The sequence below is a fragment of the Spea bombifrons genome, chromosome 2, assembly GCF_027358695.1.
Source record: "Spea bombifrons isolate aSpeBom1 chromosome 2, aSpeBom1.2.pri, whole genome shotgun sequence".
NCBI lineage: Eukaryota > Metazoa > Chordata > Amphibia > Anura > Pelobatidae > Spea > Spea bombifrons.
In genome coordinates this window covers 108,817,477-108,889,565 of record NC_071088.1, presented here as the reverse complement: position 1 = coordinate 108,889,565, position 72,089 = coordinate 108,817,477, and the positions used below count along the sequence as shown (strand labels likewise).

Genomic DNA, 72,089 nt, shown 5'->3' with positions numbered 1-72,089 from the left:
AATTAAAATGCCACCATAAATGAATATATTGTATAGTGTTATAGTATAGTGGCATATAAGTCTTCATCAAAATTGTCTCCAGGTCCAAGGCTCACGCTCAAACCATAGCCTTGTCAATGGATGTGCAAGAGGACTTACAGACATCAGTGTCAATGTTATGACTTACAGAACCCCCTCAGCAAAAGGTGGGGTATGAACTGATACTTGCTTGGCTCCTTCTTCAGTACCACTTTAAATGAGAATCCCCAACACTGGGCAAAAGAGGGACATGAAACAGAACAATCATATCCCTCTAATGTTTAAAAACCACAGCTGAACTGTAAATTTGTAGGATGGTACCTAGCCTTTGATGGCTGAAATGGAACGTGGAATCCATCCGTAAAGCCCATCTTCAACAGGCTAGCCACATTACTAACTGTATAAAGCCTCAGCCAACCAATCAAGTATCCAGGCAGTGACCACTTGCAGTGTGTCCTTAAACCTATACTACCTTCCTGCCCCTGCAAAAAAGCAGATGCCAAAATTGCAAAAGCCTGCCGCTCAGGAAAAGCTTATAATGCTATTTCTTCTCTTTGTATTTCTTAGAACACTATACCTTGGAAGAGCTGTCTAAAGTTCAACAGCAGCTTCAAATATCGCTACATGCTCTCCCTTGACAATTTTATTCTGCATCTCCTGCTCTAAGCTGCTCCTCAAATCACACAGCTCACTGCAGACAAGTCCACCAACCTTATAATATCAATCTCCTTGCACTAAGATGAGCCACCCACCTCTTTTGATGCTGTGATCACCTGCTGCACCTTCTCAGGACAGCCACACAAGTTGTGTCCCCTTCCAAACCATGGCTACCTGTCAAAAGTGTTACTTGTCACATAATGCACGTTACATGAGCCTTATGGTAGTAGTGGCAGCCGGCACAGAGTGCAAACTGTAGTGAAGACAGAACAAAAGAGGGAGCGTGCAGATTGCACTGCGGATGGAGGAAGGGGAGAGAAATGAGAGAATGCCAGTGTATGGTGTCAGGGTTGAGGTTCAAAGAGTGTGTTAGTATATGGTGTTAGTGTGTGTTTGTGTGTGTTATTTATGGGGGGGGTGCCAAAGAAATATTGTACCAAGGTGCCCCTTACACTAGGCCGTTGTGAGTGAAGCTTATTTTTCTTCAGGTATTAATACCGTACTTGTCATGGCAATGTGTGCGATTTTGGGTGTCTTTTGTAACAAAATGTATTGGATAGGAGGCAATTTTATAAAAACCAAATAAAGTTTGTGAAAAGAAAGGGATTACACAATTATGCCGGCTACAGTAAAGATACATTGGATAGCCTTGAGGAGTATATCTCATTCTTGGCATTTCCTAAGGCAATAGGAAAGAAAAAATCAGAGTGAGGACATTTAAAACTTTATTTTTTATACGAAAATTGACCTCAATATATATGAGAGCTTGGAACTTTTTTAAAGATGTTTTCCCTAGAATTTTTATATTATATAACTATGACTATGTTCAAAACATAACACATGAATTATTACTTGGATGAATATTTTCAAAGGGAATATTTAAAGTTTGCTACAGGTCTGTTGGGGTGTTTGAAAGAGAAAGCTGAGGGTTCAGTGTGATTTGTAGTTAATATTTATCAGTGTTATCCAATCTTTTAATGATAAAACAGTGTACTGCTCAGAAGAGAGAGCTGGGGGTACTATTAAATTAATCATAAATACAACAGAACATATGGGGATTCAGGTTGACTAGTCATAAATATGTCCATATTTACAAACACAATATGAAGAAGAAACACAAACTACTCATGACTATAGTCCTATCCCCTTCTCCATTGGGCCTCCAATCTACTGGAACATTTAATTTACAGTTGCCTAATCCACTTTCTAACCTCTAATTCTCTGACCCATTCTAATTTGGGTTCTATCCACAACATTATAGTGAGACAGCCCTCACCGCTAAAGCAAATGGTCAGTTCTCCTTACTTATCCTCTTTCATCTCTCTACAGTCGTTGGCACTGTTGACCCCAGTGGGACTGAAGCCCCAAATCCTAAATCCACATAACCAAATCGTCCCACAGCAACGTGAACTGCCGATGGTAGGCTGCCTTACCAGGGACCGTTCTTGAGCCATAAAAAGATCTGTGCTGATTGAGGACGTAATAGGACGTGCCATGTCGCAAAGGGTTATATATCTCCAATAACTCAGCTAGACTGCTCAATTACATGCTTTCTTAATGTTCAAATGCAGGTACCCCGGTTAAGTTATAACTATTTTTTATCTTCATTTTTTTAGAGGTGTCAGAGCTTTAGGTGTAATGTAAAGATGTTTTAATTACCTGAGATTGTGGTAGATAAGTGGAATAGACTCCCAGCATTAATGGTAAAGGCTAATACAATTAGTGAATATAAACATAGATAGAGTAGGTATGAGGATATCCTGAACCAAAGATGAGAGCAAGAAGTCATTAAGGTTTGAGTCTTTACACCAGGAAAAATGAGCAGACAACATGGGACAAATGGTTCTTATCTGCTATCAAATTCAGTGTTTCTTTGTTTCTATATGACTTTTCCACAAACATAATAAATTACACACAGTTACCAAAAATTCATCCAGTAGCAATATCCTTAATTAGATGTGTGTGCTTAGTGAGTGATGACATCATCTTATACTATGCGGTGGTAACTGTATTTACATTGTATGACGACACAAGATCATGTGAAAAAAGTACACCCTCTTTGAAATAATTATGGTTATAAGTAGACTTGGGCACCAGGGGGCTCTTCGTGTTCGTCTTTGTGCTCGTCTTCGGGGGAAAAAAAATCTTCGCCTGTTCCTGTCTTCTCTTCGGGCGAATATTCGTGGACATTCTTCGTGTTCGTTTTTTCTTTGTTTTTCCTGGTTAAGGGGTTAATACGGGGTTAACGCGTACCGCAGCAGCTCTGGCACCAGGAGTTTAAATGTCCGTATGAGCAACTCTATTGGTCGTCAGCAGGGGGCTCGTCTGCCAATGGTTGATGGCAGACGAGCCCCCTGCTGGCGACCAATAGGGTCGCTCGTAGAGACTGTTAAACTCCTGGTGCCGTAACTTGTCCGGCAGATCCCACTGGTCTCACTGTTCTATCAGTTAAATGTCCGTACGAGTGACTTTATTGGTCATTCGTACGGACATTTAACTGATAGAACTGGGATCTGCAGGGTAAGTTGCAGCATTGGGGTTTTAAAAGTCTGTACGAGCGACCAACAGAGTCGCTCGTACAGACTTTTAGGCTCCTGGTGCACTTGTTGCACCTTAAGGGGTTAAGGGGCCGTGCGAGTGAGACTATTGGTCGCTTGCATGGCCCTTTAACCTACGGATTTCCGCTCCCGTTATCTAACGCAGCTTCGAAGGGGTTATCCATAGGTTACCCATAGGTTCGCTGTCAGGGGTTACAAAGGCCGTGCGAGTGAGCCTATTGGTCACCTGCAGGGTCTTCCTCTGGCATCAACCAATTCTACAGTGAGAAAGATTATTCAAAAGTGCAAAACATTCAAGACAGTTGCCAATCTTCTCCGGAGTCAACCCCCAATCAAAGTCACCCTAAGATCAGACCATGCAATGCTCTAACAGGTCAGACTCTACTCCTCAGTTAGCATGTTAAATGTTAAAGTTCATGACAGTTCATGACAGCACTTCTCCCTAAAACAAACATGGCAGCATGGCTTAGGTTTGCAAAGTTGCATCTAAACAAACCACAAGACTTCTGGAACAATGTCCTTTGGATAGATGAGATCAAAGTGGAGATGTTTGGCCATAATGCACAAAGCCACGTTTGGCAAAAACCAAACACTGCATATCAGCAAAAACCCCTCATACCAACTGTCAAGTACGGTGGTGGAGGGGTGATGATTTGTGCTTGTTTTGCAGCCACAGGACCTAGGAACCTTGGAGTCATTGACCATGAACCATCGACCATGAACTCCTCTGTATATCAAATCATTCTATAGTCAAATGTGAGGCTATCTGTCTGACAGCTAAAGCGTTGCTGAAATTGGGTCATGCAACAGGACAATGATGCCAAGCACAGCAGCAAATCTACAACAGAATGGCTGAAAAAGAAAAGAATCAAGGTGTTGCAATGGCCTAGTCAAAGTCCAGACCTCAATATGATTGAAATGCTGTAGCGGGACTTTAAGTGAGCTCTGCATAAACAAATGCCTGCAAACCTCAATGAACTGAAGAAATGTTGTAAATTAGAGTGGGCCAAAATTCCTTCACAACAATGTGAGAGACTGTCATACAAAAAATGATTACTTCAAGTTATTGCCGCTAAAGGTAGTTCTACAAGCTATTGACTCATAAGGTGTACTTAACTTTTCACACGGCTTCTCCATTTTGGCTTTAGTTTTGTTGAATAAATCACGACACAGTGTAATATGTCCTGTGTTGTTTTTTAGCTATATATATATATATATATATATATATATATATATATATATATAACATCCAAAAGCTCTGCACTCAGCCTTTAAACATCATCCACATTTGTTGGGTGCAGTGAGGTCAATAGCTATCAATCCAAAATAGTCACGCACTCACAGGACTTGGCAAATAAATAACAAAGGTCCAGTGGGCGGACAAAAACGTTGATAGTTCTGTGAATAAACTACCTGTTTATTTTTTTTGCAAAATCCTGTGAGACCATGACTATTTTGGACTGATATACTGTATAATTTAATTAAAATAGACCCTAGCGTTACATGTCATAGTTAATACAGTGTGGGAAATTTTATCTGTTGTCAAGTGTTACTTTCTATGTTTACCTTACTAAGAAATAATAATTCTTTATTTTTATAGAAGTAGGTGATAGTTTGTACACAGATTATATTACAGTCATAGTTGATACTTGAGCTTCTCTGCATTGGATGCGTAACTTTTTACAAAACAGTAAAAGTAAAGAAAATACATTCACAGTTGCTTTTTCTTGTTTCAAGTTTTGAATAGGTTAACTATTTCTTCTGTGAACATTGCATCAACAGAAAAATGAAAGGCTGTATAGTAATCAAAGTGAACATGTTATTACATAGGGATGTTTTCTGTCATATTTCACAATGCCCTTGTTTTTAAAATCACCAATAATTTGCTTCCCATTATACGGCAGCAGCATTTCTGTTTTTGAACTGTTTGACAGTAATTGTTTTCTAAATAATGGTCTTTTCTGGACTAAGCTGTTGTGGATAATGGAGAGAGGTAGAAAGGTTCAGCTATTACCGATCCATAGCTTCAATCAATGCCTTGATCACAATTTCTGAGAATGTTGTCCCAGCAATCTTCGCCAGCTCATCAGGACCATTTGTGTTGAGCATCCAGTTCCCTGCATCCTTTTTATGCGTGCAAACAACACAAAACAGTCCCCCTACATTAATTGACTTCAGTTGCATTGATTAAAAAATCTAATTGCCATAGTTCAAATTCACTTATTAAAAAACACATACAAAGGTTGGGCAAACATCATCCTCATCTGGGTCCTTAATGCTGTGTTGCTCTACCCTCGTATAGATTTTGGTTTTCTTATGTTACTATGTTTTAAGCCAGTATAGAAGCCAACTATCTAACAAATATGAGTGAGCCCCTGGGTTCTTTTACTGGCAGGACTGGCCATCTGGCAACTGGACAAATGTCTGTGTGGCCCTTCACATTGCAGCTGCAAGCTGAATAAACTTGGCAGCACAAAGCGAGAGTTTAAGAGCAAAGCGTGTGGCCATTGTGGCAAGAATGTAAGAACATAGCTTGCAGCCATGTCTATCTGGACACATGTCCGTCATATATTGGCCGTTGGCCTTAAAGTGTGAGTTCAGTTTTTAATTCTTAGTCCAGCCATGCCTCTAGTTGGGCACGTACACGGGTATAAAAATGTAACATGCCTCCATGCATATCCAGCCGGTGCTGCGCGTATGTAATTTGGAGGTTACTGGCCTTAAAGTGCCAGGGCCATCTAATCCATATTCTAGCCTCTGTTCAGTATACTAGGTTAACCTAGGTATATGTGTTAGATACATGCTTTATGTACACACACATGATTTGCTTTTTGTTACTTCTCTGCCTTAGCAGAAGCTGAATTTCACAATCCAACTCTTTTTCTGACATTAAGGATCAGCGTGTTAAAATCTGGAATTTGATGGGCATGGGCCAACATCGTCTAGAGCGAATAATGTGTCACACAGCTCAATTCAGTGTATGAAGTTTACACAGTCTTGGCCGAGATGGCATATACTGGCTTTCCTAGTATCAAACAAGTATCCGGTATTCTTTAATCACCATTTGTATGGCTATATATAATAATATAATATAATAATATATATATGTTGTTGATATCAATAAAATACCTGTTATTTGTGTTGCTGTATGTGAGAGCATCCACCTTGTTGCAGTATGTTTTAAATTAGTGCTTTGACTTAAAGCTCTCACTGCCAATCACATATAGAACGTCTGTAAAGAGGAAAGTCTTGCATATACAGTTTGCACAACATAAACTCCTGCAGATCAATCAGACATAGACAGCTGCTCACACCAGAAAAAATAAAGTTAAATACAAGACAATATGTTTGATCTCTTCTAACTTACACAGATCAGTGATTGTGATATCATATGTGCCCTTCCACTTTCACCCCCACTCGTAACAGTTTTACAGAGATTTGGGCAATTTCTTTTGCTAGAGGTTCATACAGGTATCGGCTAAAATAAGCAAAGAAGAGTCAAGGATGTTACAACTGCCTATTTTACTGACAGTAGGATTTCAATGCAATTTTCACCGAGAGGTCTTACGATATTGTGAAAAAAATTGTATATAATGCCCTCGCTATGACTTTGAAGTGTTTTATAGTGGAAAATATAAATCAGAATAACTTAAATGGAATATCCAGTTATCGTTTTACTTATGACAGTCCCCATTTTAATGGCCAGCTTAGTAACCTTGTAGTCACACATTTAAACCTAAGACAATAGATGTATATTGTAGGCATACAGCTGCACCACCCAATTTATGATGACTTGGTTTGTATTTCAGGCTGATTCGCAAAATTAGAACGGGCCAGAATCTTTATAGGATACAGGGAACATCAGTAAATTCAATCAGGTCATGCTGGGGTTAAAACCAGACTGGCCCTATGTTTGGGGTTGGATGTCATGCAAAGGGATATGGTCTGGGGGTGGTCGCACATTAGGTGTGTTAGCATTCTTCCATCTGGGATCTCTTCTCTTTGGACCTGCTTGTGCAAGAACATTTTCTATCCTCCCACATTTCTTGAATAAGTGATGGTTTCCTCACCTTGGCCAGGTCCTAGGCAGTAGCATATACTGGCCTATCACTCTGGAGGCAGTTTGCCTCTTTTCAATGGGCCACTTAGAGAGATCAGAGATTGCCCTTGTAACAACCTAATTTACACTATGATGGCCTGTGCCTAGGCGGCATCTCTATACTTTGCTGCACATCCTTCTGAGATGGGGCACCTTGATATCTCATTGCTCAGCAGAGAAAATGGCCACCTCAGAAGTAAGTTGTGAGGGATGCCTGGATGCCCCGAGTCATGCAAAGGGCAGTGTCCAGCCTAAATACATCATCAGTCTTAGTGGATCTCGGATTACACCAGCTAAAGTACAAGCACTATACCATTAAGTGATAATCCATGGGAACGAGGAGAAATGTTCCTAGAACAGATCCCCCGGGACTAAGTTACTCCCATAGCTAAAAAAGACTAAATTGTTATACTTAAATATTTATTGTTGTCAGTTTACCTAAGTGTTGAATGTTGTTTTATGTCATCGTATTAAACTCATTTGCCTTTCAACTCCAGCGATGATTTTGTTTGATTATTTATGCGTTCAGCAACGGTTTTCCAAGCTTGGCAGTTTCCTGTCATGAAAGTCTTTCTAAATCATCTAAGTTCTGCCTGTCTCACACATATTAGAATTTATTAACTGTTTCCCCCCCTCCCACACTTAAATCACTTATACATAATTACATGAAATAAGACAGCAGGATATCACTTTCCTTTAGATGGGTGTGAATTGTCTGCATTCTGGAGTGATTCACTTTGCAGTCATTGAAAAGATATGACATTCTCACAATTCACTTTTTGATCGCACAGCAGCAATGACTGGCCTTTGATTACAGTTGAAAATATAACACCATGAGCACTACAATAAGGGGTAAAAACAAACAGAAGGCAATTGTCAACGTATAACACAGTTCAATAACAATAAGCAAAACAATGATGGGCAATAATATTCATAAAATATCACTGTATTAAATCGCGTCATGGTGACATTTTATTACTTTTAAAAATTTGGTGAAATGTTTTTTGGGGGGGGCATTTGTGACCTCATGATCACTGATCCCTTTACCTGTAATTTAATCCCTCCCTCTCCAATAATTAAAAGAGGAAATGGGCAGGGAGTGGGGCCTGTCAAGACCCCGCGACCCAGGGAATTTGTGGTTCGCCCCGGAGAAGCGGTGTTTCTCCCAGAGTTCTCCGAGTCATACCCCGAGAGTTCCCAGGTATAAAGTTGAGGGTTTTTACCCAAAACTAGAATGGTCCACATATAAGGAAGAACACCAGGGGCGTAACTAGAAACCTCAGGGCCCCGGTGAGAGAATCTGTTAAGGGCCCCCCCAACCCATCTATCCCTTTCTCACTATCTCCCCTCTCCCTCCCTACCCCCCCTTCTCACGATCTCCCCTCTCCCTCCCTACCCCCTTCTCACGATCTACCCTCTCCCTCCCTACCCCCCCTTCTCACGATCTACCCTCTCCCTCCCTACACCCCCTTCTCAAGATCTACCCTCTCCCTCCCTACCCCCTTCTCAAGATCTACCCTCTCCCTCCCTACCCCCCTTCTCACGATCTACCCCCTCCCTCCCCCTTCTCACGATCTACCCACTCCCTCCCTACCCCCCCTTTGTAGGTCACTTACCGTCAACTCCTGTGTTGGGAGCGTGAGGCATTTGTCTCGGGTGCCGGCGCTTCACTGCTGAGCGCCGGCATATGACGTCATATGCCGGCGTACAGCGTGAAGCGCCGGCACCCGAGACAAACGCCTCACGCTCCCAACACTGCACTCTGGGCAGCGGGACGGCGGCAGCAGCGGCGGGGAGCAGAGGCGAGCAGAGGCATCCTGGATTTCTGTCAGTCAGGGGGGCCCAAGAGTTGCCGAGCGGTCGTTTTCAGCAACCGCTCGGCACCCCTGGCCCCCCCTGACTGGCAGAACTCCAGGGCCCGGTCGCAGTCGCGACCCCTGCGACCCCGGTAGTTCCGCCACTGAAGAACACAGAATAGAAACATAGATGTGGACAGCACATAAGACCCTTTTGGATCATCTAGGTTGCCACAATTTTTCCTGCTGACAAATTTCAGGGGCTTTTTCAAAACCCCAACAATATATCACATAGTAGTAAGCGCTGCCACTTCTGTGGGAAGGGTTTTCCACTTGTCTACCGCTCTCTAAGTAATGTAATGTTTCCTTACATTTAAGCCTAGTTTTAGACAACAACGCTTGGTCCTAACATTTCTCCTGTTTTAAAATAAACTTCCTTTTTGTACATTGTGGGATCCCTTTATGTATTTAAATGTTTCCAACATGTGTTTCTCCCTCTACTAACCTCCAAGCTATACATGTTGAGATTCTTTAGTATTTATCCTGCAAATCATTCTCCATTTTTGTAACTCCTCTCTTAAACCGCTCCAGGTTATACATCTGAACTGAAATAGAAGGAGTGAGTTAATAACATTTTATATTTTATCAAAGAAAATGAAAAATGAATGTTACTTACCTTGGATTTTTGAAACTCAATAGAGCATATTAACAGCTCACGTCAAAGATCACACGCAAATGTTACATATTGCTCAGTGCATCTTATAAATCTAAGTGTGTGTCACATTCTGTAACGTGTCTCTTCTGTATTTTCACCAAAGGGAAATTAATCTCAGAGGAACTGCTAAGTAATTAAGCAAACAGGCTCTAAAGGTCTTACCAAAGGATGATCTTAAAATGGTTCCAGGTCATTCATCTGAGAAGTACCATCTTGAATTATAAAACAGTGCCATTATTTTAATCAAAAATTTTTTTTAGATTTACAGAAATAATATTTTTCTTCTGGCTATGAGTAAAATATTTTCTTTGTTATCTGGGGAAAACAGAATATATTTTTAACTCTTTATTGCCCTGCCTTTATGACTTGTTGAAAGGATTTTTTTTTAAAATGCTTTGTGTAGAAGAAAGACTTGAAATAGTTATTCATTGAAATTCACAAAACTATACCTTAAAGATTGGATTGATTATAGTTTCATCAGCATCATGCTGTCTGGGTAATTATTTTAGAGATGCTGACATTTGAACAAAAGAATCCACAGAAAAAGCTATTTCCTCTTGAATGAAGTCTCCAGATCTGAGCATGAAAAGAAGATCATAAATACAATGTAATAAATAGAGGTTGCATATTGCTCCAATATTATACTGTGCCATATAGAGTGCGTGGTTACGGATTAGCTATTTCCTATATACATTCTATGCCATGTTATTTTCGGCAACAGTATTATTTTTATGTCATTTTTTTATTATCATTATTTTTAGATTATTTGGATCACTTGTGACACTTTCTATTGGCAGGCATCCTGTAGGTATGTCGTGTAGCATCTCTCAGGTAATGTTCCAGGATTTGATTCATGTGCTCGGTTTGTCCGTTTGAGGGTGGAAAGCCGTGGACAAAGCAGGAAGCATAGGGAGACTTTGACAAAAGGAAGTCCAGAAGTGGAATGTGAACCGAACCCCACAATCTGACATAAAGGTCCGTGGTAGCCTGTGTAGATAGAAGAGGTGGCAATGGTTACCACCATGTCCTCTCCCAGATCCTCCAATTTTGTGCTAAGTTGAACTCAGGGCAAAATGATAGCGCTTTTGGTGACGTCCTCTCCTCTGATCGTCGGATTGGGGAGATGATATCACCGGAAGCACTGCCATTTTGGCAAAAGTTGCTGCCGGGTTATGCCTGCGGAGATGCAAACAAAGATAGAAGATAGCAGATTGAAGATAAAGCAGATGAGAGAAGATAAAAGATAGAAGATGGAGAATTGGTCTGCAGAAGTGGTCGGCAAGAACGTAGAGAAACATTTGGAAAGTGAACCATACCAGTGATTTAGTAGTATGATTTGCATCTGTCTGTCATTCATTTAAAAAAAAAAAACAGGCTGTCTCCAAGTACATATGATTGCCTATGTTTTATTTCTTTTTAGATTTAGAATCATTCAGTGTAATGTTAACAAATTTGCATTTCCTTAATTGCCCCAAAAGACTTGCATGCCATGTCTTAGATAATGAAAGTATTTGCAACTTAAAAAGCAACTCTCTTACTCACTTGTTTTGCTACAGGCAGAACCTAAGGAAATCAGACACTCATGTGGAATAAGTAAAGAATTTGCTACAGTAAATTAAAATGTTTATTTATAGTGATATCTGGGTAGAAACAACCCCAACACTAAGTTGTCCTTCAGATGCAATGCCTAAAATTATTTAGCATTTTGGAAGGTCACAGTTTAGGTTCATTCATCTGTGAGCTGAATTAATAAATTAGACCTACATCATTCCAAAGACAATTAAGTAAAACCTCATTCAGTAACAGCAAGCATAACAAAAGGTCTGCTATGAACAAAACTGAGCGCAAACATACTGATCCTACATTTTTTTTCTCTATTGTATTATAAAGCAGATGAGTAAGAAATATATATATATATATATATTTCAGAGGTTTATTAAACAAAACAAAGCAATTACAGAGTTTAATAGTTATATAAATATATAAAATGTATTCTATTTTTCAAGTTCTTAAAAAAAAGCAACCAAATAAAAATCAGAAGACAGAGGTCATGTGATTCACTTTCAAAAGGAGAACTTACATTGACATTTTTATGACTTTACCTGGTTTACATTTATGTATTAAATTGCCATACCCTGGAACTCTTATTGTTTGACCCTAAGTCTCCAGATGAAGCTCTGTTTTTTTGGTCACTTCTCTTTCTCTGGGCAGGAGCAAGTGGCACTCCACCACATCCACTGCCGGCACATTTACCTCCTACTCAATACTGTGGGCTAGTCCTACCCTATGCATGGCTAGTCCTACCTACATGGCCAGCTAGCACTGGCCCTCACAAAGCCATTCCCCAAAAGAGGGAGCTCTCTGAATACTTTGCCCTGATATGTTCCCAAGTATGCTAATGACACAGTGTAGGATATTTTATTCCCAGTCTGCAAACAGCATGAAACACGGTTGCAATTTTTTTTAAAAAAACTCTAACTTCCTACTTCATATAACTATTTGCATATGTCCTATATTATGTCTCTTAGGTAGCCTAGATTCTTATTCACACTGTATTATTCAGTCCACTACATTTGGAATATCTGACAAATGGAGGTCTATGGGAAAAAAGCCAGTCAAGTCCCCGCTCCCACGACCCAGAGGATTCGGGTGATGACCTGGCGAACCGGAGAAGCAGTCAAACCCGGAGAGTTCCCAGGTATGACCATGCCATTCAAAAGGTTAAATGGGAACAGCCTTTAAGATTATAAGCTAGCAAGAGCAGGGCCCTCTTCTCCTTTTGTACCAGTTTGTTATAGTTTGTAATTTATCCTCCCAACTCGGAAGTTATATGAAATCTGCTGGCACTATATCAATAAATGTAATCTAATGTAATTTAGCATATGTAAACTAATTTATTGAAACTACCTATAACTTGTTCTTCTTTGGAGATATTTAGCTCATAAACAGTTTCAAGATGTTTTCAAGATCAAAACTGGTGGGATGCTATCAAGATTGAGATTCTCGTTGGAAGATCTGGTGCCTGAAGGAATGCTTGGGGAGACGTGCACTGAGGAGGCTGATTGTGCCCACAACCAGAGCTTGTGGTAAAGCTTGTGGTTGTTCATGGTTGTCATGTGTTATTAATAAAACAGTGGCTGATGTCTTACCCACAATTCCTGTGCAGTGTCATCGTTGGTTGTGATGGGGGTTTAGAACCTATAGGTGGTGGGGAGTGAGGCTAAGGGCATAAGCAGACATGAAACAGTAAACAGAAACCTGAAACACTTTTTCGTAACACAAGATGTGAAATATTCCAGTTACTTTAGTAATTAAAAAAATCTTTGCATTTATAGACATCAACATCCACATTTGATATCCTTTTTCTATATCCAGTGCAATACGTTATGAATTACATTTTTTCAAAAAAAACATTGTTAAATAAATAGTCATTTCACAAGCAAAATTAATACCATCTTTTAGGGCAAGTGATAAATTTGCATTTTTAATTACACTGTGATTTAATAATAATATTTTAAGAAGACATAACTTCAGAGTAATTTGGAGGTCCCCATTGTATCTTTTAGCCCCCACACACACTTGCGAATATAATTATATCCAGTGGCTGTGTCAGATTTTTGAGCTGATATTTCCTAATTTAAATCCAAGAAAATTTATAATAATGCAACTTGAAACAAATGAAACAATAAAGCAATCCTCACTTTGTCTAAGCGTTCTAAATAAAGCTGTATGGTGTTATCATAAACAGTTATGCTAATAAACATCCAATTAGAAATGGCATCACACTGAAAGGGAAACAATCTTCATTTTTATCACAGAAGGGTTACATTATGCATTTTCCATTTGTTAGCAAAACATTGTTAACTAGGGCAAACAGGGGCATGGAGATTCCTGTTTCTCCGATGAGAATCTGATGTGGGGGTCACCTTGAGAATATATGTAAATATACAAGGTTCTCTGCCATGCTCAGTATTAAAATCTATATAACACTCCAGGAAACTGAACTTACCGCTTATACCAAGGCCCGGTCAAGTCATCTAGAATTTGTTATTTTTATTTAAGGACTTTAAATGGCTTAGGGAATATTGAATTTGTCTTCTCCGAGTTAAGCACAGCTTTACTGGCAAAGTAAACACTATACCCATGCTAAGGCTGGGAACACAGTGCATCCTCCTTCTCCCTTGCATGGTTTGTCACCTTTTGAGGCTATAGCTTATATCCTAACATCCAGAACAGAGAGGAGGTACAGAAAAAAAAGCCCACATGAGAATGTACTAAGCACATTGGTAGGTTGACCAAAGAGGTATTGTTTATCTCTTGAAGTTGGTTGTTAAAGGGAAGTCTGTTAAGGTGTGGAAGTGTGAAATGAGGTGCGATGATGAATCAGGATATTTTATTGATGTATATTATAATACGTGTATGTTACTGTGAGTGTGAATATAGAAGTGTGTATGTGAGTATGTCAGAGTGAGTGTGTGTGTATATTAGGTACAGTGAGGACAAAGGTCCAGGGGGCCTCTCAGGCCCCCCCCCCACCAGAATGTGTCAGGTCTCCAATTATCAAATAACTCTTTGTTTCCATTCCAAACTATAGTTACTTGTTATTTCCAGTCCATTCAAAATGTCATAGAATTTCAATCTTAAGACTCAAAAGACTTTAAATTGTACAGGTAGGTAAATTGCCTCAGATATGTACTATTCAAAACCCACAAGAATATTGATTTCTCCATTAGAATTCTTGTGCAGCATCTGTATGAATGTATCATAAAATGGTAGCTTGCCAAAAGCTACAGATCTACACTATAATACTAAAAAACCTAATTTGATTTTTTTGAGGAACCTACTTTTTAATTTGTGTATTATGAAAAGTATGGCTGTGTTGTTAATCAGCAAACCCAAACTAGCTAAAGTGTGGAAGTACAGAGTGTATAGAGCATGTGTCTAGGTACTAGGTTATTATTTCCTTTGTATCTAATGAAGTTCTTAGGAAAATTACCCAGAAATTACCATGCGCTAACAAATCATGTAACGCAAAATAAATGCTTAACAAACATTTACACAACAATCAGAAATAATAACATTAGAAAAAGAGGGGGAAATCAAGATAAAACATGCCTGGGTATTTGAATAAATGCAATGCTGAGAAATTCTCTCATATATTCAAATCACTGCTAAGGCAACAGAAAAGAAATCCATCCAATCAGCAACAAAACTGATTGCAGTGCCCAGGTCACAATCAGCAACATAACGCATGCTCCCCTTAACATGATTGTAACGGGAAACAGGTATACGTGGGGGTCGCTGGGCGTCATGGCAACCTACATCACAGTCTAGGACAGCTACAAGTGGGTCGCTCATCCGGTTCTCAGAGTAAAATGTGTTCCTCTGGGGAAAATCTCCCCAAAAGAACCATATCACCAGTCACCACACATCAGTCAGGATCCAAAATAACACACATTTTATTTGGCCTAGGCATTGTTTATATCGCCACATTGCCAAGAGAAAGGGAGGTTACCCACAACAGGAAACATGATAAGATTAACACAGTGGGGTCACGAAAGGCGCTGTTATGAGAACCCACGGTGATGTCATGGCTACGCACCAAAAGCAAGGCTTTAATGTGAGTGTGTAGGTGTATCATAAAATGGTAGCTTGATGTAGACCCATAAACCTCATTTGATTTTTTTTTCCCATCTACTTATTAATTTGTGTCCTGCTATGAAAAGTATTGAAGGAAGCATAGTATACTTAGATGAAATTAATTTCGCCATACAGCGTAAATAATTTGCTAAAACCTAAAAGAATGAAAATGGTAATATGTTTGAGAGCTACCAGCATGAAACTAGCTGATGGTTAGTTTTCAGCTGAAGGATAATTGAGTTTTGTATTAGGAGTTGTAATTCTTGCTAAAGTATCTTGCATTTCATTTTTAATGGTTTCTCAACTGTTCTCCTCTTTCACCTTCTTGATTGCACTGGACACCCTGGAGCCGTAATAATTCAAAGCCAAAATAGACATGTACTAGACAAATTAACTAATGTGTTTTGTGAATAATGGCATTCATCGACTATGGGCCTGAAAAGAGTTAAACCCATACCTATTCTGCTATATCACAACATGGATCATAGATATACCCAACAAGCCTTTACTCCAATTAAAGTGAAACAAACAACAGACAGTACACTTATTTTTTTTAAAAAGGGCCATGTGGCGAGCTCCCACCCCCAACTGTACCTGAGTGGAAGGCTGTACAGATTTCAACTTCCTAGAGGGACGCCTGGGTGCAGTATTTCTTTGGCGTTTTCAATGTAATTAAAACACACACACACTAACACTCCAAATAACACACACTTTATCCCTCTTCCTCCTCCCCTCCCTGGCATTACTAACCTAAGACGCGCACACCCCTGATACTCTGACACCATATGCTGACACACACTCCAATAGTATGCGCTATACGTGCTAACACCAAATACTAACATGCACACTCATGCTAACACAATAAATTAACATACGCGTTCAAACATCATATGCTAACACTACACAATAACGCCCCTACAGCATTCACTCACATATGCTAATGCCATATGCTCACACACACATGCTATTCGTTTTTTGCTTTCAGTGTAGCTATTAAAAATCTCTCAAATTCCTCCTGGTAAAGTAAACTGCTTTTCAATAGAGGATGATTTTTTATTGTTTAGTATGGGCCATGTTCCAGATAATCCGAACCAGTTTAAAACATCATGAATTCCCCCAAGTATTCAGGTATGCAGTTTAGGCTTACATTAAAGATTAGAAAACAAAGGGTTAAGCAATGTAACAATATAGATGAAACTTCATTTTATCCAAGAATATAAAAAATATTTTTCATAGTAAAGAGTAGCGTAGATGGATAATTTAAGGCCAATTAAATTGTGCCAATAGCTTAATTAGTTTTTCAGAACAAGTGGACATACTGGGCTTAAATAATTAAACAAAGGTATGATATGCATTCAGGGACAATACCATTGCTGATGGTGTTGATAATTATTTTTTCCTTATTCTTCTTTGAGGCAAATCTGGGAAAGCATTAATGTTTTCTTGCCTTTGTGTACATAAGCAATCACTGATGATACTTTTTCCCCACTTGACTATCTAGCTATCCACCTGACATGATGTTTGCCTCTAGGTCAGTCTTTTATTGTAGGAGGTCATGAAAGAAGGAGTTATGTCAAAGATATGTTTAAACAATGCTTTAGGTATTAGTTGCAGCAGACAGCAGAATAACTGGCTAATTATTGACTGCTAAAGGGCAGACTTTGTTCATTATCACACAAATCCAATGTATTCTTTCTGTGACCTGTGCCCTCAAAACGGTAAATGGCTACTGGGTAGTAGACTCAAGTTAATTGACACTAGTTTAACACAACATTACTTGTCAGAATATAGACAGAATAAACAGAAAGAACAAGTAAGTTTGTATTTCTGAACACAAGTAAATAGAAATAACGTAAATATACAGTAACTACCTTAAGAAAATATGAACTTATTTCTACAAACAGACTCTTTGATATGTACAGCTACTTGATATCGAATATAGTATTTGCATACACTTATGAATTAAATACATTATACAATTTTTATTGTAGCTAATGTAGTGGTGAATATGTATGTTAGGGTGAGTATGTGTTAATGTGAGAGTGTGTGTGTGCAAGTGTGTATATTAGATACCAGGAGGGAAGGTGCCAGCCTTTTCACGGCCAGAGACTTAATGCACAGACCGCATACCTCCCTGGATTAGCCCAGGAAATGCTAGTCATCACAGCTTTCCCTTGGGGTCATTGGTTTACCCCTTTGAATGAAACTTTTCTAGGCATGAGCTCCAATAGTGAGCTGGACCAATTTTGGTATTTACGGTATACCAACCTATCAGTCTTCTTGTTCATAACCTTACTGCATGGCACAGTATTTGCAGTAGGTAGACAAACAATAGAATAAGAATTACAGGTATGCAGGCATTAGAAGTATCTGCATTATAGAATTTATATTCTAAATAATGAGTTATATGCAAAAGCTTATTGAGCATAAACCATTAATACGAAGTTTCTCTCTCCTAGAGTAGAACAAAATCAAGCCTCCGAGTAGACGGGCAGTGATACGCTGCTTGTTCTCTGCAACATAACATGAAATACTGTTTTATATTATGATCCCAGTTCCTTTTTCGCTCCAGCCTAATGCATAGTAAGTACAGCCTGTACCCTCTGGCACATAAGACATATCACACATCAGCAGGTGTAATAATGTTTTTCTACATCTCTATATATCAGAAGGGCCTGCTACATATTAAATATTAATATCTCAGAGAAAAAATACAGCATTGAAAGGAAAAGCTGACTTTAAGGCAAAGAGGACAATTGCCCTGGGCTTTTTTAGATTCATTATTTTGAATTCAGTGTGTGAGTTGAGTATTATCACCAATGTTTTTTCAGCTATTTACTATTAATATTAAACAAATTTGGTACCTTTATTGGTTAACTAATGCATACCCTCTATAGTCTTGAAAGCTTGCAGCATATTATACGTCATTTAGCCAATAAAGGTAAACGCTATCGCTATTATTCATAGTAAAAAAAATATTTTAATTTGTGCCCCAATGGATCATCCAAATATCAAAGAGTTATGTATTTTTTCTGTATAAATGATAACGGTGTTTCATTATTTTATGCCCAGGGCATCCTCTCAGCTAATCCTGGTTTTATTTACAAACTGAATAAACTTAGCTCACTGTAAAGAATATACATGGTCACATTAGATAATGTAAATGACTATAAGAATTAAAATAGGGAATATTTTCCTTGAGGATAAAATTTTATCTAACACGCTACCATACAGCTGAACTACCATAATAAAAAGTCTATACTTGCTTAACCATGTTTTACTAATGACCCCCTCCCCTGCAATGTGTAAAGTAAACTGTCTTCCATAAGGGACCGCATGTTAGAAAAAACCTTTCCCCCAGAGCCCCTCAGGATTTTTTTAAAAAAAGCCCACACACTTTTTTTACTTCACTAAACATGTGTTCTCCATGTTTCATTTCAAATAGAGTTAGGTTAAAGTAGAAATAACACTTAGTGAATTAAAATTCAGAAATTAGATGTCATATGTAATGTGTTACATATTATGACATAAGTATACATACAGTACATGCGCTATTTTCCTCTTTGGGACCCAGATCCTTCTTCTTTCACTAATGACAGTGTTTTCTATATGTTGAGAATTAGTGGGTATGAGTGTATGACTCTTGAATTTGCCGGGAGTTGTGTGTTATCGTATGGCATTAGCATGAGTGTGTATATCCCCATGTCGTGTAAGCGTGTGTGTATTAGTTTATAGGTGAGTTTGCCTGTGCATGAGTGCATGGTGTTAGCATGTGTGTTGGCGTGCGTGTGTGTTGCTGTAAGGTTTTAATGTTTGAGTCCATATAATGTTAGCATGTGTGTATCTGTTACAGTATGGTGTTACAGTGTGTACGTGTATGGTGTTATCATGAGTGTATGTGTTGTGGTATTTGGTGTTCGCATGTGTGTGGGTGTCAGCAAATTATATTATCTTGAGTTTGTGTGTCTGGGTCAGGTTTCAGCATAGGGTTAGTGACACCTGGGAAGGGGAGCGGAGGAGCAGGTGAAAAAAAAGTGTGTGTAAAGCGTACAGTGGTAAAGTGAGTGGGTATTATAGCAAGATGCATTTTTGTATATATGCATGTTAAGTGGCCTTGAAGAAATCCTGCACACTGGTTCCACTAATCCTAGGCTTGCCCCTGTTCTTATAAGGTGTGCTTATGGGAGGATCTAAGGTGAGGTGATGGGTGGAGCAATGGGTGGGATAGTGGGATGGACATGGGGCAGGCTGATGGGAGGGGAATGGGGTCCCATGCGTTAAGCATGTAGTGGGCCCCAAGATTTCTGCTTCTTTCTTCATCCCCTTCCCCCTGGTATAAGCTCTATTAACCAGGCCTACTGGAGGTGAGAGTGTGTGAGAGAGTGAATAAGAGTGAGACTGAGTATGAGAGAGTGTGAGAGAGCATGAATGAGGCTGAGTGAAAACAAACTCCATTTCCAAATTGAAAAAAAACATCTGAACTTTCATTTGAATCATTTTTGGTCCACTTGCACAAGTCCAGTGAATGTCAAGGCTGGAGTGTCATTTTAATTGTTAATATTACGTTAGAAAATGGATTATAAAACTGTGAAAAGCTATTCAGAGATAGGAACAACGAGGGACAATACCTTTAGTCCAGCTGGAACCGTAGCTGTTAAAGGAGCAGACACATTCTTGATGGATGGGGTTAATAGTGTGTGCAGTTATATGGGGGGTGTACGGTCCAGGGTAGGAAAGTTTCAGGAGTCCTCAGTTTTGAATAAATATGGATAAGCCACTGTTATACTGTTTTAATGTAGTGAATATTGCTGTGTTTGGAAACTAGAATTAAAACAGTATAATGACAAAATGAATAACGATGTGAGCTTGATCTAATGTCCTCAAGCAAGAAAAATCTTTGCTGCAGGTTTGTTTTATTCCAAAGGTCTTCTGAGGTCATTTCTTCTGAATGTAATAAAAATCGTATGATGTAATGCGGTTTCAAGAGATACCAATGCAAGGAGTCATTTAACTAGATTTAGGATATACTAACTAATGAGGGATGTCTGGGAATACAAAAAGGTAAATGGATGAAAATAAATAAATGATGAATAGATGCATTGTAGCAAACCATTTCTCTGCATACACTGATTTTAATATGGATAATCACGGATAAAAGGCTGTTTTGGTATTGCTGGAAACTTATTGCTGCAAAAATTTGCTTGTATTTGCAACTATTTACAGCCTGCAATTTAACTAGTACCAGTAAACTATATGTGAACCATAGATTATAATATGTACTTTTCTTTAACCCCTGTTGCGAATAATGAAGTGCCAGGTACATAATGAAAACATGTCCCTAGCGGATCAATAACTAAACCTCGTGCATCATTGGTTAAAAAACAATCCCACATCGCTACGACGTCGGAGATCTACAACAAATCCCTTGCACTTCCATACATGTGATAACTGCGATAGCCAATCACATGCACCGATACAGTTAGATGATAAAGGCAGTGCTTCCAGGTGTAAAAAGTATATATTGTGACCTGACCCAAAGGGGTTAATTTATGATGTATATTGGGTAGTTATTATGGTGGGGATTAGTTAGTCAAGAATTAGTTAGATGGTGTTATGTTTAGGGTTAGGAAGGAGTAAAAAATAAAAATATTAAAATAAATAAGAGTGATTTTGGAATATAGGCTGGTTTTCAAACCAGGACAAGTTAAAAATATATTTTTGAAAAATACATTAATAGTAGCTGTGAATAGTTTCTATAACTGTAAAATAGTGAAAATTATTTTATTCCATTTTTTGTTTGTTTTTTTTCTTAAAAATTACAACTCTTGTATAAGTATATGGTTTTAAAGGTGCAATACCTTTTGGAGAACTCCATAGTATTTGTTATTAGTAATATACCTTATTAGATAATATGTAGGTATTTTAACTACTAGATCTACTAGATAAATACAGTCAGGTGTGAGCCTACACCTTACATTAACTTACACTCTAACACTATACGTTAACAAACATTCTTACACTATATACTAACACATATACACACTCACTCTAACACCATACGCTAACAGCTACAGACACACAAACACTGTGCATTAACCCCTTAATGACAAAGCCCGTACATGTATGGGCTCAAAATGCATTGTTTTCAATGCATTGTTTTAAGTAAGCTTAAGGGGTTAACATACACTGACTCTAGCACCATATGCTAACACACATATTGACTCTAGCACATACACTAAGTAAGGGAGTTAAGAGTGAAGTATTATATATGTGTGTATGTATCTTCGGGTGAGTCTGTATGTGTCTGTATGTGTTAGCATGAGGGTGTATGTGTAAGTGCGTGTATGTGTGGTCGTATTGAGTGCATATGTGTTAGCGGGTAAGTTTGTGTAAATGTGACAGTGTGTGTTTAAATATGTGTGCCAGTCCATATGTTAGTTACTGGAGGGGGGACACTTAGTTTTACCTGACCCATAGGTCAGAAGGTGACCGCCCTTACCTGCCCATCTATCACATGCCAAAAATGTCTAATTCTGAAATAAACGTACTTTATGTAGCAATATTACATTCAAATATTTTTCTTTAAACCAACACTTTATTAAACACTATATCTCATTTTCAAACAACAATATTCATTTTCCATGGGACTTTTTCTAAAACGTCATTCTCTCGTCATACACTTGCTCACTCTACAAACGGCGTCAAATAGTGAAATGTTTTACAGTGTTTTCACAACATTTTACAGTAAGCTAAAACGCAGCTGCAGCAAAATGGAAGACAGATCAGAACAGCTTTCCAAAGCTTGGTTATATTTTTTGGCAGATGGTATCTATAAATACCACTTTATAGTTCTATATATATATTTTTATCTGTACTCCTTTTAGCCCATTTAGACATCTTTCTGAAAGCTATCATAGTATAGTAGTACAATACAGACGTTTGGCTGCATAGCCCATATGCACAATTTACAATACTGCAGATCATCAATACTGTCACATTTTCCTATATACCGATAGATATATATATATTTTTTTTTCTTTCACACACACATATATATATATATATATATATATATATATATATATATATTCAGAATACCAGATCCTACACATTCATGACACAACCTTTATAGGAAGTTACTAGTACATTCAAGCCAATTCAATAATTATGATTCCACAAAATTATGACATCACATAAATGCTGATATGTTAGGATTTGTAAATACAGGAGTTTTTCTTTATGTTTTTACTGTTTACCACAGTAAAGCTGTTGTGTCCCAGAGTTACACAGTTTTACGCACTACAGCAAGAGCTGGCTGGGATTGATGGGAGTTTCAGTCTTCATCCGCTGGCATAGAAGATATTGGCTGCCCTTGTGTTCTAAGCTTTAGCTTTAAACGACTGGAACTAGTTTTGAACCCATGGTACTGTTTAATGTACCAAACCATACTATTTTTAAGCAGCAATTTAGGTGTTGCTAACTTGCTAATATGCCAAAGAGAGGTTATTGTGTTTGATATACGAGTTCCTCCTTCATAGCATCCCAGCCTCAGACATTCATCATTACACACCATGTGTTGCTGGATTATTTTTAGACCTGCACATTTGCTCTTTTCCTCTCCTGCATCTAATTATAGGGCTTGTGCATGAACCGAACTGCATTTTCCATGAAGCCACTTGGAAATGAGATTGCCAAGGAATCATAATGAAGATGGCATAGTTCCTAATGGACATATAAATCTAATATAGCATTCACCATCAGATTCCCCTCACTAATGTTTGACTTCTCCTGGGAGTGTCAGATCTCATTACTAGAAGTACCAAAAAAACACAACTGATTAAAAAAACAACAACTTTGCAATCATGTTTTTTTTAAGCTTTCCCCCTAATGTTTTAGAGAGCTTTCAGCATGAACTAAGTGAATTAATAAATGAAGACTTTAAGCAATCAATCTGTGCTGGCTGCTCTGCGGCGCTGGGCAGGTTACGGTGTGACGGTAATGTACTGATGGATGTATGGTAATGTTCACTACATACCTTTAATTCATCCGAGAGCTTCAGTGGTGGGAGGCATTTCTTATTGGCTGGATTTGGTTCTCAAGGATAACATTCCTGCTCTTTTGATTGGTCAGCCCACTGCTGCAAGATTCTAACCGTCTTATTCCACGATAAATATGAAGGCTTTGAAAGCAGTGTAGGAGTGTAGTGCAAACGCACGGATACACTGCCTCCAGACCTCCAGGAAAATAAAAAGAAGCTGTACTTACCAGCCCTGAGCAAGACGGGGATCTACTACGAAAGTTGTGATGCTTTTCTTTACTCAGTGTTTTGGGGCTGTATTAGATCTCATCCATCTCAGATTCCAGCATTACCAGGCTAAGAGGGTATTCTCATCCGCAGGGCAGCTGGTGTGTGTGGTAAACCCAACGCAGAACTCAAAGGTGAGATTGCATGGAAATCAGTACATATATATATATATATATATATATATATATATACATACTATGTTTAATATTATTATTGCATTATAATGGGTTATTCAAGCAGTGATGCCTGCATGATTTAATGCCTTTGATTTGCTGCCTCTGTTATTTCATTATCTAAAATGCTCAAGGATATGATTTCTCAAAGTATCAGTAATAGGAATCGTAATTCCATTTGCATGTAAATATAACTGGAGGGCAAAGGCGGTTTAATCACAAGAAGCAATTACTTTAAGTCTCCCCAATGTAAGCAGGCGATGGATTGTTTACATGGGACTAATGTTATTGAATGCGATCTGGAAATGTTTGTTATAGGGGGCGGCTGGCAACATACAGAATAGAGGCACATGAAAGCAAGTGTCCCTGTAATAAAGCAGCCTACAATATATGTGTGTGTATATATATATATATATATATATATATATATATATATATATATATATATATATACATTCCATTAACAAAAAGGAAATGTATAGAGAATCCAGAAAATGATGCAGTCATCTAGGAGATGCCACCTAAATCTCTTCTTGCTCCAGACATGCTGGTGACTTCTCTAGAATTACTACAAAACCATCACAAAGATTCAGGTGCTCCACAGTGGTCCATAATCTTTACATCAGACAACCTCCCAGGGGGCAATTACCCCCCTGCTGCCCCTTACCCTGCTGCCAGCCCCCCTGTTCCCACATGCCTTGTAGATTAAAGGATAAATAGTTTTTAGAAGACAAAATGGAAATTGGATTTGAAGCTTATATTGACAAAAGGAAAACTTTTTTTTTCTTCCATCTGTGTTTTGGTGAAGTATCCAGAATCTTATTTTTCACAAACTTCCTTTTTTCATCATCTCCTGGAGAGTCTTGAGGTGCTTGGCATTATTTATTCACTACATAGTATAATATCAAAGTCTCCATGGAAAAAAATATTTTGACAATTATTTAACTTGCAAAACAGAATGAGATAGCAGGAAGACTTCATAACCTTTAAGTGACAGATACTGCTTTACTGGATCTCAGTGTGATGGTGCCTGTGCACTCCATTGGTAATGGAATGGTTAATTACCTTAAAACATGTATTTTTGAAATATTTTTTAATTTTTTTGAAAAATAGCTCATCTTGTGTTACAAAAATTGTGTAAATAAAACATGTGTATAAAATGTGTTTAGTGCATTAGGTTTGGGTTGCGCAGTGGAAAGGACATTTGCAATGATGTTCCCGAAATAGCAAACATGTAGCTAGACGTTTTGTTTGTGGATGCACTCTGTGGTTTGTATCTGGGGATTTTTGCTAACAGATGTGCAGTGAGCAAGCATGATAAGCTGAACAATGGCTGGGACTAAATCCTTATATTTAAGTAATTTCCATAGGACTTGGAAAGGTGCTGTCACATTTCACCCCCTCCATGCAGTGAAAGGGTTATTTGTCACTATGGAGCTGTAAATTCTTCTCCTAATTTAAAACCTGGAGTGCTCTGACCTATGATTATCATCTTATTCTCTCTTCTGGAAATGATGGTCTTTTAATGGAGTGCAAGAAAGGAAAGTCTGTTCTGAATGTATCTCTTTATATTAGCACCACCTAACACGACACTCTTCTTCTTCCTCCCCACTCTGTGAATCCCTCCACTGGCTCCATATAACCTCATGAATTTTATACTTACATATAAAGCCTTCCATAATACTGCTCATCCACACAAACAAATACCCCCTACTTGATCTCTACATTCTTTCCATTGGCTAAGGCTTAACTCCTCACTTTTTCCGCTTACAAGACTTGTGCTGCCCAATACCTCTAGAGAACACTTCCACCAAACCTCCAGCTTCCATCCCTCCTGATCTCAAAGCCCACTTCTTCAGAGATATGTACCATCTTGTAGATAGAACTTACCTGCTGCTCATACAACCTCACACTACATCTCCCCTTTCTCCATACTTTATGTTTCTCCTTACCTGTTTCTTTTTAGATTGTATGCTTGCGAGCAGGACCCTATTTACCTTTGAATTTAAGTACTATAAGAAGCGCTAATTCTGCAAGCACAATACTGGATTCAAAATAAGGCTTTGGCAACTTCTGTCTCTTCAACTGAAGTAAACAGGAACTGATATCACGCTCAGCCAGACAAAGTGAAGAGCATGTTGTCTTTCTTTAGTAGGGACAAAATGATTTTGAGTAGATTGCAGAGGATTCGATACCAGGCGGGAAAGTGGCTTGAATGAAATGTAGAGGTTGGATGTGCTGAATGACAGTTCACGGAGTGCAAAACACGTTTCTTTTTATAGCAGTGCTCATTTCTGAACACCACGGGTGGAACAGGAATATGTTTTATGGATGAACCAACAGGATTTGCTACTTCAGTGCAAAAGCTAGTAAATGTTTACCATTAACACATGCTTCAACTATTATTAATTGATGTATATACCACCACCATCATATTCTGGTGCGCTGTACAATGGGCAAACAGGCATCACACATAGTTTGACAGGCTTTTAATCCTGGTACTTATTGTGCAAAGCAAGTCCAGCCTTTATGAGGGTAACCAAGGCTCACACAACAGGTTAGGATGTGTTAATAAGACATAACCCTTTATGTGCTTTAAATGGCCACTCCTGAAATTAACATTTTTTAAGCGCAAATATATGGAGCGATTCAGCAACACCCCATTCTATGCATTGGCACTGTGTCCCCACCTCCCCTGCAGCACCTTGGCTTGCAGGAGACGGGTTTGGCAAAGGGATCACTTTCTTGCCAGTGATTGGCTGCTTGAAGCTGTCAATCAATCACAAGAATGTGCTACCATTGAAATCAATGGCCATGCAGCATTTGCCAGAGCCAGCACTGGAGGTGAGCACATCACGTGCATGGAGATACATTTGGCCAAATGAATATCCTGCAGGGCATTTGGCTGGGTGGTGGGGAAAGGGGCAAATGCATTTGGGGGATCAGAATGCATTTGCAAAATGGACCACACGAAAATTTAAAGGGACCATGGACTTATCATATGCATTAAAGTGGATATGATGACTGGAGTGTAATATGCATTCTGCGTCGGTGGAATATATAATATGATGTATAAGACATTATGCAGTCCCTTTAATGGGTTTGCTAAATTTTCAGCTTCAAACCTAAATGGTTTAACTATTGCAAATTCCTACATTTAGCAAATTATTCCAAGAGGGAATATGTGGCATGGATGATTATTTTAGACATACTGAATACCCCTTTGCTTGAGACTCTCTTTTTATTGACTGTCTGATAACATATTGAATTGAAGGGAATCGCTAGCTTTGCAAGCTCTCCAATTACGATTACCCATCAGTTATCTTGTCAGATGTGCACACAGCAAGTGGAACGGTGTATGGAGAAGGAGCGGCACGGTTTGTAGAGCATTAAAACGGGCTTTTATAAAATTCATAAATGTGTAGTAATGGTGGTGTGAACGATGATTTCAAATAAATGGTTGACTTTCTTGCGGGCAACACAAAGGAAATGGTTGATAAGCTTGTGAACAGTAAGTAAGAAACCTGGATTAAACTGCTTTTTAAATTGTGCAGGAATTAATTTTGCCAATCCATAGAGAAAAGGGGTTTGTAGGTTTAGAGTATAATACTTAGAAAGATTTAAATAGAAGCTGTGTGATATTACACACAAAAAGATATTAAGGGAAATGTCAAAATTTGGTAGATTGGATGATATACCCAAAAAGGCACCTCTGAAAGCAGTAGGAAAGTCCCGTTTGCTTCAATGGCAGCTGCTACAATTTTTAGCCATCACAATTTGGCCCATGTCAAAGTCGCTCAGATCCTTACACTTGCCCATTTTTCCTGCTTCTAACACATCAAGTTTGAGGACAAAATGTTTACTTGCTGTCTAATATATCCCACCCAGTAACAGGTGCCATGATAACAAAATTATTCCCTTCACCTGTCAATGGTCATAATTTCCACTAATAATACCACAGTTGACCGTGGAATATCTAGCAGGGATGAAATTTCACAAACTGACTTATTGCAAAGGTAGCATCCTATTACAGTACCTCGCTTGAGCTCTTCAAAGCGACCCATTCTTTTTCACATATGCACTCACTCTAACACACTCTAACTCACTCTAACACACTCTAACACACTCACACACTTATACACACACACACACACACGTACACTCACACTCACATATACACTAACATATACACACTCTAGTACACACTCATATTAAAACAACCTGACTCTATAATCACACCTCACTCGACACCTCATCATCACCCCTTCTCACTTACTATATTACCATAGTGTCACCTAAAATCATGTTTACATGACCCCACTGTGCTCCTTTCTCTGTGACTGAGTTAGTTCAATTAACCCCTTTTGTCTCCAGGGCCAAACCTCTTAAGCTCATTTAATGAAATACACCTTACTTTTGATTTTGCTCCACCAATATTTAAGTACCACTAGTAAAGATAAAAAAATGACAAAAAACGATAAAACAACTCACACATCTCCCCTAACAAGAAAACAGCATGCAGGCGGTACAAAAAAAAGAGGTAGATAAGACTATTATAGTTCAGCATGAATCACGTTTTATCTGTCTAAAAATCAGTGACTGCCTGAGTCGCAAACAACGGTACCTCCATCTCCTTTTATTACATCCAGGTGGGGGACTTGGAACAAAGTATTCACTGCACAGCTTAATAGCCAGCATTTTAATGCTGTTGGTTATTGTATGCAGTGAATTAAAGAAACCTACTTTACGTCACGTTAAAAATTCCATTTAGAAAATACAAACAAAAAAATACAGTTTCAAACAAAAGAGTCTGTAATTAAGTGTTACTATAAAAGAAGTATAAATATTGATTTTACCTGAAATTGTGTGAACAACAATTTTCTGGCAGGAAAATTATGTATTTTCTTAAGTAACGAGCTATAATTAACATTTTGCCAATGCATCATCAATAGTCAAGGCTGTTATCTGATATCATTACTTAAAGCCGTGTAGTTACAGTTTATTGTAAAGCAAACATGAAGAGTTTAGCGTCCCTTACAGCCCTGCAATAATCAATGCACATTGATATCATTTATAAGTACTTTACTATGCTTTGGGTACCTGTAGAGTAAATAAAAGAAACCACTTACCTCTGGCACCCTCCTTCTTCATGGTTCCGTTTTTGTACCACTTGTGGCTGATTGAAGCAAAGATTGCACTTGCCATACATGCGTACAAGCTTAGAAGGCAAATACACATGATAGTATTCTTCAGGATGCCCCCATGCATTCGCAAGGGGGACAGAATGGTAATTTAAAGGGCCACTCCACCATGATGTGCATTGTGTATTGTGCATATGATGGTTGGACTGTCTCTTTAAAGCAAAATATACTGCCCCAAGCAAGCTTCTCTACTATGTGTTTAGAGAAATGAACTTAAGTACTTTAACACACAGTAAAAAACCTACTGAATATGCAGTAACTATATACAGTTAAGATACTTAGTTTAAGGCTCTCAGCACTGAAGCCACGCACACCGCAATGAAGCAATGAAACTGTATGAACAGACCTCTCACTCATCATGTAAACGATGGGGAGAAAGAGGAGAGAGTGTAAGAAAATAGAAAAAGGAGATAATGAGAAAGAGGAGAAATGGGACAGTGGCAGCAGCAGTTCCATCTGAGAAGCCACCAACCACCTTGCACTCATCCTGTTTAATCTAAACATATTTATATACATTTATATACATACAGGATGGAAGCAAAGTGTTTGTATATATATATATATACACACATGTATGTACATATTTAGATTAAACAAGATATACATATTTATATTAAACAGGATGGGTGCAAGGTGTCCGGTGGCTTTTCAGATGGAACCCACTGTCCTTTTCTTCCTTAAGACATGAGAAAAGAAGTGTTAAACCTAACGCAGTAACAACAAGTAAGCTAATCTTGTTTTGCTGTTCTAAGGCACCGGCGGCCCTCATCATCAGTTGTAGTGCTCAGAAGCTCATTGGTCCATTTTTACTGGAAAATATTAAAATGTAACATCTTTAAATCATATGTATGTGTCACTTTTTTTACTGTGATGTGTTTTAATAGTAGCCAGCAGCCACGTGCACAGAAAACGTTAGAGAAGGACAATCTTTTAATTCAAATCATTGATTTAATTATGCACAAGTTAAGGAACACAATACAAATGATCATTATACTATACTATGCTGTTGCTAATTGTACTAATAGATATCCTCCACAATCCTCATATATGTCCTAGTAAAATTAAAAAAAGTTCAAAACATGATTAGATATTTTAATAGCAAAGAGGTCTACCTGGTGTTATTGGGTAAGATGTGATGAATGCAAAAAATGCCACCTAAAGGTGTTGTTCAGCCAATCTGCAATAGAACAAAACATTTTTCTAACTTTCACAGCACTGCTCAAACTCATCCTAAAGATAATTTTTTGTTTGCGTAAAGTTTGGCCTCATTCATAGTTATATAATGAATGCGTGCCCGTTTGGCAAAGTTTGGCCTCATTCATAGTTATATAATGAATGCGTGCCCGTTTGGGTTTTTTTGCCATTGAACCTCAAAAACTGGCTCTATTAAAAATGTCTGTGTTTTACGGGATTAAACTGTCAAAGGAAATAATAAAATGGCACATCTGGTACAGCTTAATTGCTTAGCAACCTAGAGAGCGCAATAAATGTTTTACTAGTGGAACATAGGCACTTGAACGTCACTGAGGTGTGTGCTTCTTTTTTTGGATGAGGTTTATTTGTTTTAGTTGCTCACTAAACCATGGGGTTCTCTGAAAATTTCAGACATATCATACAACTACACTATATGCACAAAAGTATTAGGAGAGCTGACCGTTACACAGGGGCTTTTATGACATTGCAATCTAAATACATAGACATTAATATGTAGTTTTTTTCCCTTTTGCAGCTATAACAGCTTGGATTTTGGAGTGTTTATATGGGAATTTTTGCCCATTCACCAAGTAGAGTATTTGTGATGATGTCAATGATGTTGGACGAGAATGCCTGGCTCGCAATCTCCGTTCCAGTTCATCCCAAAGGTGTTCGATGTGGTTGAGGTCAGGGCTGTGCGGGCCAGTCAGGCTCTTCCACACCAAACTCATCCAACCATGTCTTTATGGACCTTGCTTTGTGCGCTGGGGCACAGTAATGCTGGAATAGAAATGGGCCTTCCCCAAACTGTTGCACAAAGTCCAAATGACTTGGTATGCTGAAGGGAGAGTAATGGTCAGGTGTCCCAGTACATTTGTCCATATAGTGTATGTTTAACTTTCCTCAACGTAGGAGAGTAGAGAGAGAGATTGAGTTTAAACAGAGGTGCATTAACCCCTTAAGGACAATGGGCGGTCCCTAAACCCATTGAAAACAATGCATTTTGAGCCCATACATGTACGGGCTTTGTCATTTAGGGGTTAAAGAGAGTTTCATGTTTGACAAAGGTTCACGCAGCGAGAGAATTTAAACATGCATGGGATAGATATAAGGCTATTCTGACTATAAGGCAAGGTTGTGAATCAGGAAAGGTTTGTGGTTTTTGCAGCAGGAAGACATGGTTAGACCAGATGGGCCAAATGTATTACCTGCTGTCAAGTTTTATGGCTGCAAGATTAAATGTAATCATGTTCTTCTCTTAAAAAATAAAATGTCTGGTAGCATCACTGAGAGAAGTGAGGAATCGGTTAATGCTTTAAGATACCTTTTCCAGTCTTAAATCTTGTTATGCTTACTAATAGGAGATACTTTTGTTATCGTACTTTAAAGCAATACTGTAGTTCTCTATCTGAGAAATCCCAAAGGCACTCTGTGTTCATAATTTAAGACTTTATGGCATAAAAAGAAAAAGGAATAACGATAAGAAATATATGTATACAGAAATAGAAATGAAGCAATATTCACAATAATTTCCCCTAAAGAACTTTAAGAATATGCCATCTTTGTTATGTACTCATATGAAAATTACACGAAATAAGATACATTAAGAAAAACAAATTGGTACTTCACCCAAGTATGTTTTAAAACATACAAAAAATAATTGTAGACTTCTTATGTGTAAGTATGGAATTTTATAACGAGCAGATAAAAATTTCTGTTGGTAGAGTTCCACTTAAAAGACAAATTGTCACCCATTTCACAGAAAACCTTTGTGAAATAAAAGCAAATTTTTATTTTAAAGTTTAGTATATTAAATATGTGACACTTAGACTATCCACAGGGTTCTTCTAAGAGGGCCAAAGAGCGCTTAACCAAGATACGTAATGTCTGACAATTATGTATTTTGAAGAATTTGGTAGGAAACTGGTTACTGTAGGAATACGTGGTAGATACATAAAGTAAATCTGGTTTACAGGTTTGGAAGAGTTTGTTACTAGGAAACAGGAAAAATTTAATTTTCCAACTAGAAAGAACTTTATAGATAGTACTCTTCGTTGTATATTTCCTCCTTGTGTTAACGTGTGGTATAAAGAAGGCCATAATCATACATACTCCAGTAAATCCAACAAAGTCTTCATGGGGAAGGTTTTCCCACACCAATACACATGTAATAATACATGATTTAACCTGTCGGGCACCTAGCACAATAGTGAAGGATGATTGAATTAACATACAGCGTTAGTTTATATGAAGCCAGCTCAGTCGGTCTCACTTATTAATGAGGCATAATAAACTGCAGCATAATACACAGTAAATTAACCTGTGATGTATATTGTTAATCACAAATTAATGTTGGTTATTAAATACGTTCATAAACGTCAATTCAGTAGTTTAATAAGATTTAGTCTTTTTTTCCCTCCTTTTTCCCAATTCATTACTGCTGTATTACTAAGAACATTTAATTATATTACAATAGAATAGCTGTGTATTGTGGGATGTTGTAGATTGCTTCAGAAAAGATGAGTGCACTTAGCCTGAAGCAATGTTAGATATCTTGTCTGTTACTGCAGATATCATGATAAATTGATTACATACATGTAATGAATATTAATGCATATTACTTTACATCATGTCAGCAAACCCTTGTCTGAAGCAACGTAAATTGGACTGTGTTAAATCAATAAATCTCATATCGTATTCATGGGTTCAAGCTTACGTGTTTTAGTACGACACTGTCTGTACTACTGATATAAATCACATCTTTATACAGCAGTCCAAGTGTCACCCATTTACATTAGTTAGTTATTACCAATTTGTTTTTCTTAATATGTACTCATTTATATACATATATTAAAAAAACATTCCCTTCTCACCCCTATGGGTGGTATGTGTCTTCCTCAACGTTGAGTCCTCTGGTAGAGGCCTGGGAGTTTGAGGTTTCTGTGCAGTATCTTATATATGGTATATATATATATATCATTTAATTTGAGGCCTAGATGTAAAAGGGTGAGATTATGTTTTTGAGTTAAAGTTAGATGGTTCCAACCTTTAATATGTTTTTATAGAATGTTAAAGGAATTGGAAGGAAATCTTAGTTGTGATGCCTCTCTCAGTCACCTAGGCTCCCTAACTCTCATTACAACATAGAAAGGGTTAAACGATACTTAAAATCAAAACAGATTAGTCTTTTAAAAGAATGTATTCTTATTCATCTATTATTAATGCTGATACGTAGTAGCTGCTTCCGCCAAATGAAGAAGATGGCCAAAACAGATGACCATACCTGTCATGGGCCTGACACATTCCATGTTTCAGTATTTCATTTGACTTTTCTCACTGAATTATTAAATGGTGCCTGAAGTGGTTCCTGCTTCTTAATTTTATTGTCATGACAATGTTCCCTGCTATCTAAAATTACCGGGTGCTTCAAAGTCATACACTATGTAACAATATTCAACAATAGTCTAACAATAATTGAACATTGAAACTAAAGTAAATTACACGTGAATGTTTTTATGCCTAGAAAATATCCATACAATGCACATATAGAGAGCTGGGGTCATGTAATCTTTTGCTAGAGGAGGATGATCCTGTAAGGTTTTATTGATCAGGGGGACTGGTTTGCAAATGTGCTACATTGAACATATGACCTAGCTCAGGTGAAACCAGTTCATGGTGGTTTAGGGGTACACCAGGGTGATGTTGAACAGAATTGGATCCAGCAAGGACCATCAGATTGCCAAAACTGGCAGAGAAAAGTCCAGGCATTTAATGAGTAAAGTACAAGCCCCTAGACTGGGCTACTCTCAGTTTGCTTCTTAAGAGGACTTCACCTAGGACATCTATAGAAAAGGAACATGTTGAATTTGGAAATGAACAATTATAAGCTTTATATTTGTACCCATCCTGACTCTTCATTTATGCCTATAGTTCACCTACATTTAGGTGATTTAAACGTAGCCTTAAAAATAGAACAAACACAACTGGCAGTTGCCCAGGGTCTTATGATTCTAATATTCTGATATGTCATCTAATCTGAAACAATTATATTCTGAATTTGAACAGACCGCTTAGAAAAACAAGTTATTTGCTGTGGCATTTTTAGACCGTAGAATTGTATTAGCTGTGAGAAAAATGGAAATTGGATAAAGAAGATGCTTTTTTAGAAACTTGACTACGTTCAAGTAGAAGCCTTAAATTATTTTCAAGTACCGGTATATACTCAGAGGCAGGGCTGTTAACTGATAACATAATTATTAAAATTGTACTGTCCTTTAAGCAAAAGAATTGTCTTAAGATCAGTCCCATGGCATTGAAATGTTTATTACCACATTACTGCAATTCTGTCCTATTGGTAAGTGAATCAGTAACATTATATCCCTGAAATTGTAATTGAAAAATATGGAGCTGGAAACACTTTAGTGAATCTGGTATTTTCAGGCTCTGTCGGATAAGATTTAGCATTACATTTTTTTAGCAATGGAAATGAATGCTAGGTGATTCATTTTCACAGAATGTTGAACGAAGCCATTTATCACGTGAGGGGGGTTCTGCAGAATCCCCCCATGCATTTGCAAAACGGACACCATGAAAACTTAAAGGGGCCATTCAGGTATTCATAAGCATTACAGTTACTAAGATAGATGGAGTGTCTATTTAATACAACTAAATGGAAAGCTTAGCAAGACTGCCTCCTAAATGTCTTACTGAATATACTCTGACCCTAGCCCTGCCCCTAACCATGCTCCTTTAAATAAAAGAATCCCTCTATGGTCGCTTGAAATGGTGCAAGGTATGTATTATAACCTAATTTCGATATTTGCTCTTAAAAAAGGCCGGTCCAACTTCCCAACTTGTGGCAGGTTCATGTGACATGACCCCGTGGTGTAAGTGTGTGTTGGTGTGTGTGTGTGTGCGTAGCATCACTATGCATGTGTGTGTGTGTGCAAGATTGTGTTTCTATATGTGTGCCATATGAGGTGAAAATGGCAGGGAATGGAAATTATAGTTATAGAATGAAATTATGATTATGGTGGTTGGGGGTTAATGATTGTGGTGGGGGATGGGATGATGTAGGTGGATATGATGAAGGTCAGTGGCAGCTCTACACATACAGACACACATACAGTCACTCTAACACCTTACACATATATACATACATACACTCACTCTCTCTGATCATCCATGCAGCTCACACACTCCCCCAACCTCCTTCTTATACCTAGCTCAATTTTTTTTATTAAGAAAGCTACAGGCTTATTTGCGCTGGTTATTTTCTATTGTGAACACAATTTCTGTGTTTTAAAGAACTTTGGTGTTTTTTTAGTAATTTTATTAAATACATTCGAAAACTGTTAATTTAATACTCAAAATATTTTTTTCACCTTTTTTGGACTATACCGGTGCTCTTTCAGTTGGTCTCAGTCCGTTGCATGATGTCATGGGCCACAGTGATATTAGTAATTATGTGTTTTCATATATACCTTATTTATGACTAATGTGTTCTTCAAATATACTTTAAAAATGCATAGTTTGTCCCTATTCTGTACAACAAAAAATTTTGGGGCCCGGGACTTTACAATAACAGCACCATGAAAAATGTGGCTGCTATTCAATTATTTCCAGGGCCGGTTTTTATTCCCAGTCCGGTCCTGAATAAACGCTACGTTTGCTTTTTACAGCAGTAATGATGTAGTGATAATGTTTTTCTTGTTAGCAAGAAATATAATTATGTTTAATATTTTGTTACAGTTCTTTATTGCTCTGTGTTACTGTACACTGTTATATATTTTTTTTTCGTTTTTGGTCAGAGTAAAAAAGCAATGAAATGCAAACAAAAATACTGAGCTCTCTGCTTCCTCTTTATTTGTTTGGGGTCCCTCCTTGTTTTGGGAAATCCTTACAAATTAACAAATCCGAGTAAATTGTGCCTCTTGATACAAAATAAAATCAGTTCTAGGTTTACACTGACATGAAAACTTACAAGAAACAACAGACCCTGAATAGTGTAGCAACGTGGCAGTTCTCAAAAGAAAGCCTAAGGCGACTTATCTGCATATATATTACTCTAGGGAAGTTATTGCAACAATGCTCAACGAAGGTGTATAAAACCTGCAATGAAATCATAGCTATGATCACTTGGGGATTTTATAAAACTTTTGGGGACATAGAGAGCTGCTTTTACAGGAAACAATATTTATTTAATTGCTTGTAACATTTACCAGAAGACGGCAAGCACGCACATAGGAAAGACATACAAAGTTCAGATGCCCAACATGGTAAAAAAAAAAAAACACAGTTTTGTAGGGGTGGCATAGGCATACAACTATGACACATGGGTAAAGTGGGCAGAGTGGGTTGGCCTACATTTAGTCACGTACCCCTTGTGGCATTTTAAGCATGTGCCTAGTCTGCCCAGTGAGAAATCTGGTCCTGGAAGGTTACATAGTTTCGTAGTAACATAGTACATAAGGTTGAAAAAAGACCTAAGTCCATCAAGTTCAACCCTTCTACCTAACCTTCCTAAGGCAATTGGATTTCTCCTTGGATCAAGAAGCTCTGAAATATTAAATCTATTTATAGCCCTTTCCATTCCATACCATTATTGCCCTTACTGTAAAGAAAAATGTATTGCATATTGCCACAATTCTCAGTACCATGGACAGCAGCTGGGAAATGCTGATTACGATACACAATATACATTCCTGTGTTACTGCTCCCACACGTATAGAGCAACATCTAGAAATGCATGTATGATGTTTTTAAGCTACACACATTGATCGGAGGTTGCAGGGTTTTTCATTTTTTTTCATTTCATTACTTCAGCTATACAATGTCTAATTACACAGATGAGGCCTGAATTTTACATGTTATGTTTTATTAAAGATAAAGCACAATTTGGACAGAAAAACACTATAGGGTCGAAAATCATGCCAATCTAATACACAGTAATCAGATTGTGTTCTGCACCAGGGGTGTAATGTAGGCCACTATGGTGCTGGGGTGGCCTAGGCTTCTGGGTGTAATTTTTTTTTTATCAAATCACTGGATTGTATTTGTGCAAAATTATCACCTTGCTTTCATTTGTTCCATAATATAACCGCACACAAATAAGTAACGGTTTTACACATTATTAGTTCCTAGCCATTTCCAGGCCATTGAAAGCCAAAATTTGATACATATATATTAGAAAACCCACAAACAGAGCTTGATGGGGAGTATCTTGCGTTACACAATACATGCATATGCATTTTACTTTTTAGATCAGCCTTTGATAAATTCAACCCATAAAAAAAGAAAAAAGTAGACTTCATTCCACAGTTAGCATTTGTATAAAATGCATGCCATATGAATTGTTTGTTAATCACTATGACTTTTGTTGAATAAAAGAAACAGTGGCAGAGATTGTATTACATGAATCATACAGCTGATAGATGGCCTCTCTGAAGCTCAATGTGTATAATTTATAGTTGCCTTATTTTAAACAAGGTAAATAAAAGCTTGGGTGATTAATGCGTAAAGCGCATAAGAAAAGCAACTGTCATCCGGTGATTTTCAACACTGCAGTTTCAGCTCTAAATCACTAGAGAAACATCAATATTACAACTGCAGCTCCTAATGCACATGTAGGCTCTTTGTGTAAAGCATAGATTTACAGCATACTGTGTATTCAGAAGATGAACTGTGTGTGTTATACCGGTTTTAAATTAGAAGAACCGTCATGTGCTGTCTATTCCAAAAAGGGTCAATGTTAGCTATCGGAAACCAAACGTTTATGGCATTTCACTGATCGTTGAACCAAAACCGGTATAAAGTCAATGGGTGTCAGCACTTTCAGTAGTCTAATACATTCCTATCATATTACTTATACCAGTGAAGGCAACAATTGTGTTTTCTTTATCAGAACAGGGAACGTGTTAAAAATTCTCTTTCTATTATGTTGTTTCTTGGTGTTATTTGCTTTTGGTTTATACCTAAAAGTTGTGCTGTGAAAGTTGGGTCCTCATCCAGAATCATCATCTGTCCAATTTTGCGACCAAAGTGCTATATTTGAATTTATCAAACCAGAGGAATGTGGGCTTAGCACTCAATCACATAATTTGCCCAATTTTAATAGATATGGAAGTAGTCTATACTGGATCAAAGCATACTTAAATGTTTACTCTAGTATATTGTCTTTAAAACACAGAGGTGCTGTTTCACCGAGGCAAAACATTAATTTAATTTTCTATTATGTTAAGCAAATTAACCGCATTTTGCCATTTTATTCTATTCTAATACTGTAGATGAGACAGTACCTTTCAATGTGATTAGTTCAGAAATGAAAATTGTTTAAATAAATCATTTTGCTAACAGCATAAACCATGGTCTCCCTGCTCCAAGAGTTAAAGGTCCGTACAAGCGACGTTATTGGTTGTTGGTACAGACTTTTAACTCTTGGAGCAGGGAAACCAGTGGTCTCACCCGGCCAAGAATGCAACATTAAGAAAAATTATCAACCTACATCTCAAATACTGAGAGGCTATTATTATGTTGTTTTTTTTAAATAAATATAAGTGTATATAGAATGCCAAATTATCTGGGAAAAAAATATTTTTTTCTATTTTCATAACTATTTTATTTAGAAATAATACTTAATAAAGGTCAATAACAATATTTGTAAAGTCACATCTTTTGTGCAGTTTTCTTATTAAATGGAGGGCAAAGGAACCTATGAATGTTGAGACAATACAAATATATATTTTTGTCTAGCAGGCCGGATGGAAGAGGGGGCATCTCTTATCTAGATATACCTGTTCATTCGGCAGAATGAAATTGCAGTGTGTGACTATGACTTACTGTTCCATCTTTCCATTCTAGGTCCATTATTTTATTGAATTTGTCTACGAGCATAACGGCTCACAAATGTGATTGTAACATTATTTGGAAAATAAATGATTCTTTTTAAGTGACCTTCATTTTGCTTTCTGGAATGGTTACAGAATATCACAAAGGATAATTAGCCCATTGCTAACCTAATAAAACCTTTTAGGGTTTACTGTTTCAGAGTACTTTATATATTAAAGGCAAAGGGGGCATTATAATGACTTCTACTTCAATCCGATATGGCTACAATTTGATTTTAAACAAGATTTAGCTAAGAAGTGAAACAAAAGCATACATAAATCATTGTTGAGTCAATGTTGTATTTGCAGGATTTATGGTAAAAAAAAAAAGACGTTTAAACTGCAACTGGATGGATACCTGGAAAAACATAATATTCAGGGATATAATCTGTAATTATGGGGAAACAGTTTATTGATCCAAGGAGAAATCTGACTGCCATTTTGGGGTCAAGAAGGAATTTTTTCCCTGGTTAGTGCAAAATTGGAAAGAGCGAAACCGGGGGTTTTTTTTGCCTTCTTTTGGATCAACAGCAACAAATTAACAGATATAGGAAAGGCTAAACTTGATGGACGCATGTCTTTTTTCAGCCTATATAACTATGTAACTATGTCAAATATGTAAGGGCTGCAGGGGTTAAACTATCCAGAAAGTATGTTAAAGGGAAATCATCACGTAAAGTAGCAACCACTGCCAACGTATTTATATTTCATTTGTATATTAAAAACTGTCACTTTACAAAATAGTTATTGCTGCCCCTTAAGGACTGTGATTGAAGAACTCCGTGTCCTATACGACTCTTGACATATATTAAAGTACTAGAACTAGCTCAGTATATTTAAGATTAATTCACTATAACGAAAACAGATTGTTCTCATAAATCACCGTTTGCTTTTGGGCTTAGACATAAGTTCAGTTCTATTGATATTTATGTTTAGGTTAGAACAAAATCAATTGTCCACATCATAAAATCCTTTCCGCAAAAAGCTTGCCCTTCTTCCATAACCCTGAACATAATCATGATAATAAAATATGCCTTAAATTATTCTTTTATGTGTGCCGTGTGCCACAAATGCAGTCATTGCTTACACAATGAGCGTTTGCAGATAGCACACAGCATGCTGAAAAGAATTCTAAAACATTGTTAATAAAATAATCATATTAAAAATATAACGATTGTCATGGTCGGGAATTAGCTAAATATGTCCCGTGCTTGTTAAAAACCCATGGTAAACATGCTGCCTGGTGAGTTTAACTGCAAGTGGGATGTTTATGTCAAATATTCTTAAAAAAATCCAAATGAAAATCATCGCTTTACATTTTTGTATCATAGGACATTTTTCTTTTTCATTAGTCACATCACAGTTTTTATCATTAGAATGTCTAGCATTTCTGAATAGGATACAATTTTGCATTAGTGCTAAATAATTGTATTTTTACGTACACATCATATAAATAAAACCAGTGAATGTAGGTATTATTGGCCAAAGATGTCTTGCCAAAACATTCTTATTTTTACTACATACAAGATGTCCAAATCCATTTCAACTAGAAGCCTATTCCAGGATTCTGCAGTCCATTATACATATATAATATTGTATTCAATTAAAATATTCATGCTTCAGTATTCCATCCTATAAATTACATAATAGATACATATATTGAACAAACTTAATTTTTTTTTACCTAGCAATCCATGGATTTTGTTACTGTATCTTCTGGAAAATAATATGGCCAAGCAGCCATATTATAATAATTGGGTCAAGGAGCTTTTTTTTTGGCAATTACTGTTACATTTCATGTGTTACATAAAATGTAACAGAAAATATTAGCAAAACTGGATGCATTTGTATGTGTGAGGCCAAGGTTGTCTTCATGCGTATGTATGTATAAGGGAGAGTGTAGGAACATGCTATGGATCTGCGACCACCGAAGTATGGCTTTGGCTGTATAGTCAGCTCTGAGAATATGGCTAGAACATTATTCCTTTATAGTTTAACGGTCATACTCTACTCTGTTTACTAAAAAGTGAGTTGTACATGTATTGAGATAAGACATTTCACCTGACAAATTGTGTTAAGGAATGCCATCGAATATTCAAAAAATCTAAATGAAACAGTGGAAAGTTTAACAAAAATTGAGAATGTATTAATAAAACACTAAGAGAAATGTACGAGCTATTGAGCAGCCAGGGGAATGTGGAATGTAACAGGTAAATTTGTGACGCCAGGTGTGACAATAGAGAAGGGAAAGGTTACAATGTCTGCAATTTATATCCTCACATGAAGTACATTTTCCTTTGTGGGTTGTAAAATACCGTATTGCTTTGCTTCAGACACAGGCAAATGTAATTTACAGTGAAACTGACATTAAAAGGATATTCATTTTTAGTATGGATGTGTTAAAGCTCACAACCTCATATATTTTCCACATTCTACAGAAGATTTCGGTTACAGGGTGAATCTTTTTATTCATAGTATTACATACTTACCAATATCACCCAGTAGATATGTACTGTATGCACAAAATAGTTATATTAGGGTACATTGATGTTAATTGGAGAGCAGGTTACAGGGTCTGCTTGAGTGTCAGGGTTGCTATTTTTTGCGCTGACTGCCCTAAATTATCTGGAAAATCACCGTCATTTTTTTATTCCCAGAATATTCCATATGGATATATAATTCTCGGCTGAATAGTATTGGTGCTGTTCCTAAATCTCCATTAAAGTTCCTTCACAGAGCTGCCCAAGTCTTCACGGCAAATGTAAATGTCCCCAGGACTTTATATTACTAGGTATTAAACTCTGCCACTATGGTCAAAAAGTGCAAAAACAGAAACCGTGTTGTAAATGCATCTATTTATTTTAAAAAGGTATTTTTTTGCCAAAGTAGCACACGAAAAAGATGGATAATTGTACCAGTCAAGAGATTATTATTATTATTATCTTTTATTTATATAGCGCCAGCAATCTTACAATACATATATTAAAACTGCGTGGGAAAGCTAGAATTGACAGACTGAGTTAAAATACATTAGGTCATCATTGTTTAGGAATGACTCTGTAATGAATTAAAAATAAGAAAAATACAATTTATGTTCAGTTTTTTGGAAACATTTGTTATGGACATTATAGGCTATATTTTTCAGGGTGAATTCTGGGGTAAGAGTTAAATTTGAGTTATAACCAATGAATATTCCTGCTGATGAAAATATTACACCATATATCTGTATTCTAATGGTGTAGTCTTATTTGCTGTCTATCGTTTATAGCACTCTTCTTCATACGGTATCTGCCTTCCTTGTCCTTTTTGGCTGGAACATTTATATACATCTAAATATTGGTGAACGTCTCCTCTGAATGTGACAGCTTGTTTAGAAGTTAGATACCGTTTTTGGTCTGCCAGGTGTATTTAATAACCGCCGCTTTCAACCACTACGACTTTGGACATCAACAGAATAACTTTCCTGAGAAAACGTATAGCTTCCAGGCATGGCTGAGTATTATTCTTTCTGCATCACCACTTAATTTTACTGTGGGTCACTTCACTGCTTGTGTGGAAACCGTACACAAGAGTAATCCGTCTGCTTACAGAAAAAGCCACCGCTCTGCAAGAAGAGGTTATCCAATATATAAAACGATTGAAAAATATGCTTGAGTCATCTCAGTCAAATCATGACTGATGAGCTGCAAAATGAGACAATCCAAACCTGTTTCCAGCCTAATTCCTTATGGGAGACCTTTGTTATTGTATCGATGTGCAGCATAAGTACCATCTTGCATTCAACCAACACATTTCCCTGGAAAGTAATTATTGTAAAATCACATTACAGTAAGGGAAATTGTGGGAAGAAGAACATAAATGCAATTAACCAAGATGTTCAAATGCATCAATTTCTGTGTAAGCTGTGCATTCTAATAGGTTATCAAATGACAACATCACTTTATCACGATTTTTGATGCTGTTGTGATAATTAGGTTCCGGTTATTTTGCAGTGTAAAGCCACCTTATTCCATGCAGTAAAAATGTGTATGGTTGGATAAACTGAGCAGCCTTGGGGAGATTGTCTCCATAAGCCAATCTAGTGAAGGACCGGGTCAAGTTTGTCTACTGTGACTTACACGGCTTGGTGATCAACCTTGTGTCCTGTGGAGCATGCTTTAAAAATTCCATTATTTACAGGAAAACACATGCATCCGCTGTCAGATTTTTACAAGGGGCATGAAGGAGGGCTTGGTGTGGGTGGATGCAAGGGTTATAGTCCCGCTATACAGTATGCTTGCCAGTGATGCTCCTAAGAAGCCACTTTTATGAAGTGATGTTTAACCCGGAAGGTCACCTATATCGCTTCTATCATTGTTTAAGTTTTACAAATACTGTAATCAACCCATAGCTTTCACCTCATGGAAGCTGAGATCAGTGACAGCCTGTGAGAAATCCAGCATTAAGTTTTCTCATTCTCCTTATGAGCAATGATCAGTACCTTAACAATAAGTGAGGGAACTTAAGTGGGCACTCCGGTGTCCCAGGTTGCCTCCTGAACAATAAACGTTTTCATACTCACACAGCATCTGGTGGGCCATATAGAGCTGGAGGCTGGACATTGCACGTGTGATCTAATGACTGTAGAGCGATGGACCTGTTTTTTTGACATGGGAAAACAAAGAGAAAGAAACAGTTTCTTAAATGTCTGGGGTTTTTTTATGTTGCTTAGACCTTCACAGAAAATAATAGAATTACTCATCTGCTGATGTTTATTTGCATATCATTCTAGTAAGAACTGTCAATGGATTGAATAGGTGGAACAGGACCATCAAGATGTATTTGCAAGAAAAACAAATTAGAGAGACATAGAAATACCTAGAGAGGGAGAAATTTGACACAAATCTATATGGAGCTATAGAGGTGTTCTGGGAACGTACAGTGCTGAATTTAAACCTAATGCAGTCTCATTTTAGAAACTGCTCATGTACTAATCGCTAAAGCTACATTTCTTTTATACCACATTAAGCATTTCTAAAACGAATGACCTGCTAAGTCTTTATACATTTGATGTTTTGACAGGTCTGTCACATGCTTTAAAATGTTTCTGCTAAGGGAGCAAATAAGTTAACCCTTTACGTACTAGGGATTATACCGAGAATGAATTTCAAGAGCACAGACTCTAAATCCGTCTACTGTCTCTACTGTACTTATACTAAGCATTTCAGTACATGCTTTAATTGTGCTACAAATGGATATCTCTTCCTTATAAACAATATTACACATTATGTACCCACTAATCAGTTATGTGGCACAAGAAAACCACCAGACTTTTTATGGGATTTTTAACATGGAACTGAGTGAGGCTTTTAGAATACTTATCTTCATAACTTAATATACAAGAACTGTTAGGATTGTAGAACACAATGATACACAAATACCCAGCAAACATCCTGACCTACAATAAAAGAGGTACATCAAAAAGGACAGAGGGATTGAGGTCCCAAAGCGTGACCTGAAATTAAACCATGAGCCTCTGGCGCTGGAGGATCACAGACTTGCAATTAGGTTGTACAAATACATAAGTGTCTCCAATAAAAACAATATATTACACTCATCATTTTCATGAATGCTGAACAAAATTAGCATCACATCAGCACATGTACTGGAATCTGGAATATGTCAGCCCACCTCTAAGTTTAACTTATGCCAAAGAACAAATTCAGAGTTCAAATATATGTAAATGTTATGGGGCTTTTTGGTATTATTAGCGTTATTGCTCCTGTTTATAGCAGACAATTGGCTGCTATTAGTTTATTCTTGTATGTACTCTTCTCGGGTAGCAGCTATAATTTGGTTTCCTGCTGTCTTCAGAAAAAAATAAAATGCCAATTAAAACTCAGCATTTGAAAGGTCTTGGCTGGCTTTGTTCAAAGGGTTGATATAAGGTTTGAATTTCTGGGCAGTTTCATAGGTGTGGATCTATGAGGATATTGCAGATATATATTATATATGTATCAACAGGTTCCACTAGAATGTACACAAAAGTTATACATAAAACTGACATATTAATACAGTAATACAAAATATAGAAGTCAGTGTTTACTAAATCTTATAAAGGACCTTTTGTTAGCTCAAGGGCAATAATACCTTATTTGAGCCTTAGCGAGACAAGACACCCTCTTGGAAATTACTCCTTCACCAAAAGTTAAACAATGGCAGGTGGGTCAGTCATGCTATGTTCTTAATGCCTTTATAACTTGCTATTGCTGTGCTTGTAATACAAATCCCAGCGGTAGATCAGTGACATCTTGTCTTATTTCTCCATCACATCTTGTCTCAAAAATCCCAAGGACATTCTAAATTCCATTGGCATATGAAACAAAAACATCCCATTCACCTCCTTCTATTATTATTTTTTGTAATATTACATATGCCATCAGGCATATGTCCCCTACGGACATGGTGTCAGTCTCAGAATGCTATGTGCATTTGCCATGACTATACGTTGTGCATTCATCTTTCTTCTAGCTCCCTGCTCATGAAGCTGCTGCCGTCTACAAAAAACAGAATTAATCGTAAAATGCACATAAGCTTGCTTTATTAGTTACCAGAGATATCCTGTAAAATATTATCATTTCATGTTAGTAGAAACCTTGACTTATTTCGTACACTTGCAAGCCAGACTACTACTAAGCCTGTTTTTTTTATATAATGTTATTGAAATAATATTATCAGTTGATAAATATACTGTGTCTTAATAATATTTTCTTTCCTTTAACTTGTTTGTAGTTTGTCTCAAATGCATATTAGGTTTTATGCCTCGTCTAGAGTTATTCAGAATAAAAATGTCAAGTAAGGAACATAAACATCATTCTCTATAAAAGTACCGTGATAAGGAAAACATAAAACCCGTGCCACCTGCTTCATTATTTTTCCACGCCAGTAATTTTATTACTTATCTTTCGCTGCCATTAGCATACATGCAAATGTTGATACACTAATAAAGTTGAACATGATTTCATATTTGGTTACACGCTGAGATCATCAATTATGCTATCGCCAGTGATTGCAAAGAAAAATGTCTTCCAGTTTCAACAATTACTTAAAAAACAATGTTTGTATATAGCAGATGTATTTAACATAATTAAAAGGATTCATTGAATCCCGAAGTCAGAAAATCGCTCAACACAGCGGCTTAGTTTTGATAACTTAATTTCAGATGTTTTAGAGATTTTCTTTTGTGTTTTTTTTTTTTAAATATTTCTCATTTGCATTTTCAGAACACATAGTGAGACATAAAAGCAAAAGATTAAAAAGGATTTTGGTTTTTGTGTTGAAACATAGAGTAGTGGAATAGTGTACTGGCTGAAGATACAGATCAGAGATTTATAGATTATGGGCACAGTTAGGCATTGTTTGGCGCAGCACCAACTTTGGTGAAAAAGCTTAAGGCGAAAGGGGCCATATGCAAATACAGCAGAGATGATACATTTCGCAGCTTGATTACAACATAGCACATTTCAGAGGTTAGCACAGATTAATAAACTCATTTTTATAGTACAATTATAATAAAAATATATTAAGTTACTGTATGGAATTCTTTCAGGCATCAATGTTTTCATTCTGTTATTGCTGAAGACAGGACTAGAATGGTAAGGATATCCCAAAATTGGAGTTAAAATGATGACACTGTGGTCTCTTCATCATGCACAGTTTCATTGTTTTGTTTAAAGCTTAGAAACATAGACTTTGAGGGAAGATAAGAACCATATGGCCCATGAACTCTGCCCGTTTTTCCTGTAAAGACTCAGACCTTAATCGTTGCATTACATCTAAACTACCGACCCTCCAGTTTTAGACCATTGCTGGTTGTTTTCTCCTAGGAAATAAACTTTCATCCTACACTTTGTTAAATCCCTTTATCTATTTAAAAGTATATTTAAATGTATATTAAGATCCATTAGCCTTTAGTTTCATTTTTATTCCATTTACCATTTTTGTAGCCCTTCGCTGAATTCTCTCCAATATGTCAACATCCTTCTGAAGATGGGGTCTCCAGAACTGCACCCCATATGGCATTTTAATCCTTTTAATTTAAAGTTATTTAAAGTTATTTAAAGATATCATATTTTTTTATTGCAAAAGTACATAAACCCCTGGCTTTCCGACTGGCTAACACTGTGCCATCCTTTGGTCAAACTATCACTAGAGAGATGTGCTTATTTTTGCAAAATTTCTATGCATCAGAGCTTTTCTTTTTTAAATATAATTTACAATTAATAACAATAATTGCTTCTAAGAACAGAAGAGGTTTTGGCCTAGGAGCCCTAAGGTGTGAATGACGGCTCTGCCGTGACATACAGTTTTTAGTTCCTATGTTATTCCATGAACTCCATACACAAGTATCTGTCCAATCAGAAAATGTAAGTTAATATACCATACCAAAGCATGTTTTTTTATTCACTTTTGTGCTATTCTTTATGAATATGTTTTAATTTGTTTAGCTATTGTAGTATGCATTGTTTGCATACAACAGCCAAGGAAATGTGTATTATTTCCACTTGACTAATTTACTCCCACAGCTTTTCAGTGTTACTAATCAACAATAAAAAAGTACTTGCGAGACAGTCAAATGCTTTTTTGCAACTGTTTTTTTCTGTATCAACATATGACATATTATTCTCTAGCAGAAACAAAACTTTCATATTATAAAGATAAATATATTCTTCTGCAAGTTCAGCGGCTCGTGCCAAGAAGTTGCTTCTATTTTTTTCTTGTTTGTAATACTCAGTTTGAGATAATACTTCATGTGTATAGAGTAGACCTCAAAATAATTACTGTGCCTGCAGGGCCGGCCCAAGACTTAATGCCACCTGGGGCGAAGTTTAAAATGCCGCCCCCCCCCTGCCGACGCCGGGGAGGGGGCGGCATTTTAAACTTCGCCAACGCCATTATCTACCCCCCCCTGTACTTACCTTTACACAGTTCTGCGACGAGTCTCTGATGTCACTTCCGGCGCTCAGCATTACAAGCCGGCACCGAGATCGAGCTAGAGGGCTCGCAGAGGAGAGAGAGGGGCGCCGAGCGGGTAAGCGAAAACCACTCTGCGCCCCTCTCTCGCCTCCGCTTTAAAAAAAAAAAAACGCTTGGGGCCACAAAGTGCCGTGCAATTGCCCCACTTGGCTCCATTGTAGGGCCGGCCCTGTGTGCCTGTCTGGTGTGGAAATGTTTTTTTTAGATGTAGATGTTGATATTTCACCAAAAATTAGAATAGGCAACACGATTTTGTTACTCAGTGTACTAGGATTTGGATTTTCTGTGCTTTATTTCACCACATAATTTCTGATGGATGGTAGTACACCTGTTAGATAGTATAGTTTACTTTTATGCAACTAACTTACTATATATATGTTATTCAAGGGTAGTCAGAGGAGCGGCATCATTCCATTGATTTCCACGGTGAATGCTCCACATTAAGAACCTCCTAAAATGCCAAATGGTCATGGCATTCACCTTTGATCTAGGGGATGTATGGTTAGATGCCTCTGTAGGGCCCAGGGCTTTACTAAGTCTTTTATATGGGAGGTTTGTTTTTAAACATGACCTTAAGAGTCCATGGACAAGGTCCCGAAGGGAGGTATTGGTGTGTGTATTGGTGTTCCATGTAGTAGATAACCACTGTTCTCAGCAGTTTATTCAGTACTTCATTGGAAAGCCAGTCTAAACCTACCTAAGCCTAATATCACATACTTATTGCCCTGGCCCTCTGGATAACCATATGAATTTACAGTCAGTTAATATACTCTGAACCACAAAGGAGAGCAAGTACTGCTGGCATATCTAGTATAAGGTCCAGCTATTAACGTGTCGATAGATCATGAGGGACCCGGCAGCCATGCAACACAGCTAAATTTAGCACTTTTGAGAAAACGGTTCAAGTTCATGTTTGATTCCACTACCTAAGGGTGGGTTGTACATGGCAGGCTTATATCTATATATATATATATATATATATACATTTGTGAACAACCCTAGGAATGAAATTGTATATACTCAACTATGTTTATTCTATCATTCATACTAAAATATTCTTGCATTAATAAATATTATTATACTTTTCGTAGCAAGCCGGTGCAAATTTGATAAAGCAAGGGTTTATACACAATCTAACAATTAAGAAAGCAATGATAAACAACATTCTGAAAAAAAAAATTACCTTCTGATCATTTGACATTAGCTTCCCTGTTAAAGGTTAATGAGTTATGCTAAAGTCATTTTCAGGTTTAATGGTTCACTAAATATGAGTGGGAAATGCTTTTATATTTTTATTTTCTTTTTTTTCCCCCAAACAACTAATGTATTGGAATAAACATTAACATTTTAAACATTTATAATTATTCCATACTTAAGTACCTTGACTTGTACTAAAAGGTTCAGTAGAATTAAAGGAAAAAGTTCATTATTTTTAATTAGTCTAATTGCTGGTGTTGCATTTAGAGTTCAGTTAGCGTAAGTAATTACAGAAAGTGTATTAGATGTGAGAATTGGCATTCATCTTGTGACTTTATTAAAATTTCAGAAATGAAAGCTTCCCTGATGGTTTGATGCCGATGCATTGTTTACCTAAGAAAGTCAAATTAATCATATCTTCAATGCCCAGTGAGCAGGAAAAATATAATTATATATTAGCAGAATGTTGTGTCTAGGGAATGCTTGGCTAATGTTGTTCTGCCTTACTGTTGGAATCCATCTATTCTGATTAATGAAGTAAAATAAAATGTACTCCCCATGTAGTCCAGAAACACTATAAATGCGGGGACACAGTATGGTACAATGGTAAAAGGTAATTAGAAGAGACTATGTATCCTACGCACCCCTAAACAAATTAGGATTTACGTTTTAAGTTTGTTAGAAGAAAGTCTGGCATACAGGTTCTGTTAATCAGTTCAGTTCAATATAATGACTTATTTCAGAGGCCCCTCTTTGAATTATATGGGAGATTTAAAACATAGCCCATTTACAAAACAATATTCTTCTTGGACACTCAACACACTATGTATGTAACAGCTGCCCGGTTAGCTTTGATGAGTATAAATGCTGGAGATAAATTTGTGATGGCATAGACTAGAGCATCATTGTGCTTTAATGTTATAAATGCATACACAATCTCCTTCGTCACCAGGAGATTGTTGAGGAGGAGCTGAGCAATGAAACACTGAAAGAGTTTCTCCATTTGCAGAGATTGGCATTTTTGTTTTGTTTTGCCCAGCTCTGTCAGTAAGCATTTTTGCATTCTCAGGTAGAACTTGATACGGTGTATTGTCACTGCATATGGTGTATTGTCACTGCAGTCACAGTCCCACATTTCTCCCCAAAATATTTTAACAGAGCTATCCCAATTTGACCCAGTTTGTTTGTTTTAATTCACAATTGTATCCCTTTTGCATTTGAAAAACACACTTGAACCCTCAAAAACATGTGCCCTATAAATCATGGAAATCTAGAGAAATTCCAGTTTCATACTATCTGTAGTTCTCACTTCTGTAACTTCAATTTCTTACTTGAATATTGAAAACAATATCTGTTTTTCTAAAGATGTTACATTATTTATGATAACTTGGTCTGGTAGGGCTTGCTTTCTGGATGATGTTATCTTTTTGATATGACCACTGTAATAAAGCTTTCATGAGTCTACAAGAGATGATTTGGAAACACAATTTATATTTGCATATCAGATTTGTATCTTTGAATATCTTTCATCCGCTTCGGTGCTCAGGGATTTAATTTCCGTAAAGTGTTATTGCTTATCTTTCTATTTCTCTTTCAGAATGGTTCGCGCAGATGTGGTGCCTCTGGGGGATCCTCTAAAGCGAGCAGCGAACTCCATGAAGTAGTCTATGACCCACAGCTGACTTCTTGTTCCTGTCCTTTGTATGCTTGTAAATGGGAAGGTCACTTAGAGGTTGTTATTTCTCATCTGACACAAACACATACAATTAACATACTTCAAGGACCAGAGATTGTCTTTCTTGCCACAGACATGAACCTTCCAGCACCGGTGGAATGGATTATTGCACACTCCTGTCTGGGCCACTATTTTTTGCTGGTTCTCAGAAAACAAGAAAAATATCACGGCTACCCACAATTTTTTGCTACCATGATGCTGATTGGAACACCAGCACAGGCAGAGAATTTTAATTACAAACTTGAGTTAAACAGAAACCAAAGGAGACTGACTTGGGAATCCACCCCGCGCTCTGTGTTGGACTGCGTTGACTCTGTCATTACAGATGGAGATTGTCTTGTGCTGAATGCCCCAGTGGCTCAGCTTTTTTCTGATAATGGAAACCTGGCTATTGGAATTGCAATAACCACAAACAAACTTTGTCCCCTTGACTCAAAAACTTAATATTTTTTTCTAACATGTTAATAACATTAAACTGATGGGTTTTTACTATGTTTTTTTCTCAACCCAAATTGGTGTCTGAGCTCTTGTACATAAAATGTGAAGGGGGGGAGGGGGGTTGGGGCATCCTGTAAAATATCTGCCGCTTGTGCCACTTTACAAACTATTTAGAATTAGTTGCTATGGCAGCCTTGTCAAGAAATACATTTTATTGCTGTTATACTTTGTAATTTGGTTTATACCCTTAATACAAACATTAAAATCGTACATGTTTTTAAGGAAATTGCTATTAAAGAAAATAGTAGTTAAAATACCAGTCTATTGGTTCCTAAATGAAAGAGTATCTTGTGTTTTTAAGCCAAGGTGTCTGTTGCTTTCCTTATTTTCACACATTAATAGCTGTTCTCAGGAGGATATCAATTTGCTGGAAAATATTCATGTATTGCAAACCAAAGTTATGCTTGAGAAAACAAATGAAAAAAAACTTATATTGGTGCATTAGCACTCTTTGTGGTGATAAGTCATTAAAGTTTTCTTACAAGAGTACTATAATTCCTACAGTTAAAATTAATTATTATTATAGGATACCAACCTAACCCAACTGGACCGTCAATCAAGACACGCAAGTCTGTAAAGCTCCTCCGTGATATCCAGGTAGCACCACCTGATAGGAATATTCATCTGGGCTTTTTGTCATGTTTAGTATTTAAAAATAAACATTTTCTTTTGCATGGCATATTTATTGTATATTAGGCATATTTATTTTAGAATATTATACATTTTATAAATTATAATATTATAAAATGAACATTATAGAAATCTTATCTCGGTTAGTAAACAGTTGTGTGTACAAAATCCAGACAATACCACTAGGGAGGAACACTGGGACTTACTCAGTTTGCCTTCATGTATTAATGAGTATGATGGAAAGGTTGAACAAGATAGACGCTAACTGTGTTGTTATGTAACCGACTATGTACATTCACATTTGCCTCATTCAGGAAATCAGGTTATAGCGGGGCGTCCTCCTTGTTGCTCTAGCAATATTTGACCTGGATTTTTTCAGCTTTTAAAGCTATGATATATGATGAATATTACAAAATATTTCACCTGATTCAGCTATAGCATTTAAAATCACACACATAGGTACTCCAACATAAACTGTAAATGGGCAGTAACCTGCATTTGGTTCATGGTAATGTGAATTTAACCCTTATTGTTACATGGAAGCACGAATAAAAGGGGTTCCATACCAATGTCCGGAATTCTGTTTAACAAGATGTGTTTGACTATTAATTGTATGTGACTAGTAGCTATGGGGGAAATTTTTTACAAATGAAACAAGTGACCCTATTTGAAGGGAATATATTCCGTAAATGTCTTTAGCAACATAATGACATTGTTTGGTTCAATGCATTTTAGTATTCATTTAGATATCAGCATTTCAGAGTCAGTTACATTAAAGAATAAAGCAAAAATGGGACATGGGATGTTCCATGAATTTTACATGAAACAGATATTTATAATTCTTATAACAGTATTCAAGTACTTAGTTACTTTCAGGAAAGAGGTCTGCCCGGGATGTAAAAATATGTTCATCTTATGGATCAATTACATTTTGTCCAGGACTTTTAAAGTCTACTTCTTTTTATAGCCTTTCCTTTTTTTGTCTCAAAAACGGTTGTTTCTTAAAAATCCTTTAGTTTCAAGACTTTATTGGTTATTTGATGATAAAATTAAAAGTTGGAAGCTGATTTTGTGTTTTGGGTTGTCAGTTAACTCATATACCTCTCTTTAATTGTTTCAAAATGATTAAAAGAAATACAATTTTGACATCAGTAGATAATATCTATATGTGCAAGAAGACTGGCTGCAGTAGAGCTTTCCCCTACCAAGTATTGTAAACAAAATTGGATTTTTTTTCTATAACTTTAGGCAGGTAGCTGAGTAGCCCACCGACCCATGCCCCCCCCCACAGTATCTAATTAACACACTAGCACACACTTGCTATAACACGTGCACTTACAGTAACATACATGCTTACACTAAAACGTACTCACTTCATCACACCTCACTCTCTCACACATCTCTCACTATCATACATTATCACACATTACACCTACACCCTTTCCTTGCCCAGATTCTTTTCTTATACACGCTTGCACAGTGTGCAAGTGGCTGGGCTCTTACCATGGGTGTAACGGACTTACCTGTGGCACCTACGGACGTAGCATCTTCCCATACTCTCCGTCACAAGAGAGGATCCACGGTGCAGAACCAGGCACGAACCAGAGCAGGCGAGAAAACACAGCTGCAGAGTCCAAAAACGTAGCCGAGGTCTCCTCTCTGGCGGCGAAGAGTATGGGAAGCTGCTACGTCCATAGCCGCCACAGGTAAGTCCGTTACAATGGGGTCATATACTTTGGACTTTGGACCGCCCCTGACTGGTACCAACATTACTTTCTTTTGGCTGAATTATCATTATAGTGGCTTTGTATATATGAATCGGATCCCCTAATTTCAATGAACATTCCTTTTCATCCCATTACTTTTATTACTTCATCACTCAAGGCAGAAAATGTAGAAAAAAATGTTTTCCCATGATACAACTGCACTAGAATTAAGCTTTTTCTGTGCTTATATTTTTGAATATTCCCCAAATCTGCTTTTTAGTTACGCTGGAATACCTCACAAGTGTCCCAGTTTAGAAAGGGCAGTCACTCTTTTGGCTCTGAATCCCTCTGTCTCTCTTTCTGCCCCTTGATGCCCTTCTTTTATATTATCTTAAAATGTTTCATAGGTATGAGTGTATCCCAGTGTTCTACAACCCTAAAAGTTATACTAATTGGTACAGAAACAGCAAGAAATTGTGTGAATAAAATACATTATTCTTCTTCTAAATAACTATCCGGAGGTCACAAAGTCACATAAAAAGTCTAGTTCTATTCTAGTAAATATATGGATGTTGTTGGATTCTAACATTATTTTGGTTAATGACACATACCCCATATGTTTATTTCTTTATACAAACCACAATCTGTATGTCTTTCTATATAAACAGGTCCCAAATCTGTTTTTCCTTTCAATCATGCTACATTTAATTTGACAGCAGAGACAAAAAGGTCACAAGCAGAAAAACTGCGAAATCTTATTTATAAAAGCTGGATTGAATGCTAAACACAGAAATGCTGAAATTGTTTTCTTCACACAGAAAGGAATTACCTGCATCCATTGGGACTGCATGTGGTAATTTTCATTTAAATGCAATATATGTTTTAAGTTTGCACATGTGTTATTTCAAAAGATAGTGAAATGGGTGAAATAATGGAATATCACGCACCACCGACTGCTAGAAGCTTCTACATGAAAAGTAGAAAGCCATCTTAACAGGTTCGTTTGCTATAAGGGGATGCCATTAACACAGGGAAGCATATCATGATGAAAAAAAATGAAAATCCACTGTGTAAGTAATTAACTTCTTTTAAGACATACGTGTACCTAGCAACTCTCTAGAAGAGCCTTCAGGTCAAGCCATTCTTCCCACAGGTCTTCAGGTCATTCTTCTTTTTCTCTGGGGTATTGTTTATCATGCTCACTCCTTGCCATATTTCCCTCCCACTCCTAATGCTATCTGGGGCTTGTTCCACCCACCACATGGCTAACCAGGCTCCTTAACCATCTAGTCCCACCATCTCACAAAACCATTCCCTCAAAACAGGGAAAGCTCCTGGGTAGTGGTGTTTGGCAATTTATCATAGAAAAAAGTATGCAATATGTTTCTGTCAGTAGAAGACGACCCTGCCTGAATTTCCAAAATTTATTATCTTCTCCCCCACATTATAGTTCTGAAGATAGAAGGTAAAATAGGTTCCAACTTGCAGTTTACTAGTGGGTTAACAAACCTTCAAATTCTCATTCTCTTTATTAGCTTTATTCATTGGCCTTCCTGTTCCTATACATATGTATATTTCCAGTCTCCTTGCACTATTCCCGCATATCCTTTTCTTTCCCACTTACCTATATTTCTGAATCTTTACTTATTCATACCTCATTTCACTAATATCATGAACCATGTTTTGAGTTATTCTAAAAACCTCGCTCTTAAACCATTTTTTAAGAACTGAAAAAATGAAATAAATAGATACAAAAAAAATAAACGGAATACATACTTTACATTAACTCAGATGCTTAATCATACAGCCATCAGACTCCATGTTGAAGTAATTGCTGAATTAATAAAACAAATATAGTTCCCCGAAAAATGATTAGTCTAAAATATATTCAGACTCTTTTTTTTATGACAGATAATAAAACTGTAAGTGTTATGTTTTGGACCACATAAATATTACATTTGTATCACGAGACAGCAGGATTATTAAAATCTAATTTCATCTGTAGTTAAAAGATGAGGATCATTGTTTAATAATAAATTATCAGTAATGTAAATGTGTGTCTGAAATTGTAAGTAACAAAAGCACTAAGCAGTAGATTTGTGCATTTGGATTTGGCCAAAGAAGGGACATGGAAAAAACTAAACCATTTTGTTCACAGGGAAAAATAAAGAAATGTCGGTGCGCTAAGCTAGTCACAGGCTCAAATAATACAAATGTATAATACGAGGCCTACCAAACAGGTGTGAGCATGCTGCAAGAAACAGTGTATTGGCTGTACAATGTATACAAAAAACAAAAACTGTCTGCGCTTCTTACCCTAATAAACCTCTCATTTATATTATGTTTATATATTTGTTGCCAACTTTATTAGGGTAAGAAGCGCAGACATTTTTTGTTTTTTGTATACATTTTGTTCACAGGTTTACTAAGCAGCAAACTTAAATGGCCATTGTATAAATCATATTTATGACTTTTATATTATTGACATATATCATTGATCTTCTGTTCTGTTTGCAGTGCTGTGCCGGTAAATTAGGAAACCGATAGACATCAGGGTGGGAGGTAACCTGCTGTACCAAAAATACTTTTCCTAGACAATTAGATGGACCCAGATAGCTGTTATCATAACAGTCCAGTAACGTTTGTGGATCATGAGTTTTAGAGGCACATGGCTGGGTTCACCCACAATACATTTCTGCTATTCAGAGTTAGTGGAAAAATTGGGCAAAAGAATCCCTTCCTCTCTAGCACATTACTGAGGATTTTAAATGACATTTAAAATGTGTACGGTCAAAATGTAATTGGGTCAGGTCACCCTTAGTCTGTGAAATTAAAGTTTAATGTGAATGACTAAACTCACCTGAATGCATGCAAATATTTGGAAAAAAAAATTCTATTCATTAATATATAATACATGCAAATTCAATGTTTGAGTTTTTTCTATGAAAATGAGTAAAAAATAACCAAGGAAAATCCAATCAGCTCCCTTCCAAGGGTCATACCTAGAGTATACGGAGTACTATATACGGAGGGTCATACTTAGAGTATACGGATCCTGTATGTGGCACCCCCTACACAAAAAAAAATTTGTAAACTGTATGTCAACCCTGAGCCAGACATTGACATGGTAGGCCTCTTCCCCTAAAACAGCCTGCCTGTGCCACTGCTGCCCCTTTATCAGCCTGTCTGTGGCACCACTGCCCCTTTAGGAGCCTTTCTGTGCCACCTAGGCCCTTTTAGCAGCCTGCCTGTGCCATCTCTGCACCTGAAACAGCACTGCCTGTGCCAACTCTGCCTTGAAACAGCTTGCCTGTGCCAACTTTGCCCCCGAAACAGCCTGCTTGTGCCAACTCTGCCTCGAAACAGTCTATCTGTGCCAACTCTGCCCCTGAAACAGCCTACCTGTGCTAAATCTGCCCCTAAAAAAATGTTTCCTCACACAGTGTGCGGGCGCAACAGTGGTAAGCTGCAAGTCCTCATTAGGCGGCCTTCATATACAATATGAAGGGACAACACAAGTTAGTGTCTCCTGTAAGACAATCTTGGTTTTCTCTGTAAAATATATATATTAAAATCAGTGAGATTTCTGGAAAGTCAGCTCAACTTAACATTTGAAGGAACTTGTTTGCCCTTCGTAATGCAAAGAGGCGTGAAGGGGTTGAAGTTGTGACTTTCCTCCATACTCTCCTTCTAACTCTGCCTTTAGCCAATAGACTTTGATGCTAATTTGTAGTCTTGGGCAACATACTTTTATTGCAAATCTTCATTTTGCCCTAAAGAAGCTGCCCCAAGACATAGACACAATTCAGCCTATAGGCACAAGATGTCCCCACTATCCATATACAATAGTGAAATCTTATGAGACATCTATCTTAATGATGTTTATTATAAAATACTGCATTCTCAAACAGTTGGATACATATATATGGTTTAACTGAACAGGATATTGTATTAATGTAATAAATCGTTGCTGCAGATGTATTACCTCGTATATCACAGGACCATTGCGATTACAAGTTTGCTCGTAACATTTAAAAAACGTGTAGTTTATTGTTGAAGATGACAGAAGCATCAAAATATTAAAAAAATGTGCACCTGAATTAAGAAGTCATAGTCAGTGCTATAGAATATGATGATGCTATATACATCAATACATAATAATTTGCGCCTGAGAATCTACCCTATGGGTTGTATTAAGTATATGTATTTACAAGTGAACATTTCAGTTCCCCACCTTCACAATGTATTATGAAGGCCAACCTTGTGCAGCTTCTAGTGTAAGAAGGTGTCGTGCCCCTCTCACCCTCATCTGCTCTCCCCAGCTGTCCTCTGTCACTGCAGGCCTTCCAAAAGCTCCGCGAACGTAGAGTAGGCCAGAGCCGTGGTCTGTAGTAGCGATGTCTACCTGCGACTGTGATTGCAGTAGCGTGGTAGGCCAAAACCGTGGCCTAAAGTTCCAGCAAACCCCAGAGAGGACTTCCAGGTGTTGACCAGACATCAGCATAATGTTGTACACCTGTGGAGGGGAGGTAGAGCCTGCCTCCACCATCAACTATCCACCAATAATGTTCACACACATAAACAGTGAACCAGGTGTGGAATCACTTCTGTTTGACAACCAATCCAGTGATGAGATTGTTCAACCCAGGGGAGGAGTAGATACTATAAAAACCTTTCAGACTATGACCACTTTACTCCAGTGTTCCAGAACTTTGGTTCCTGTATGTCCTTGGACTCGATTCCTGTTCTTCTCTGCTCGCCTTGCTACAGACCCTGTTTTGGATTCTCCATTATTTGACCTTTGGCTCTCCTATTGGACTACCCAGCGCTAGACTGTTAAGTCTGTTTCCTGACCCTAGCTTGGACTACTTTCAGCTTTCTCTGATCGCCGCCGGCCCCTGACCTATTGGACTGTGTCTGACATTGTTTTGGACTATCCTCTGCTCTTAGGCTCCAAACCCAATCCTGACAGAAGGGTTGAGCTGGCCCCGCATCATACAGAGTTAAATTGGGGATATTCAAGAAATATGAGATCATTTTTACTTTGCATTATACAAGATCAACCTCTAACTTTCTTTCTGGGTAAGATCGTAAGTGATGCAATGTAAATGACCCCAACATTGGCTATAGAAGCATATTGACATGCTACGTTATTCAGTGTTTTTGGAAATAGAGAAAATGGTAATGTGGTGAGTCACAGAATATTCAGTATGTGCAGAATGTGGACTTTTCCCAGAACACAAAAAGGTAAATCCAGGACCAGGGACTCTTCATTCCAGGACTGCACACATGAAGCAGGTTGCAACCCTACATGGAAGGGTGAGATAACTTTTATTCCCTCAAGCAAAGCACAACAATGTTGTTGATAATTCTGTTAAATGAACACCTTGACAGTAAGCAAAACCAAATTATCAGGTCTGTTATGTTATGGTATATGTTGAGTTAAGAGTTAAAGAAAGCTCTCAAGTTTTTGTGGAATAATACTTGAATCAGAGGCCTTATATTTCAGGGTTTTTTTTAAGATTTTGAGATATTAGTTTTGATGAAATCTTGACATTTGGGATATTTAGACTGGTAAGCAGATTTTCTTCTTTTAATTTTCTTGCTTGTATCAATTCTGCTTTGACAGCTGGGATTTATTTTTTATAGTAACTATCATGTCATGGCATTAATTATGTAGATGACTATTTTTTTCTTTTTGCCACCTCTGGTAATCAGACACATTGTGCTGCACTATTATGGTTTGGATGCAGAAATGTCTCAAAAGAAAAGTATTTAAAGGGGCTTTTGTTTCCTCCAGTATGAACATTTACACAGTATCAGACTCCATAATGTGAGTGCTCATCTGATGCTTTATTGTCCTATTACAGTTGGAGCTTCTTAATGCAGACTGTATTTGTGGTTGGTGTACAGCATGTACTGTATGATCAGATTTCCTATTGGGGAGACCAATTATGTGGTTACAGCACCCTGAGAGGTCTAAAGGTAGATCAACCCATTCCATGTTATGTTCTGTACATTTTAGTGAAGCTCCAGCATCTATCACACCTACATGTTCTTCCTATTTAATGTCTATGTGTCTGTTTTACAGCCCAGCACTGTTATATGTTTTACATTATTTTATGCCAGTGTCCATATGTAAATCCAGACTTTGTATAAGTGCCTCATGTGGCAGTGCATCTGGGCTCATAGAGGTAAGGGTGCCCATGCATGTAAAAATAAATAATTGGTGAGTATGTCATTTTTCTTGATGAGTTACAAAAATACCTACATCTACCTATAACCTAAATCTCTAAAATAAATACAATAAATACCATTGTAAGATAACATCTGTATTATTTTATCGACGCATTCTGCCTTCACTGTATACTGGACCTTTTGTTTGAGAGGTTTTGTTTGTGTTTGAGACAATCAATCTTGACAATCAGTTTCAAGCTAATGTTCAACTATCTTTCTGACACTACACCATCTGTAGGTGAGAAATCCTGTTTTTCTAGCTGCGGCAAGATAATGTGTAAAACTGCAGAAATCTGAAAGGTGACTGAGACTGAATTAGGGCATGACCTAAAATACACAATATGATTTTATCCCTTATTTGAAAACAAGATTGGTTGAAAACATTACCGATTAGGAACAAGGATAGTGGTTAGAGACTATATTCGATACTCAATGAAAGCATATCACAGAAAAAAGAAGACCTACAGGTTTGATATTGTGCATTTGCTCTGGCATTTTGTGCTGATGTTACAGGTAAACCATGTAACACACAGTTGTTTGGGTAGAAGCAGAACACTTCTCATATATACTATTAAAAAAGCTATAAAACCACAGTCTTATTATGAAGGTTATCAGCTGATAGTAGGGATGGGAAATTATCGGGGGAGATTCCCTGCCACCCACAGCTACTGGAATGTGTGATAAGTTAACAGTTATGTGTCTGTCAAGGTATCATAGCACTGTTCATTTTTGTTTGCCTGTCAATCTGAATTTGCTTATTTGGGTGTATTCTCAGTTCACATCTGTTTTATTGGAGGAAATGGTACTTTGGCGAGTCACCCAATATCCAATATGTCTATCCTAACTTAAAGGAAAGGAAAGCCCAAATATCATATACATGAATTCACAATGCTACAGTCTATGAAAATACCCTACTCTTATGGATGCTCAAGACAAAATTTAAAGAACATCAAAATCACCCCTTCAATATGTCTGGAGATCCATGTTTGCATTGCTCAGCATGCATCAGACCACAGTAGACATAGGACACCAAGAATAAAGAATTCTGTGCCTTATTTAGAACATCAATCTGAACATAAAAACGATCACAGGTGGGGCCAACATAAGCCAAGTATTCTTGCTAGGAAGTTCATATAAAAGTACCATGAGGTTAGATGGCAAGCTCATTGGCAGGGTTTGGGAAAATTATATTGTATACATTGTGTAATACTATACAACTCTAAATAAACAAAGGTTTCTGTGCTGTTTTGTACATGTTTTGTATTCAGGTTTAAACGCATTGCATGTATATAGATTATTTTCCAACATCAAATGCCTCATGTGAAAATCATCATCCATGCTGGGCTCTGAGACAAACAAAACACATAGCTCTGCTGGACACTCGATAATATTAATTTATAGATGACTCCACGTGTAATTAATTTACACATAATACTCATAAACAGACTCATAATAAAACAGAAAGGGCTCTGATTTAAACTGCTGGAGTGGTTAGTGATACTGCGTGCATATTAAGTAGTTATTTGTGCTAAAAGCAGTAAATAAATTATGACTGATAGCATACATCACAAATACATGTATAATTCTGATTTAGGAACAGCAGTAAGTAGTTTTGACAGTTGATGTGAGTTTGAGAGGGTGTGGCTTTCAATGGGGTGTGGCCTCAGTGGGTGTGGTTTCAGCAAGTTCTTGGCAATCACGCCCCATATTAAACCATATTCCTTTGTATTTTATTACTATTTTATTACTCTTACATTGAATTATGATCCGGCATGATGCTGCCAGCTAAGTCAACATTAAAAGTACCGTATTTGCTCGATTATAAGACGAGGTTTTTTCCAGAGCAAATGCTCTGAAAAATACCCCTCGTCTTATAATCGGGGTCGTCTTCTAATCAGACCCCAAAAAAATGGCTGGGGCCATGCTGCTTACCGGTCACGAGCAGCGTCTCTTCCGTTAGAAGCAGGAGGACAGGAAGCTTGTAGCTTCCTCACAGAACTCTATCTCCCCCTCCCTCCTCTGGGGGTGGGGCCAGAGAAGTTGCTGGTACAGCCGGTCCCCTGCAGAAGTCTTCGAGTGAGAGATCTGCAGTTCAGGTAAGGGGGTGGGGGAGGGTTTTTGGGTAAGTATGTGTGATTAATGTGTGAAGTATGTGTGATTAATGGAATGAATGAGTATTTAAATGTTTGTGAATGTGTGTTTGTGTGTGATAGCATGGATGTGTAAGGGGGGTGGGGGTTGTAGCATGGCATAGGGAGGCTGTAATCCCACTACTATCATCCCCAGGTTCCAGCATGTACTGGCTGCCTTGGCTTGATAGGAGTGTGATTGCTGTTAGCAACAATCACACTCCTATCAAGCCAAGGCAGCCAGTACATGCTGGGTTAAAAGGCATATCATGGGGCTGAGTGGCATATAGGGGGTTAAAATGCATTTCTGGACCTCCAGAAATGCATTTTAACCCCCTATATGCCACTCAGCCCCATGATATGCATATATACCTCCAGAAATGCATTTTAACCCCCTATATGCCACTCAGCCCCATGATATGCCTTTTAACCCCCTATATGCCAGAGTGGCATATAGGGGTATAAGGCATATCATGGGGCAGAGTGGCAAATAGGGGGGGTATAAAGCATTTCTGGGGGCAGAGTGGCATAACTGGGGGGGGCAGGTTGGCAAATAAAAGGAAATTTAAAAAATATATTTACATGAATTAATATTTACTGGTAAAACTTTTTTTTCCTATAGGGTCGTCTTATATTCAGGCTTTTTGTTTTTTTCCTAAATTAATATTTTGATTTTGGGGGGTCGTCTTATAATCGAGCAAATACGGTATTATGTATGGAGCTTGAAGCCTCCAACATCAGTTGGTCAAATTGCCAAGAAGGCAAGAGAAACCGATACCAAACAGTCCTTCCCCACTATCACAGAGCAGATTGCTTGGGTTCTGGCTGCCATGAGAGCTCACAGCAGAGTGAAAACGTCACTGGCAGGATTTACTAATGCATAAGCCCCAACATTTCAGGTGTTCGTTGCGGCAAGATGGGTCTCCTGCCCACTTTTCTCAGTTCAGCTTCCAAGCATTGGAAGGTCTTTACTGCAGTTGCAGTTTATTGAATTCAATTCATGTACAATTTTCCCAGATATTCAGGTGGACAAGCTGACTAATGGTGCAGCATGAGACAGCTATACTTAGTGCATTGCTGTGTATTTATAAAAATAATAAAACAATTCCTTGCACCAAACAGGGGTTAGCTGACCCGGGGGCAGAGGGGCAATAGCCCTGGACTGCTCCAAACCCGGTCTTGCTTGGATGGCCAGCTGGCGAAGGGGGGAATTCTGAGATGCCACGTAACTCGATGATACATGACCCTGCAGGGAAACCATGGCTGCACAAGAAAAAGGTTCCAAGAATATAAGGAGATGAGTGGCGGTCGTAGGAAAGCAGGCTTGAGAACGACGGTAAGAAAATGAGGGTGTGAGATGGTAAGGGAGATAGGTAGGGAATAACTCTGTATGTACGGTATGTTACAGTGAGTGTGTAAGTATATGTTAGATTCGTATGTATTTATAGGTGTGCGTTATAAGTGTGCATCAAAGTGTGTGTTAATGTAAGTATGTGTAGGGTGTGTTAGTGTGTGTAAGGATCAGGATGCGGCAGGGACCCATGGGGCCACTTGGCTATACTTCCCCTTACCGGCCAGAAGATGCCAGCCTTCTCCTGGCACCAAGGTAATCTAAAATGTTGTATATATAGGCATCAGTGAAACAGAATATTTTTTTAACTTAAAGCACAAATTCAAGAATCTAGTATTACATATTAAATCATCATAAACAACCATTCGGGATAAAGGCATTCCTATTTTTTACCTGTTTCTCCGATTTCATAAAGAATTGGTGAACAATCTTTTTATGTTGTGATTTCATCTAAATACACAGCCCTTGCTACATACAAGTACACTACAAGTCTTAAAAGGATTGGTGCCAAAGGGGACTAATGCTTTAATATTGAATGAATTGTGCTTGAAATAGAGAAAGCCAGTGTCAGTTGTATATCAAAGATGACAGGAGTTTTGACAGCTGTTGCTAATAGAAAAGGAAGAAAAGCAGATGATTTTCCTATTTATAATGTTCGTCTCTGGTCATTGCGTTTGCCATCATATAACACTGTAGATTTATTTAATCATTGTGATGCTCAGAGGTTAGGTTTGCATTGTATTTTACCTCATAATATACATTGTGTACACAAACAGAGAAGCAATATTTTCTCAAAATATTTTTTTGGGGGAGTTCAAGTTCAATAGAGAAATACAGACAGGTTAATGTCTAGGTTTCAAACATAAAAGGCTGTTGCTATCTGGGACCTAAAACTAATAGACTACAAAATGATGTTGATTATTTTGAGGATCCAGCAGAAGGCAAAAAAAAACCAACATTAAAGTGATTCCTAAATATGCCTCAAAAAGAGGAAAAAAATATTCTGTACTGATCTGATTCCTTCAATGAATGGGCTACAGTGAATTATGTCCAAGATTATCATTATCACTAATATCATATTTCAGAAATACTATGCTTTATTCTTTTTTCAATCAGTTACCGTTTTTCTATAATGTAATGTTTTTTCCACCGAACACTTTTGTCCTGGGGAGAATTCCATCTCTGAAATCTATGTTTAAGCCACTTTTCAATTCTTTCTTTTTCAATTTGTACGATAACTTTTTATGTGAAACTGTATCAAATACTTTCTCAAAATATAAATATATTGCATCCGCTGAAACAAATTTCTAATTTAGCTTAATTGTTTTTTTAGTGACTGATACTAATGATACTGTTGCATTAAATATATTTCTGAATATTATTCCTTAAAAAGCTATTAAATAATTTTCCTACCACAGCTGTTAAGCTCGCAGGTCTGTAATTACCTGGCCGAGATATTGATCCCTTTTTAATATTGGAACCGCTTCTGCTTTTTGCAAATCTTTTGTCACACTGCCCAGACAACAGAGAATCCTTGAAGATCAAAAGCAACGGCCTGGCTATTTCTTGCAACGCTTCCCATGTACCCAAGGATTTATACCATCTGGCAGTGGGGCTTTAAGTATTTTAACATTTTTCCACTTTGTCTTTTGCCAGACAATCACATTTATGACCAAACAAATACAGTAACACCACACCCCGGGTGATAAATAAATCCATAATAATAATATTGAGTTGGTATCGCCACTAATTAAGACTAAAGTTGTTATTTGCCAAGTTCAAAAACATATTCCCCAGTTTTTCCAGTGTTCTAATCAATGTCTGGGTAATTTCTACCCATACGGCGTCCACATTATCACCAGCACCAACACACACTATTTATTTGTACTAGACCTTAATTTCTTTTTAACATAAGAACATACACCTCCCTGTATCCCATTTGCTGTCTACTAAAAGAAATCCATAATCATTCCAATGTTCTGGCCACTCATGAGAATCATCCAACTATGTTAGGTTGTACTGTTTATTACTTGCCAGTTCTCTATATCTCCCATTTTTGTTCTTGCATTTGCTAGTGGATGTGTCAGGTTACTGTCAGTCTTTGTTAATTAATTTTGTGTTAGGCAACTTTAAACGTGTTTTAATTTAGCTTACTTTTTATCTCTGTTGAGTCAATCACTTCCTCCATTTCTCAAAGCTAAACCCAGACTTCAATCGTCAATAGCTGCCCTTTTAATTCAATCTTCTGCCTCCCAAACTCGCACCAGAGTTTACATTCTCCCCAGTACAGCATCTCCCTTATCACGGATGTGCAGCCCATCCCTGATATAGTCTATAGTGCCAGCTCTCTAAAAACACAAATCTTTCCTCCCTACACCACTTTTGCAGGCATTTCACATCTCCCTAAACTCCCTGATATGGTTCAGATAATATTTCAGAAAACATTAGCCTGGTGGTCCTTGCCCTAAGCTTGCCACCTATTTCCCTGATTTTTTTTAATTCCCATCTCCAATTAATTTGGTCGGTACCAATGTGTAGTATGACATCCGGATCATCACCAGCCCCTACCAAAAATCTGCCTACCCGGTGCACAACATACAGAACGCAAGTACAGGGCACACCGCACACAGAAGCAATTCAGAGAGTCATTTTAGCTGTTTTCAGTGATAGTTACTGTGAATTCTTTGTTGAAATGCTTTTAGCATTTTGACAGCTGGGGAATGTCAACAGAATCTATCATGGTGAGGTTAAACAGTGCAAATGGTATGTGGAGATATGTCTGGCATTTATTTATCTCATTTCGAAAACCTTGAGCATCCTCCAACTACTGCATCTAGTTTGATAAAATAGAATTTGAACATTTAGTTGGTTAATACGATATTGATTAAAATGTTGCAAACTGTCTAGATTCTGTAATGGGCTTCAAGTGTGGAAGATGAGAGTGAATACACAATACCCAGTGCTCCATTAGATATAAAATTACTAAAGCAGATGACAGACAAAAAATGTTCACATCCCAGGACAAACATACACACACACACATATATATATATATATATACACACATTAAACAGCAAGACTGACCTGTTAAATGCATAACGGGACATTGCATTATTCCTTATCTGCAAAATCAGAAACTGATGTCCAGTATAATAAAAATTTAGTTTTTAGCAAAATTACGGAATATGAACTTTTGTTGGTATCGTTAGAAACTGTCACTTTCAGTGATTTTACTATAACTAATTACTATTTTATTATAGCTATTTACTATTCTGGTTTTTTTAGTTATTCAAATTACCTAAAGCGTTTTGGTTTTCAATAAAATTGTTAATTAGATATTTATTTGTAAATGATTATTTCCCACAATGAGGCTGGGAACTGTGGCAAAGAGAAAATTATTTTCCTGTTCTGATCTCATCTCAATTTGTGGAAAGCCTTCCCTGAAGAGTGGAAGCTATTATAGCCTCAAAGGGGGATGAACCATATATTAATGTCTATGTATTTAGAATGTGATGTCTTAAAAGTCCCTGTTGGTTTAATGGTCAGGTGTCCCAATACTTTTATCCATATAGTGAATGTAGACTGGGCAAAATGAGGAATGCACAAAAAAAAGTCAGTTATCTCCTAATTTCTCCAATTTGTCTGTTTTCTGGACAAAAACTCCCTTTCTAGCATAGATAGACTAAAAAATAATTGTTTTTTTGTATAGTACACTAAGGCAGCAATGGCGAACCTATGGCACATGTGTCACAATGGGCACACCTAGGACTATTTATTTTTTAAATCAGCCCAATTTTAATGGAGTTTAAGGTCTGTTTCTACAGATCTCTGTGTCAGTGCTCCTTTGCGAAGGGTGATGGCTTTTGATGCTGAATGATGGGATATAAAGCACTGACGCTGGGTGCACCACGATGGATGCAAGGTGTTTGGTGGCTTTTCAGATGGAACACAATGTCATAGCAATGGATTTTTCTTTTGTAACGATAGCCTTGCTGTTTTAGGTAAAAAAATTAACAACATGAATTATTTCTTCAAAATAGTATAGTATATATTATTTTGTGTTTATTTCCATGAGCTGCAATTTGCGTAATTATGCAATTTGTTCATTTTTAACTGAAACCGGTATTTTCCGGCTTTTGACTTGTGATGGGAATGCCCTTGTAGCTCCCAATTTTACCCTCCTTTTACAGCTGGCAAAACAGATTAAAAGCCCTTTTTTATTTTCTAGGACCAAGTGTGAGATGCAAACAAGAAATGAAAAATGCAAATATGGAGAATGATAAACTGCCATTTCTGGCACAGAGCCATCATAGCTTCATCCTCTAAAATGTCACTTGTTGGCAATCAATGAAAACATGAGGGTTGTCTGCTTAGAAGCATTATGCTGTCTTAGTATTGGCTAAATACCACTTTTTAACCCCTATAGCACATTTGACATTCAACATACCTAACTGCATGTATAGAGGTTAAAGGAGCCTAAAACAAGTATAATGTTCCGGTTCATTAATAAAATAACTGTTTGCAAAAGGGCTGGAAAAAATCTTCTGGTTGAAGATAGTACCTCATTTGAAATATAATTTTGTATCCTGTGGAGTTTTCCCATTTTTGGGAGCAAAAATAACATCTGATCCTTTTCATGCATGTCTATAGCATTTGGACTATGGAGTTTTGAAAGGAAGGCTGCCAAATTTCATCTGCATCAAGCTATGAAAACTGCGAACAAGCACAATTTGTAATGTAATGTTCAAATACATCCTTTCAATAAGCACAGCGTGTATCCTGTGTGTGACAGAACTAATTTTACTGCAGTTACAGATTAAACTAGAATGCAGTCACCTCAATTTATACTCCCAATGTGATTGCCGAGTACTAGAATCCTCACAATGGCTGCAACGCATTTTGTAGATATACTGGGTTTCAGATAAAATATCCTGCCCGATTAACTTTGATGGTGAATATCAGGTTTTTTTGCAAGAAGTGGTTAAAATACATCTCATAAGTATACATTAAAAACAAAAGATTTGTGTTAATTTTATCTTTTGTTTGGTTTCTCCTATTATACTTAATGAGACTGAAAAGGGTAAGTCAGTGCCAACTTTTTCATGATCCCACATCATTTTTGGTCAGGAAAAAATAGGAAAAATATAAACACAAGTCTTACATCTAATCAAGTAGTTTTGTTTTCATATTTGCAAGTTCTCCTTCCTCCCCTGCACAAACATATTAACATATAATAGTAATAATGAAATAAAAGGATGTCCCTGGGACCACCTATTAACCAAGGGGGGAGGGGTGACAATAGCCTCTTCTACTACTCAGTGCAAACATGTCCTACCTCACCTCCTTCCCCTGCTAAGGGGAATGGAGGAGGTAAAAATTTGTGAAACTGCCCTATGGGAAACTGCCCTCTTGTGCCTCTCCCACCCAAGCTTGCACTGTGGAGAAGAGGGATAAGTTAAAAAAATCAAAATAAGGCCTATTCAAGCACCCCCTTGGTGCCATGAGGCTGACAGTGACAATGACTTTTCTCCCCTGGGTAGTCAAAGCTTGCAACCTGTGCGAAAAAAATGCCTTGTCTTTTCGACCCCATCCAGCGATGGTTCACAATATCCCCATTTTCAACCCAAGGAAAAGGGCCGTCAAATATAAAACAAAAGGCAAACACTGACACAAAACAAATCAAATTAATCCATCTGTTCCCAATGGCAGCAGATTGTAAACTGGCCGCTGTTTCTGTGGGGGCAAAATGTGTTGGAGATACATCCTTCTTGTACACTGTGTGCGGTACTCTTAATCACTCAATATGTTTGATTCCCTTGTATAAACCCTGATTTACCAAGCATATTATCAATGTCACCTAATCTATGTATTCTGTTTTATCTGTTTTCACATTTAAAGACTATCTTTATTAAGGCATTCTTTGGTTAATCCAGCTACCCTGTCTACCTCCCTACTTTTCTCCCCTACCCTATTTCTTCTTCCCAGAGAATAGTACCACTGGAGGATAAGTTAAGGAGATCTAAAAAGTATAACAAGGAAAGGGAGTTGTTTCTTACAATTTTATTTTTTTCTACATGTTTTGGAAGTCTTGGAAGCCTCATGACTGGGGGGGGGTCCATTACGGATAGCTGTTTCCTTAAGTCTGGTGATTGAGGCCCGACACCCAAGTGGGCATAGTGTCTTTTTATGTAATACACCATTGTTTGTAGACTATTTGTGGCAAATATTGTACAGTTAGCTAGCGCTTGTGCATTTATTATTTATGTCTTGCCAGTACTTTGTACACTTCTGAAAATTTCCATAAACTGTGATATGTAAAAAAATAAATATAACGGCTTATTTTCAGTCTCACAACCAACACAGGCTTTTTCAGAAATCATTTTACATTAATGAAAATGGAATTTTAGGTGGAAGTCTTTATGCTTTTCACAGAAGGAAGATGATAAATAGATTCTGAAAAAGATAATTGTGTGTGCCAACGGCTTGAATGAAATGCCACAGCAAGAGAGGAACTCGAAATACTCCTCCTTGTCAGGCGTATGGTTTTGTGAACTATAATTATTATTGATCTCTTTGAGACAGCAATCACAGGAGGCATTGTATGACTTGCCAGAAGCAGGGGAATAAATAAACTTACTTTTATTGTTCCAAAAAAGATAAAAATCGCTGCAAATATACTATTTTTGGTGGGTGGAGCAGTTTGCCATTTTCTAAGGCTATTTTGGTGATTCTGCAGACACATTAATAGCACCTGCCACAAAAATCCATGCTTCCGTTTTACCTAACTTTCAACAGATGAGTGTTAATGGAATATTTATTTAAAGGGTACAATTAATTCAAGACTGCATCTTGATGTGTAATTTGCATAATCAGCTTTGTTTTAAGCTGATGAACATTTTCTCTTCTGTGTTTTTTTAACTGGCAATTGGGACCCTTCAGTCACAGCTGCATCAGAGAATGTGTGCGGAGATTAAGCAATTTCCTGAAGACTTGATGCAAATGTGTTGCTCAGAATGAAAATATAAGACCGTACATTATAACTTGATATGGAAGTGCAGAATCAAAGAGGTTTGTAAATGCCATGATGTAACCAATTGATCAAATTGATTTGTACAGACATTCACTTTAGATGTGTACATTACTGTCTCTAAATGCATACACTTTTCTGCTATTTAGGATAAGTGACTGGTGAAGCGCCCATGTTCAACATCTCATCACAGTACACAAACAAATCACATTGGAGACATAACTGGAGTCAATAGGCCAATGACAAACGAAAATATTGTAATAGTCAAACCTTATACATAGCCCAAATATAGAAAACAGGGTCAGGTCTGTTCAGAGTGCACAAAATGTCTTTAAAGATGGTTATTGCATACTAGTGTTCCACCAGTAGCACAATAGTGTCTGACCAAGCCACCCCAGGGACAACGACCCACGAGACCCCATCACCAAGTCCCCCGTATGGCTGGTGAACCTGAGCTGGTTACTCAGACAACCAGCCCCCTGCAAAAGAAACAAGTGAAGAAAGTACTACTTTATACCCACTTTCAAAAATGGGCATTTTTTCCACCAGCTCTATTGATTACCAAAATTTGGGGCATTTTTAATTTGGGAACAATTAGTTCCCCAGTGCCCACATTCAGATGCCAAGAGAAGACCCCAAAGAATGTGAGCAGGCCATGGGTAGATGAGTATTCCTGTTGAAGCTACAGGTAAGTAAAATAAAAGATTTAGAACTACATTACATTATGTATTGCTAGTAAAATTTGTGTAGGGTGGTCTTTTAAGACTGACGCATTCCTAATCACAAGGAGGAAGTAAATCACTAATCACACTATAGAGAAATTTTCAGATGCACATAATCTGGCATGACATAATTGTGTGCGCTTATGCAGAACAGTTTAGATTCTGGTGACTAATATAAGGCATATTATATAATAGACAAAGGTGGCAGCAAGAAGGAGATTTTTCCTCTGCAATGGCACAAATGCGATAATGTTTCATGAATATTCATTACAAGCAGGTTAAATTAAAAACAATCATCCACTGATTGTAAATAATTATGAACACTCCAACCAATGTAATTAAAGCTAGCAGAATAAGAACCAATTTTGATTATATTTAATTATAGCATTAATGTAGCCAATGTTCTTCGGGAAATAGTGAGCGTTACACATTTTCATTCTGTTTACTGCAAAACCCTTTGCACTTCTGTATTACAGTAACAGATATACATTTGTATCAGTCTTTACAAACTAAAATACAAAAGCTAACACCTGTACCTGGCAAACTTTTAAACTATGTGCTACCTAACGGCAGGGGTTGCTCATGATCAGGTGGCAACACT

General features: G+C 37.4%; 1 protein-coding gene across 1 annotated transcript; it reads left to right on the top strand.

The window, feature by feature from the left end:
- The first annotated feature begins 23,662 nt into the window (after positions 1-23,662).
- On the top strand, positions 23,663-51,889 carry SIAH3 (siah E3 ubiquitin protein ligase family member 3). The gene is made up of 2 exons (XM_053455523.1): positions 23,663-23,922; positions 51,051-51,889. Exons 1-2 carry the CDS (start codon positions 23,788-23,790, stop codon positions 51,630-51,632), a joined length of 717 nt encoding a protein of 238 aa, XP_053311498.1. The 5' UTR covers positions 23,663-23,787; the 3' UTR covers positions 51,633-51,889.
- Positions 51,890-72,089: the final 20,200 nt, after the last annotated feature.

Bases quoted from the DNA above. Each gene is read 5' to 3' on its own strand.
- SIAH3 (XM_053455523.1), top strand. From the start codon at position 23,788: ATGCTTTTCTTTACTCAGTGTTTTGGGGCTGTATTAGATCTCATCCAT. The intron at 23,923-51,050 runs GTGAGATTGCAT...TTTCTCTTTCAG, and splicing joins ACCCAACGCAGAACTCAAAG to AATGGTTCGCGCAGATGTGG.